General features: G+C 36.9%; 1 protein-coding gene, 4 long non-coding RNA genes and 2 pseudogenes across 9 annotated transcripts; 3 read left to right on the top strand and 4 right to left on the bottom strand.

The window, feature by feature from the left end:
• The first annotated feature begins 8,061 nt into the window (after nt 1–8,061).
• LOC132606451 (uncharacterized) lies at nt 8,062–14,939 on the top strand. 2 transcript variants are annotated; one of them, XM_060319965.1, is made up of 5 exons: nt 8,062–8,800; nt 9,399–9,521; nt 10,134–10,459; nt 10,687–10,773; nt 13,462–14,939. In XM_060319965.1, exons 3-5 carry the CDS (start codon nt 10,358–10,360, stop codon nt 13,933–13,935), a joined length of 663 nt encoding a protein of 220 aa, XP_060175948.1. In that variant the 5' UTR covers nt 8,062–8,800; nt 9,399–9,521; nt 10,134–10,357; the 3' UTR covers nt 13,936–14,939. The 2 variants fall into 2 exon arrangements, with proteins under 2 accessions (XP_060175948.1, XP_060175947.1); XM_060319964.1 differs by lacking the exon at nt 8,062–8,800 and having other exon boundaries at nt 8,963–10,459.
• A 2,520-nt stretch (nt 14,940–17,459) lies between these two features.
• LOC132605185 (uncharacterized) lies at nt 17,460–19,801 on the top strand. Its single transcript, XR_009569094.1, has 3 exons — nt 17,460–17,525; nt 18,655–18,721; nt 19,664–19,801. It is a non-coding gene; the product is annotated as an uncharacterized LOC132605185 (long non-coding RNA).
• Nucleotides 19,802–29,776: 9,975 nt separating this feature from the next.
• On the bottom strand, nt 29,777–32,180 carry LOC132608023 (L-type lectin-domain containing receptor kinase IX.1-like; annotated as a pseudogene).
• Nucleotides 32,181–32,370: 190 nt separating this feature from the next.
• Nucleotides 32,371–35,759, bottom strand: LOC132606450 (L-type lectin-domain containing receptor kinase IX.1-like; annotated as a pseudogene).
• A 6,976-nt stretch (nt 35,760–42,735) lies between these two features.
• Nucleotides 42,736–46,819, top strand: LOC132605184 (uncharacterized). 2 transcript variants are annotated; one of them, XR_009569092.1, is made up of 4 exons: nt 42,736–43,268; nt 43,351–43,486; nt 45,676–46,293; nt 46,361–46,819. It is a non-coding gene; the product is annotated as an uncharacterized LOC132605184 (long non-coding RNA). The 2 variants fall into 2 exon arrangements; XR_009569093.1 differs by having other exon boundaries at nt 42,742–43,268; nt 45,676–46,819.
• Nucleotides 46,820–59,049: 12,230 nt separating this feature from the next.
• LOC132606447 (uncharacterized) lies at nt 59,050–66,092 on the bottom strand. 3 transcript variants are annotated; one of them, XR_009569876.1, is made up of 3 exons: nt 63,024–66,092; nt 62,127–62,485; nt 59,050–59,776 (listed from the first exon to the last, which is right to left on the bottom strand). It is a non-coding gene; the product is annotated as an uncharacterized LOC132606447 (long non-coding RNA). The 3 variants fall into 3 exon arrangements; XR_009569877.1 differs by lacking the exon at nt 59,050–59,776 and having other exon boundaries at nt 61,905–62,485; nt 63,024–64,733; nt 65,740–66,092; XR_009569875.1 differs by lacking the exon at nt 59,050–59,776 and having other exon boundaries at nt 61,905–62,485.
• Nucleotides 66,093–66,156: 64 nt separating this feature from the next.
• LOC132606448 (uncharacterized) lies at nt 66,157–68,689 on the bottom strand. The gene is made up of 3 exons (XR_009569878.1): nt 68,332–68,689; nt 68,095–68,121; nt 66,157–67,370 (listed from the first exon to the last, which is right to left on the bottom strand). It is a non-coding gene; the product is annotated as an uncharacterized LOC132606448 (long non-coding RNA).
• Nucleotides 68,690–72,089: the final 3,400 nt, after the last annotated feature.

Below are 72,089 nucleotides of genomic sequence, written 5' to 3'. Positions count from 1 at the left end.
TCGCCATAGCGGATGCGTTGCAGTGGGCCTATGACCCCTGCGGCCGATGTCGGGCATAATTCTATTCTTTTCCTCAAGTTAAAACCTTTAAACCCTATCACTTCTCTTCATCACTTTCTAAGCACTCTTTGGGAGAATTGATCAACTTGTGGACTAAATCTTCTTGGAGGTAACATCTATCACCCTAGACTTCATCATTTACCTTCCTAGATCCCTAATCCATGCTTAGAATCATTAGAATCAAAATAGTAAAGATGAGTCTTATTATAAAATTTTTGAAATGAGTTTAGACTTGTAAAATGGAAATTGATCGTGAAATTGACTAGTGTAACCATATAATTTGTTGAATTTCTTGTTGCTAAGCTTATTTCTTTCGTTATTGATTAATTTAAGCATTGGAGAATTAGGTTTCATACACAAATTTGGGGGTTTTACTTTAAATCCAAATTCAGTTTAATTTTGAGTTGTTTTAGCAATTGATTTGTGGGTTTGGTCACCTAGAGGTTGAATTGCATGTTCCATCCTTCAAATTCCCGTTTTACCCTTGTGAGCCCGTTTCCTCAATTCCTTGGTTTATAATTTGACCTAACTAGAAGTATAGCAATATAGGTGTTGTTTTTCGTGGTTTTCAACATAGAATTCGATTATGAATAGACTTTGAGTACTTAGAGGCGCTACGAAAGGGAAAGACTAAGGTGTAACGGTTCGTAGATCTTATTCAGCTTTCCATGTAGGTTACGGCTAACCTTTTTGGTTAGACTTAGGTTAGCGAATCATATGTAGAGTTAGTGATTGTTAGAGAAAGTATGTGAACCTTTGGGTATGGAGTTGGGATGGAATACTTAGGTTGGTATTGTTGTTGACTTGGGCTTGTCGCCTTATTGTGTTCTATTGAGTTGTTGCTTATTTGTGAGTTGTTGGCTTGTCGCCACGTGATTGATTGTAAAGTTGATGCTTAGGGATTACTTTATGTGTTATAGAGCATATTTATCATGATTGAGGTTGTTAGGAAGGAAAGAAAGGTTATGATACTGATATTGTGATTAAGATATATGCCCATGTGTGGCACCATTGATTCATATATTGTTGTTGGCATTGTTATCATGCATTCACTCATTTATACATATATCGCGCCGCAACAAGTACTTGGATCGGGTTGCGCGTACCGCAACACTAACTGGGATTGGGTTGCACATTCCGTAACATTGACTATTGGATCGGGCTGTGCGCCACAATAGTTACATGGACTTAGCGGTCCCCCATGGGTTATAATTATCGAAGCGACGAGATATTCCGCCCAAAGCGTGTGTGTATCACTGCATTTGCATTGCACTCATCTCATATTTACATATGGCATTGTATTGGACTTGTTGGTTGATCTTTGGTGATACGTGTACTTGATAGTGCTTCCTAAGATTGTGTTTCGGACTTATAGTGGATTTCGAGGTGACATATTAGATTTGGTGATTTGGTACTGAATTGACACTTTGGACTGTGTTGAGTTATATCTGATTGTGAGCATGCATGCTTTTTCAGTCTCTAAGTTATATCTGATTGTGAGCATGCATGCTTTTTCAGTCTCTAAGTTATATCTGATTGTGAGCATGCATGTTTTTTCAGTCTCTTTCTTATATATATGATTATCTAACTGTTGTCGGCCTATGATGCCTACTCAGTACGTGTTGTTGTACTGATTCTACCTTGCTGCATTCTTTTCTGAATGCAGAGTTCGTGACCGGTTTGACTTCTGCGCTTCGTGACTGAGTCTTGAGACCGTCTGACGAGCATTCTAGGGTGAGCACTTGGATGGATTCGCTTCCCGGATGACTCTATCTTTTCCTGTCTTTATATTCTATATTATTTATGGATATTTGAGACTTTTATTTCCTAGATATTATGTCGTGGCGCTTGTACTATTCATACCAAATTTTGCTATTTGATGTATCTTTCGCACTTATTATATTTACTATTTATGTTAGACTATTATTATGTAATTCTGGGTGATTGGATTTATTATATTTATTATTTGGTTGTTAATAAGGGATGGGTTCACCTACAGAGGTGGGAAATGGTAGGTGCCCGCACGTTCCCCTAGTCGGGGCGTGACATCTCCAGTGCAAAAAGATATTATTGAAGAGATGGTCAAAGAAATGATGAATCAAGGAATTATACAACACAGTTCAAGTCCATATGCATCCTCCTGTGGTGCTAGTTGGAAAAAAAGATGGATCATGAAGACTTTGTGTAGATTATAGAGCTTTAAATAAGGGAGCATAAAGGATACGTTTCTAGTTATACAGGAATTACTAGATGAATTGGGGGGTTCTCAAATCTATTCCAAGATAGATTTGAGAGTTGGTTATCACCAGATAAGACGGCACCTGCTGATGTTGCAAAAACAGCTTTTAAGACTCATTCTGGACATATTGAGTACTTGTTGATGCCTTTTGGGCTAACCAATGCTCCATCCTGTTTCCAAAGCCTTACGAACCATATATTTCAAGATTATCTTGAAAATTTGTCTTGGTTTTCTTTGATGACATCTTGATTTATGGCAAGTCATTGGAAGATCACTTTTGAATTATTGGTTAAGAATCAGTTTTTACCCAAAAGGCGTAAGTGTTTCTTTGCTGCTGATAGAGTACAGTACCTCGGGCACTACATATCAGCAGAAGAGGAAGCTACAGACCCAAAAAAGATTAAAGCTGTTAAAGAATGACCAACTCCTGAGACTCTCAAGCAACTGAGGGAGTTCTTAGGACTAACTGGTTACTATAGGAGGTTCATTAAGGGATATGGGATCATCAGTAAACCTGCTATTGAACTATTGAAGAAGGACAGTTTCCTATGGAATCAGAAGGCAACTGAAGCTTTTGAAAGACTGAAAATTGCACTCACAACAGTACCTGTATTGATTTTACCTGATTTTTCTATAGCTTTTGAGGTAGAAACTGATATGTATGTACCATAGGCATTGGAGAAGTGTTGATGCAGAAAAGACAACCAATAGCTTTCCACTCAACACCAAGCCTTGTATGTTTATAATAAGGAGTTACTAACATTGGTGATGGCTATTAGTAAATGGTCATAGTACTTAACTGGAAGAACCTTTATTGTCAAGACATATAAAAATGCCCTTAAGTTTCTATTGGAACAAAAATTGCACACTGGGACACAACTTAAGTGGATACTAAGCTAATGCAGTATGATACCAGTATAGAATACAAAAAAGGGAAGGAAAACAAGGCTGCTGATGCATTATCTAGGTTACCCTTGGTAAAGCTGGCTGTTATGGCACTATCTACTATTAAAACTAATTTGTTGCAACTAATTTTGCAAAGTTGGGTATAGAATGTGGAACTTCAAGAGAGGATTCAAAATCTTAAGGCTGGAAAAGGTGAAGGGAAGGGGTGCACTTTCCTTCACGAACAATTGAGGAAAAATGGAAAACTGGTGGTAGGACCAGTTGAGCAGTTAAGGAAAGAAATTATCAAGTTATGGCATGATTCACCTTTAGGAGGACATTGTGGAATTGATCATACTTACAGAAAATTGTATGCTCTATTCTTTTGGAAGGGAATGAAGGTTGATGTTCAGGAATATGTCAAGAACTGTGACATTTGCCAGAGACACAAATATGATAATGCACCTTACCTTGGATTGATACAATCTTTAAAGGTGCCTGCACTAGCTTGGGGAAGTGTGAGTATGGATTTCATAGATGGTTTGCCTAAATCAAATGGAAAAACTGTTATTTGGGTTGTAGTAGATAGCCTGACTAAGTATGCTCATTTTGTTGGGCTCTCTCATCCTTATTCAGCTAGTGAATTAGCCAAGTTATTTATGGAAAATATCTACAAACTTCATGGAATCCCTGAGGATATAGTGAGTGACAGAGATCCTGTGTTTACTAGCAAGATGTGGCAAGAATTATTTTCTATAGTGGGAGTCACATTGAACACATCCACTGCATACCACCCCCAGACTGATGGACAGACAGAGGTCGAGAACAGGTGTCTAGAAACATACTTGAAATGTTTTTGTTCTGATTCTCAAAAGGATTGGTACTCATATCTTGTTGTTGCAGAGTGGTGGTACAACACCACCTTTCACAACTCAATATAGACCACTCCATATGAAGCTTTCTACGGACAACCTCCTCCTATTCATTTGCCTTACATTGCAGGAGAATCTAGCATAGAAGAGGTGGACAGGGGTTTGCTTACAAGAGAGTTTAAGGGACAGATTCTGTAGTACCATCTAAAAAGAGCACAACAAAAGATGATGGACCAAGCCAACAAGCATAGATCAGACAGGCAATTTCAAGAAGGAGATTGGGTTTACCTAAAAATTCAGCCTTATAGACAAGTCACTCTATCTGGTAGCAATTTTACTAAATTTTTGCAAAATATTATGGTCCTTATCACGTCGTACAAAAAATTGGTCCAGTAGCTTAGCTTATAGACTCTCCCTACCACCTCACTTGTACTTCATCCCACTTTCCATGTTTCACAGTTGAAACCTTACCATACGCTATCAGCTGTTTTCTCTCACCCTCCTATTGTTGAACTGGCTAGTCCCTATTGTCCTCAACCAGAAAAGATCCTTGAGAGAAGGATTCAAAAAGTAAACAAGACTGTCCCTCAAGTTCTTATACAGTGGAGTCAGTTACATAAGGAGCAGGCTACATGGGAAGATTACAATGCTTGGCTCATCAGATTTCCTACATTTCTTCCTTGAGGTCAAGGAAGCTCTTAAGGGGGAAGGACTGATGCGTAAGCAGAAGTTAAGAGCTTTGAGAAGTAGTACGTTGAGCTGAAGGAAGAGTACATGGTGGTTTTGTTAGTTAAAAGAAAGACTGAATAAAGTTTATAAGATATTCACTTAATTCCATGTCTAGTTTTAATTACAGTTTTCAGTATTTACATAATTAGCTAGTCTATAGTTATTGGTTAGCACTTTGTCCCTAAAGTTAGTTATGTAATTTTGTCTTCTTGTGAGCTCGGCACTGCTATATGCTGTACGAATCTCTTCCATTTTCATCAATCTGAATTATCAAATATTTAGCCCTAGTTAGTTCTCTTAGCAGCTTCTTTTTTCCTTTTATTTTCTAGCAAAATCTTCGGATTGTATCAGAATCACAAAATCATGAAACTCAATAAAATAAAATAAAATAAAACACGTATACTAACGTATTAAGGTCCTACGTCTAATAATTAGTCCTTTTCCCTCTTTTTTTTTTTTTTTTTTGGGGAACCACTTCTCCTCTGTTTCACTGAATCAAAGGACCAATGGATAGAATTCAAAAAATGAGATAGTAATGTGTTATTAATTAATGAGGATTTGTTGAAGTATAGAAATTAATATAAAGTCTTTACTTGTGTATTTTTTCTTTCTTGTTATTTTATTGTTTTAAAAATATAATTATCATGTGGCAATATTTTTTTAAAATTACACATGTTATTAGTTAATTTGCCTATTTAATACTTCACTAACAAGCTGGGTGATTCACACACACACTCTTATAAATACAAGTGTTCACTAGATAGACTTTTGTCAAGTTAAAGTGTGTATTTGGTCACTAATTAACTTAGAGTGTCTAACTTACAAAATGTGTCAAGTTTAAGGGATATCTAGGTATTTAGCCTATTCTTTTTGAGTAGCGAGTTACCATAACAAACTGCAATAAAATATATGAAAATTAAAGTTCTTGTAATGTAATAATATATAAATTACTCTCAGTAAAAGATTTAAATTATCTATTACTAACTTTTATCTAGAATAATCTTACCGATCTAACATACTATTTCCTCCGTTCACTTTTACTCGTCCATTATACGAAAAATAAATTTTTACTTTTACTTGTCCATTTTAACATAAACAATTTTTTTTTATTTTTTTTATATTACCCTTAACATTGACTATTAATTTCTCTTGAGACTGACGGTGAGCGGAATTCTACACATTTGTTGAGTTACCTCCCCTTGGGAGAAGAATACTCAATATGGACAAGGCAAACAGTTCAAATGATTGCAGCACTCATGGGGATCTGGTTACTGATCTCATTTGATGTCAAAGGAGAACAACTGCACATGGTTTTGAAGCAAGTAGAGATCATGCAGAAGTTTAATCTTATTGTTTTTTTTTTTTGTTTTTTTTTTTTTAATTTTCTCATATTAGCTAGCTTAGAGCCCGTTTGGATTGGCTTATAAGTTGGCTTATAAGCTGTTTTCAGCTTTTTTGAGTGTTTGGCTGGCCAGCTTAAAGTCATTTTATGCTTAAAATAAGCTCAAAAAAATAATTGGACCCATTTGACTTAATTTATCTAAAGCAGCTTATAAGCTGAAAACAGCTTATAAGCCAAAAAAAATAAGTTGGACTACCCAACTTATTTTTTTCAGCTTATAAGCTGCAAACAGCTTTAAGCTGTAAGCCAATCCAAACGGGCTCTTAAACTTTGAACATGATGTAGCTTTCATAATTGATGTTTTGAAGATTATTAATAAAACGGAAAAGGCTCAAATATGTCATTTATCGGAAATGACTCATCTATGTCACTCGGCAATAGTTTAGCTCATTTATGACATTTTCATTACCAAAATGGCTCATTCATGGCATTTTTCATTAAATTGGGTCGGGTTTTTTTTATTAATTTGGAATTTAAAATTGGGCTGGTTTAATTAAACAACGTGAGTCGTATCTGATATTGTAAAATCGGTGTTAATGAAAAATGGCATGAGTGAGCAATTTTGGTAACGGCGATGGCATAGATGAGCCATTTGGTAACAGCAATGGCATAAATGAACCAAATTATTGATGAGTTGTAGGGGCGGTTCAACCATATTGGGGGCCTAAGACCAAATTCTAATGAGGGGCCTTAACTTTAAAAAAAAATTATATAAATTTATTTATCTGCAATTTATTTTTCTAGCTTTTTGAGACGCAAAATTGCTAATAATTTTTTTTCATAATCAATATCTTCTAATAAATCCTTTTCAATTAACAATATAGTTAACCCGTTCAATCTTTCTTGAGACATTGTTGATCTTAGGTAAGAGATCCAAAGTACATCTTCGGCTCTTTTTTCCACTCAAAAAAGTGTGTGATCAGTTGATTTTGAGCATATGGAGAATGAAGAGTAGTTGGAGATTGAAGAATAAAAAAATCAAGGAGAACTTTTGTATTTGATAAGTGATGAGTATTGAGGAAAAGTTAGAAAGTGTTGAGAAAAAGCTAAAAAGTTAAATATAAAGTGCAGAGAAAAGATGCATGAGCAACATTCTTGGCATGAAATCATATGTCCCTAAAATATTGCCTTTATAAATGGTATTTTCCATCTTTTTCTATTTTTCTTATTCTCTCCCAACCCAATCCCAAACGGTCTCTATTCCCCTTTTTATGCTTATTTTTTTGTTGATTCCCTTTAAAAAAAAATACTAGATATTTAAGAAAAAAGGACATGTATAAAATAATGTCGGCCCCCCATAATTGTGGGGCCTTAGGCAATTGCCTAAGTGGCCTTGAAGGCAAGTCGCTTCTGACGAGTGACATATATGAGTCATTTCCTATAGTTCAATGGTATATTTGAGCTTTTTCCGTTAATAAAATTAGCTAGAATGCTCCATGCCTATTAACATATTAAAAAAACTATAGCTTCTCAAATCATTTTCCAAAATTTTGAAAAAAACTAAAGTTTCTCAAATCATTTTCCAAAATTTTGAAAATGCTAATAGTCATGAGTATTATAATAAAATATATACTTTATTTATTATTTTTTAAAAAGAAAATGTAAAGTCCATTACGTACATATAAACGCGAACAAGGGAGTATTATTCTATTCTCTAGGTTGTCATAACTTTAAAAGAGTTATTTCTGGTTTAAATAATGTTAATCTAGTGGCTTACAAAATCTAGGCATTGTTAGGGCACAGAGCTTATTTAACGGAGTACAAAAAGATGGGTCAATTTTATTAATTTCCCAAAGTTACCACTTGTTAATTTACCTGCCGCCCTTTTTCATTTCACATTCACAACATACACCGTTAGTAGGGTATTTCTGTTATTAATGGAGAAGAAAAGTCTATTTAGAAATCTGTTTACTTTTCCCCCTCACGCTTTGATCATAGAAACTCAAGAACTTCATACAACTCTAGGTTAGAAAATTGCAACCAAAGAAAATAAATTTTTCAAAATGAGTTTTCTCATATTTACACTTCAAATAATCGACTTCATGGCTTGTTTAGTGCAGTTCTCTTTGTCCATTCTATTGCTGTTTGGTAAAAATTTGAAACTTGTGCGTGCAAATCTTGTCATGTACTAGTAGTAAAGAGGCGGCAAAATTTTATATTTGAAGCTTGCAGATTAGTGCTGATTATTCTTTTTAGAGATAATGATAAAAACACACCTTAACTATCACTTTTTTGTGAGTTTCACACCCAACTGTAAGTTGTTCCTTTTTCTACCTGACTATGTATTAAAGCGCACCTAGTTGAGTAGGTGGTGATAGTTCCGGTAGGAAAAGGGAATAACTGATAGTTGACCTAGTTAGCTTTAAGGTGTGTTTTAATATATATGGTGAGGTAAGAAAAGGGAACAACTAATAGTTGGGTGTGAAACTCGAGAAAAAGTGATAGTTCAAGTGTGTTTTTGACCATTAACTCTCCTTTTTACCATTATACATATTTACATGATTCTGCGTATTCTTCTTATTTTTCATGTACGCTGTTGTGTATTATTCATACTGTCGTTTTCATCTTGAGCAACCAAATTTGCAGGCCTGTACTTGCTCTGGGCTATCCTCTGTAAGTCTGGGGAACTCCCCATTACTCACTTTCTCTTGTCCTTTACAAGTCTATATTGCAAATAGATTGACGAAGGCACTTTTTCTTTACAAATCTATTCCATATCACTTGTTTCAACCTGATATATATATATATATATATATATATTGTTGTCAACTTATACCATTGCCATATATTATCAGAGACGATCCAGGATTTAAACTTTGTGGGTTCGAGTTTGAAATTCTACCAGACTCCATTTGATTTAATGGTTTCGGAATCTATTATTTGTACTTATTTAGTAGAAATTTTCAGACATACAAGGTCTCAGCCAAAACTAATGGGTTAGGACCCGTTACTTGCATGCTAAATTAGCCCCTGCATGTCACCCACTTCAACACCCGACCAAATAAATAATCTAGTAAATGATTTCCTAGAGAAAGAATGAATTTTTTAGGGGAAGCATTTTATGTTTGCCATATTTTCTCCATAGTGAATGCACCCAAAGCCATATCAGAATTTCAAGTATTGAATACTTTGATTGTCCAATTTTAGTTACTGGGTGTGTATTTGTGCTTCTTTTACTGGCAATGTTTACCAATTCTTTTGTGGAATGCAGATGTGCTTCAATCCGAGCGATTGAGACTGACTCCAAGTATCACATGAGGAAGCTAGTCACATACTGGACCATCTTTTCATTTATTTCTCTATTCGAGCACATATTTGAGAAACTTATTGAATGGTAATGTGGTGTACTTTTAGCTGGCTATATTAAAAGGGGCATAAAGTTGTCAAGTGTTCCTTTTCTGGCCCTCTTCTACTCATGTGGAAATAGGAACTCTTTGCAATATTGACACTTAATTATTAGATTAACTTCCAATAAGTCATTGGGCAAGTTTTCCGGTGTCTTCCAGAAATAAGAGCAAATTCTGCCATTAATGGTTAACGAATTTATGATATTCTCAATTAGTTGTCTCATTTCGTAAGTATTTCTACTTGATACTAAACCAAAAAGGATGTATATGCTTCATACGCAAATTCTTGTGCTTGCACCCCGAGTAATTACACTTTATTTCTGGATCTATACCCTTATATTGATTCATTGAATTGTGAAAGAATCTTTTTCAAGTGAACCTCAAATTCTTATGACACACTTATTTCGGTTACTCATCTATATTGATAGTTTTATGTCTGTTCTTGCTTGTGTTTCCTAAATTCCCTTTGGTGAGAAGTTGAGGATCCCAAGAGCTAGAGAGTTTGTTGAAGCATTTGGGAAAATTGTGCAATATACTTGGTTGAACATGAGAAACTACTCCTGTTGCATACACTAATGTCTTTCCATTTACTTTGGCAGGGTTCCTCTGTGGCCATATATTAAATTAATTACCATATGTTGGTTGGTAATACCTCAGTTTAGGCGCATGTTATTTTTATCAATATCTTATTCATCCACGTTTGCTGGTGAGATTGTACGATGTTGTCACTCAGTTTTATGGGTTTTACTATATTTACCAACGGTTTCTGTATTTGTGCTTGTCTGTCTACCTTCAAATTGTCACTGACTGGTTTAACAAGCCAATGGAGGATCCATCTTTCAAGAATGAATCATTTCTGGCGATGGCGGAGAGGTATGTTGAAGAAAATGGATCTGATGCTCTGGAGAAACTTATTGCAAACAAGGTAGCCAGTTCATTACTAAATTAGAGGCACACTTGTTTGATGTACATCAGCTAGTTATATGAGAATTACGACTGTTAATCCATTTCAGTCACCAAAAGTTAGATTCCCACTGTTATAGGAGCAAATGCAAACATATTCCACTGGATCTTTTATAGCAACTTCGGGCTTGACTATTGATCTTTTTAATAGGCCTTATCAGTGTACTTATCATGATGTCCTATTTGCAGTCCAAGGATTATAGTTTGAATCATCATGCAGAAGAGATCAAAACTACTGATACTAGTGTTGAAGCAGGAACGCTCACCCATAACCAGGTTCCTCACCTGTTGTTCCAAGCTGCCTGTACTGTATGAAACAATTTTTAACTTCTTGTGGTGCTGCTTTATTGGAAATTTCACTCCATAATGAGTTAGAGAGCTTCATTAGCAGTTTGAGTGCGGATTGAATAGCAGTTTATGATATCATGCACTATTTTTTGAAGCTTATTACAACAGATTTGTGAATGCTTCGTTTGCTTAGATGCAGTGTCCCTTCCAACTCATACTCTATTAAATGCACATGAGGAATAGGTTGTGTTTAACAATATGCAGCTATCAGTTTTCTTAAATAAAACATCGAAGAGTTAATTTTCCTTTGTTGACAACAAATTTGTACAGAAAATCATTGTCTGTTCACATGCTTTCATTCCTTAAGATTTCGTAAATAACAATCATAGCGCTCCAGAAGAGACAGTGTGTAAGGGTCATATTTTTTTTATTTTTTTTTCCTTTGTGTGTCAGGTCATATAGTAGTGGGCATGACATAATTTTTGGATTTCTTGGATAGAACATAGTGGAGAATTGTCATTTTTCTTGTTTTATACTTCTTACTGCCTTCTTGGTACTGATCTAATGAAATTTCCTTTACATAATCCACACCCCTCCCCCCAATAAAATAAAATAAAAATAGACACTATGTGAAGGGGCTAGTCCTGTTAGGGAAGATATCAAAGCTGAGCCCAAACAGGTACTCCCTCTGTTGCAATTTATGTGATACACTTTCCTTTTGGTCTGCCCTAAAAAGAATGATACATTTCCTTATTTGGCAATAATTTAACTTTAAACTTTACCGTTTACGCTTAACGAGATGATTTATAACCACATAAATATCTTTGGCTTGTTTTAGACCACAAGATTCAAAAGTCTCCTTTATTTCTTAAACTTCGTGCCCAGTCAAACTATATCACATAAATTGGGACGGAGGGAGTAGTAGTTTCCAACCCAGAATGTCCTCGGTTAGTTTTTTGAAATTTATGGGTCGCACCAAGGATAAGCTCTTAGCCCATTTTTATTTGCTTTGGTGATGGATGGGCTGACTCGGAAAATCCAAGGTTAGATGTCAGTGTATGTTATTCACAGATGACATATTTCTGATTGACGAGACTAGCAGCGGAGTTAACGCCAAGCTGGAGGTTTGGAGACAGACTCTAGAGTTTAAAGGGTTCAAGTTGAGTAGGACAAAGATGGAATACTTGGGGCGCAAGTTCATTAACGTAATGCATGAGGCTGGCGTGGAAGTGAGGCTTGGTACTCAGGTCATTCAAGAGAAAGAAAGTTTCAAGTATCTTGGTTCTATTATCCAAGGAAATGGAGAGATTGACGATGGTGCTGGGTGGATGAAATAGAGGCTCGCATCCACTGTCTTGTGTGATAAGAAGGTGCCACCAAAACTTAAAGGCAAGTTTTACAGAGTAATGCTTAGACCAAATAAGTTTTATGGGCGGAGTGTTAGCTAGTCAAGAACTCTCACGTTCAGAAGATGAAAGTTGTGGAAACAAGAATGATGTGTTGGATGTGTGGGCATACTAGGAGAGATAGTATTAGAAATGAAGATACCCGAGACAAGGTGGGAGTGGTCTCGGTGGAGGATAAGATGCGGAAAGCGAGGTTGAGATGGTTTAGGCATGTGTAGAGGAGATGCACGAATGCCCCGGTGAGGAGGCGTGAGGGTTGGCTATGGACGGTTTCAGGAGAGGTACAGGTAGAAGTAGGCCGGAGAAGTATTGGGGAGAGGTGACTAGACAGGACAATAACGCAAGTCCAGCTTACCGAGAACATGACCTTAGATAGGAGGTTATAGATACGGATTAGGGTAGAACGTTAGTAGATAGTTGAGCGTTGTCCTACTTATCATTTCATACTAGTAGTCGTAGTATTACTCTTGTAGTTTCTTGTACTTCGATTTCTGCTACTATCTGATGTTTCTTGTACTTCGATTTCTGCTACTATATGTTGTTTCTTCAAAAAGATTTATCATGCTTTTAATTGTCTTTTGTCATGGCTTTTTATACTGCTTTGAATTGTTTGTTCTTGTGCCGAGGGTCTATCAGAAATAATCTCTTTAAGACCTGCATACACTCTACCCTTCCCAAACCCCACTTTGTGGGATTTCACTGGGTATGTTGTTGCTATGGGTTCACGAGCGTTGATCTAGATGCAATTATTTAGAAAACAATAGATGAAACATTAGTGATGATCAGTTAAAAGAGGAGAGCTTGATTTTACCATGCGAAAAGCTAATTAGCTGTTGGTGAAGTTAATTAGCTGGTAGTGATACTATTGGTGGCTAAGTAAGGACAAGTTTAAGATGATTAAGTAAGGAAGAGTTTAGGCTAATCAATCAAGCTAAATGTGCAAGATGGCAGCTGATAATGCACGCTGAGATCAACTGCACTATCATTTGGACCAAGAATATGCTAAAAGAATCACCGAGCAACCTGAAACTGAAACTAGGGCACTCAGTAAAATTAATGCCTTTTGAAGTTTGCACTAAATTCATTTATCTAAGTATGGTCTATAGTCTGTTTCTCCTGCGAATATTTGAAGCCACTAAAACGGGGAGAGAGTTGAAGCTCATAATTTTCATCAGTAGCACATTTATTCTAGCCTAATACTTCTCCTTCTATAATCAATTCAAAAGTAATCCATATGCCAGTGATTAAAATGTCCCCTGTGTAACTGCAGGTTAAATGTGTGAGGGAAAATCTAATTTGGATTGAGAAGACAACAACAAGGATGCAGATCAAGGAAATGGTGGTTCCAACAAAGCAGGAGCAAGTAAAACATGTAGCGGCAGCACAATCGGAACTCAGTACTAATGAAAAGTTGAAAGAAAAGGTCCACCTGGCAGATACTGGTCAGCAAGAAAATCCAAAGCAACTGAAGAATGCTGATGTTGCTGTTCATAATTCTAAGCTGTGGTGTGGTACTTGTAACATGTGGTTCCCTGACGAGATTGTTATGGCCGCACATCTTAAGGGGAGGGAGCACTTGGCCAAACTCCAAATACCAATGAGTTCTATGGCTTTGGCAGAGAGGTACCTTGAAGAGAATGGATCTGATGCTCAGGAGAAACTTATTACACATAAGGTATATCAGATGTTACTTCAGCAAGGAGCAGCCAGTTCTTATCATTTGATTCTTTCCAAAACTCATTAACCAAGTGCCTGTCATGATCTTGTTTAGCCTAAAATTCATTTTTTAGTTCAACCAGTTAAATTATTTAGAATGACGTCACAAGTGACGTAATTAATCCAAATTGTTAATCCTTTGATAATGTGAATTAAACGAGAACAAAGTAATAAGAATAACAATGCAGATAATTAAAGAGAAATAATTGATAATGTAAAAGAGAGGGAGATTCTTATTGATTCTCTTGACTCAGATGATGAGAATTGCTAAAAAGCAGTGATGAACGGTCGTGTTTACATAGAATAATCCTAAAGTTGTGTGTAATCAGGGTGAAAAATTAGATGGATACAGTTGTGGGGAAGTGGGAGATTTTATAGGATAGCTAAGAGTAACTGCTTCAGTGGTCCTCGCCCGTTCCAACTGTTACGTGACTAAGATCGTGGGTGTTAAATGGGATTAAAAAGAATCAGTAAGATCTCGGAGCCTGGTCGTTAGCTGGGTTATCCTCTGTCCGGGCACTCTGATAGATCGTTCCAGATTTCTATTACCCGGTGTAAATGAGGTGCGTCTGGGTGCTGATTCTTGGATGATCCTACTAACCTTTGGTTTGACTGTCGTTAACCAATTCAACAATTGATTGTGGTCTTCTCTACGCTTGCCATGTGTTCGGTCAAATAGTCTTCGCTTCCGGCATATTTTCACCAATACAGATCTCCTATTTGCAGTCCAAGGATTATAGTTTGAATCATCATGCAGAATGGATCAAAGCTACTGACACTTGCGATAAATCAAGAATGCTCATCCCCAGCCAGGTGCCTGAACTGTTATTCCTAACTCCCTATACTGTATGAAACAGTCGTTAAGTTCTTATGCTGCTGCTTTTTGGGCATTTTCGCTTCATAATGAATCTGAAATTTACATTATCAGTTGAGTACTATTTGAATGTTTTGCATAATGTAATGATATCATGCACTAACTTGTAAGATTTTCTTATTTCCAGCAAACTTATGAATGTTTCCTATGGTAGATGCAATGTACCTTCCAACCCATAAACTATTGCATAGGAATTATGTGCACAATGCAGCTATTTGTTGTCTCCAATAAAGCATTAAAATTTATGAGTTTTCCTTAATTAAGAATGAATCCAATTCTTATCCTTTTTTTTTTTTGGTAGTGAAAATCATTTCATCTTTTCACATGCTATCATTCCTTAGAAATCCCTTAACAATTGTAGTGGCCCTAAACAGATAGTGTACGAAGAGGGTGGTCCTGTTTGTGGAGATATCAAAGCTACGGAACAGATGACAAAACATGAAGCAGCTGAGCCCAAAAAGCTTGTATATTTTAACCTTAAAATTTCCTTGGTTACTTTTATGAAACATTGCATGTTCACAAGTATTGCTCTGGATGAAATTGTCCAGCAAACCATAGATGAAAACATTAAGCAAGCTGTTAAGTGTGATCGATGACAAAAGGAGAGCTTGATGTTCCGACAATTAGGTTCTAGTGATATTATTAGTGGCTAAGCTAGGAAAAGTGCAAGATGAAGCTTGACTGTATATGAAGGCAAAAAATAAGGCTCATCAAATAAACTGCATGTGCAAGATGGCAATTGATAATGCATGATCATTTAGACCAAGAAGAAACTTTGTATATGCTAAAAGAATCACCAAGCAACCTGCAACATAAACTGGTGCACTTTGTAAAATTAATGCTTTTTGAAGTTTGCACAAGATTCATTTATCTTAGTATGATCTCGAGCCTTTGTTTTTCCTGCAAACATTTGAAGCCACTAAAAAGGGAGAGAATTGAAGCTCTTAATTGTACGTCAGTACTGCATTTATTCTATCCTAGTACTTGTTTTCATATAATGAATCAAAAGTAATCCGTGCGCCAGTGATTAAAATGTCCCTGTGGAGCGGCAGGTTAAACGCGTGAAGGAAAATCTAATTTGGATTGAGAAGAAAACAACAGGCATGCAGGTCAAGGAAACAGCACTTCCAGTACAAGAAAAGCACGGTACTAATGAAAAACCTAAAAAGGTTCAACTAGGAGCTACTGGACAACGTGAAAAGCTCAAGCAAGTGATGAGTTCTGATGGCGATACCCACAATTCTAAGCTATGGTGTCATTTTTGTAACGTTAGGTGCTCCGGGGAGATTGATATGGATGCACATCTTAACGGGAGGAAGTATTGGAGCATCATTATCTAGATGTCGTTTATCATTGTTAGGAGTCTTTTATATTTATCCTTATGTCGTTTATGCTTGTCTCTTAGCTTTATCCTTTAGTATAGATTTGTCCCTAGAGTAATCTTTTAGTTAGAATAGTCTTCTCAGGAACAACGTGTATTTAAGCTCATTCAAACATTCAATAAGATACACAGTTTTTCCATAGCTTCTACAAGCTCTTATATGGTATCACAGCCAACACAACTCTAACGAGTATGATCCAAAAAAAAAATTCCCTCTCCAAAATACTCAAATGGGTACCAACGGCAACAACAACAATTTCAGAGTTGTCAATGCTGACAACACAACCGGTACCAACATCATTATTCAGTTCAATCCTGCTTCCCAATTACCCATCAAACTCAGCGGTGGTCATAACTTCGCCACCTGGAAAGCTCAATTTTCCATGCTTATGTGTGGCTACAACCTTTTCGGTCATCTTGATGGGACCACTCCTGCCCCGAGTCGCACTATCACCCTTGGCACAAACACATCTCCCAATCTTGCTTTTTTACCTTGGTTCCGTCAGGACCAACTCATTCAGAACGCTCTTATGGCCTCTGTTGAACCTACTATTGCCTCCACTGTTGCTGCAGTCGACTCGACTAAAACGGCTTGGGACGCCTTGCATACCACCTATGCAAACAGGTCTCAAACCAGGGTCTTCAACCTGCGTGATCAACTTGCTCGCATCACTAAGGACTCTTGCTCCATCACCGAATATCTTCAAACTATTCGGTCCCTCTCAGATGAGTTAGCCACTGCTGGTGCCCCTGTTTCCAACCCCGAACTCATCATCAAAATTGTTACGTCCCGTATTTTTATACATTGGGACAACCCGGATTAACTATGATAATTTAAGGCCAAGACTATTCCGGGATTTGAAGTCGGGACTTTTGACCATTTGATTTTATTTTGAGACATAAGTTATATATGAAATTGTTGGCATTGAACACTTAGGGAAAATTGGGACCACAATTCATAAAATTGGAATTTAAAAAAAAATCTTGCCCAAAAATGGCCTTGTAGCCGTGTGGTCCACAAAAAGGTCCCACACATTGTGTGGCCAATTTTAATTGGTCCAACACATTGTGTGGGCCAAGGACATAGAGATATTTTGTGGAGCCTTAAAAGAAGACTTCTAGTTCATCTTTCCTCACTTAACACTTAGAAAGAAATAAAGCCAAGTTGAAGAGCTTCACCATGAAGCTCACGGCCAAGGGCGGAGAAAAACCAACTCCACTTCAAGCCTTCTAAAAATTAATTCTTTGGTTCAAACCCACTATATTGAGGTCCCTAAGTGGCGTGGAAGTATCATTTGGGTCATCCAACCATTTATTTTGCCCATTTGCAAACCCTAGCCTATTGGGGGATTGAAGAAGAAAGGTGAGCTCTAATCTTGTTTTTGTGTTATAAAGGTTGTATGCATATTGTAGTATGTTAATATGGGTGAAAATCATGAAATATGGGATGTTGGAGTTGGGTTGTGTGATGGGTGTGTTAGCCGTGTAATGTGGGGGTGATTGTGTAAATGGGTGTTGTGATTGAATTGATGAATTAATTGTTTGTAGCGTATTTGATTGTTGTAGAGTGAAGAAATAAATTAGAACCATCTATATGTACAAAGGTGGGTGTGGCCGTACATATGGTCCCAAATGTTTGTCAAAGAATGAATTAATATCGCTTAGCGTCGTAATGGTTATTGTGGTGACTTTTATGTTGGAAATGAGAGTTTAATGCCCGAAATTGATATGGTAAATGTGCGGACTGATTTGGAGAGCTTTGTGCATTGAATGCAATCCTTATATGTGAGAACCATTAACATATGTATATGTGTAGTGTGGACGAATGTGAGTCATATAATATGCCGAAGATCGCATTATTTTCGTTTAAGCGCTTTAGTGTCGTCGTTATGAATTCTAGTGGAAATAAGTGTTTAATGACTTAAGATTGATGTTGTGATTATGCGGGCTGTTTTGAGGCTTGTTGTGCGTTTGACGTAATTCGTATATTTTATGAGAAAGTATATCGTTATATTGTGAATTGTTGATACAAAACATGACGTGAAAATGAGGGAAAATGAAAAAAAAAAAAAAAAAGGGGCTGCTCGGTTAGGGACTGGTTTCGGCCAGCTTGGAAATTTTTTTTGGGATCGTTGGAAAAATTATGTGAATGGTTTAGAAGTCCTCTAATATTGTGGGAAAGGATTCGGGTTAATAATCGAATGTACTAACGATATCGTGGCTTGAAAGTAAGCCGTTGAATCGGATGTTTGGAAGGTTGTTGAAAGATGTAAAAGAGAGCTATTAATGTTGTTTTGCCTTTCGAATTGATTATCAATGTTACTAGGTTGGTTATTGTGGTTGTTGTTGTTGATTTTGAGCGAGATAAATTCTCGGGATGGCCTATTTACAGGGGAAGTGCTGCAGAATTTTCTGCAGAATTTAATGATTAGTTGGAAAGAATGGCTTAAGTGCCCTTAGCTAATGTTTGGTATTCGTTGGCGTATTTGTAGACCTTGGGGAGCCCGAGGCGTAGATTGGATATTTACTTTAGATTGGCCATCTTGGAGTGCGTACGAGGTATGTAAGGCAACTTCCTTTCTTTTTGGCATGTCTTAGTTTTTCATAGGCTAAATTAGAGCCTTAAGGAAATTCCAAATCCGACATCCGAGCATGTTATGATCCATATATGTTCTTTGGCATTCTTATGCATGATTTGATGAAATATGAATCTTTATGTATTCGAAATAATTGTTCTCCGAACTTTGCACCCAAAGGGTTTCACTTTAAAGAATTCGTAAATTTGGAATGTCATATCTTTCGTATAAATGCTCGGATTGCTCCAATATTTTTATAAGAGTTTGCATTATGTATAATGAGTATGTTTTCCATAAGCGGACCCGACTTGGGTAAATTCCCGTCCGTGGGTCCCGCGACTTCCCTTTATGTAATTCGGGAACTTTTGAAAGATTAGTATAACCATTATTTCGATTTTCAAATATGACCATTTTGCGTATGTTTGAATTTATGAAAATGATTTTATGCATATAACTACTCACGATTCTATTCGTGCATTCTGTTATTCCTTTCGCCGAGTCCCGGGCCGGTTCTGTTGTCGTGCGCACTTTGTTATACTCCGGAGTTATGCTGTGTTTATGGTTCACCGAGCTACTCGCAAAAGAGGGTCGGGTTCCACTTATATTTGGTGCTATGCTGTGTATGGCGTTATGCGGTGATGTGATACGTGACGGGGTTACGGAGATTTGAAACTTTCTGGTGTTATGCTGTGTTATGGCGCCATCGACGGGCGGGCGACCATATTTTTCTGTACCCTATGCATGACTTACATGTTTGAAACTAAACATTTTGATATGATTGGATTTGCACTTATGTTCGGCACTTCTGTTTCGTTTATGTCTCAGGTTTGTTTTCTGTATATTCTGCTTTGCATACTCAATACATATTTCGTACTGACCCCCCTTTCTTCGGGGGGGGGGGGGGGGCTGCGTTTCATGCCCGCAGGTACAGACGCACAGTTTGGTGATTCACCAGTTTAGGACATCCCCTTCTGCTGTTTGGAGTGCTCTTCTCATTTCAGAGCATATAAGTTGGTATATATATTTGTTCGCCGAGTATGTATATATATTTGTTCAGGGGTACGGCGGGGCCCTGTCCCGCCATATGATTCGATTGTCTGTTTAGAGGTCTGTAGACGTAGTTGTGGGTGTGTGTGCCTACTTCTGTTCCGATGTGTTTGTATGATGCTATTCGTTATGGCAGTCTTGTCGGCGTGCATTTGTATCTGTGTTTTGGGCCGTTGTGCCAATTAACAGCCTTGTCGGCTTTTGACATATATGACAGCCTTGTCAATTTTTGACAAATTTGATAGCCTTGCCGGCTTTTTGAGATATGTGCATATGTTTGACGATGTACATTCCGCCGCCTCTTTTGATTCTGATATGATGTTTTGTACGCGCAATCGCGCAAGATAATATTTGTTCCCAACTCTGTTTAAAAATGATGGATATGAAATCCGTGTTAAGCTTTGCTATGATGATTTAGTTTGTATGTCCGTTTGGGTGCCCAAGTAGGGCACCAGTCGCGGCCCACGGGGCTGGGTCGTGACAAAAATACTCAGTGGTCTAGGCCCTGAGTTTTGTGAGATCTCTGCTGCCATTCGTGCACGTGACACAAATGTCACCTATGAAGAACTGTTTGAAAAGTTACTAGATCATGAACACTTCCTCCGTCACGAGGATGCTAAGAAACTATCCAGCCCCATCACTGCCGCAATTGCCACAAACACCAATTATCGCAACAATCGCAGGAAGAACAATAATTTCCAGAACGGGCGCCAGAATTCACGCTCTAACACTCAACCACAGCGGCAGCCAAACACGAACCAAAATAGTGTTGTTCGCTGCCAACTATGTAACAGGATTGGTCACACCGCCAATGTTTGCCGCTCTAAGTCACACGATCACCTTCAGGCTTTTGACAACTATGCTGTTAGATTCAATGCCTCCACCAACCCTTGGATAGTCGACTCAGGAGCCACTCACCACATCACAATGGAGCCGCACAACCTAAAATCGTACAACGGTAACGAAGACGTCTCCATGGGTGATGGATCTGAAAACGCGCAAACCGTTGGTGCACGGCCGGAACAACAATGGACTGTATGAGTGGCCTGTAGTCTCAGATCCCCAAGCTCACATGTCCGTCTTTGTCACGACCCAACCCCGTAGGCCGTGACTAGTGTCCGTGCTGGACACCTAAACGTACCAATAACCCAAATGAGCATATTTGCAGAATATATCAATATAAAAGTCAATTGGCGCTACCAGATATTGCAGGTGAACAGATATAGCACGTGGAAGCCGATAAGGCCGTCACAGATCATAGTAACCCTAAACATATACAGAACCCACACAAGTATGTCTACAGACCTCTACAGAACATAACAGAATCATAAGACGGGACAGGGCCCCGTTGTACCCCTGAATAATGTACATATATACGATAGCAGCAGACTGTACCAAAAGATGGGCTCTGGATAAAAGAGCGCCCCAAAATAGCAGAATAAGATCCTAAGCGGGCGGATCAGCAAACCTGTCGTATGTACCTGCGCGGCATGAAAACGCAGCCCCCGAAGAATGGGGGTCAGTACGGAATATGTACTGAATATGTAAAGCCTGAAGTACAGAAACAAAATCATAACCGTAAACAGAGCGAACAGAAAAGGAATGCAAAATCCAGAATATCAAATGCATATTTTCAAAACATAAGGAATATGTACAGAACATATGCCATATCATATCCGGCCCCCGCCAAGGGACTCGGCAGACAAAACGTGGTCACCCTCCCGACATTGGTGCCACAACACATAAGGATCAGAATAGGGGATAACCCCGTAGCATAGCATATCATATCAGATGGCCATATCAGATCATATCATATCAGAATAGTGTACATGGCACAACATACTCCACAACCCATGTACATGTATACCTGCCCCCTCACATCGAGGCACGGCGAACAATGCAGTGGAAGTCGCTTGAGAACATATCCTGGCCCGGGCTCAGTGTGGGAAACATTGAGGCATCCACGAATGGAGTAGTGAGAAACTAAATGCAATAAAATACCTTATATATTTCCAGAGACTCAATGAGGCATATCAAATGACGAATCAAATCAATAAAATCGGACGGAGTCATAATAAGTGAATTTCGAATGTCATAATGGATTACGGAAGCATAATCTTTCTAAGTTCGTTTCCAAGTTCCAAAACAGTTTACAAGACTTAATGGAATATTTAAAACAAGTTTTATTTAGTAGTTACAAGAGTAGTTAAAACATTTCTAAAAACAAATGCTCGAAGACAAGTCATAACCACTAAAAGGGTAAAATCGGAAATAGTGGGCCCACCTCGGGACAAACAAGGCGGTGGGCTCAAACTACGCATATTAAGCTTATGGGATCACCTACAAAGGTCCTATGGACATTCCATAACTTTCTAAGCAGTTTGGGGAAGTTTGCATAATTTTTCAACAAAGCATACTTAGAGGGTTCAATCTTATTGAATGAAAAAAATGACAATTTCAAACGCGGATTCCGATGGGCAGAATATTCTCCGAGGCTCAAATCCGATCCTAGTACACCTAGGACATGCCAAAAGAAGAATCGGGATAGCTTTACATACCTTGTATGCTCCTTACGCCTTTCCAAATTCAATTCCCGTTTCGCCCAAAATCTATAAATGGTCACATTTACCAAATGTTAGCCATAAGACTTTAGAACCTAGATCTTAAATCAACACTTTTCTAAAAAAATTTGGGCAGCATCTCCCCTATACATATAGCATCCCCGAGAATTTAACTCGGCCAAAACAATCAACAACAACCCAACAACAACACCACCAACAACAACAATCAATATAGAACACAATATAACATAACTAGTCATCTTTCCAATATAATGTCATAACCTTCCTTCCAACTTCGCATATTCAAATCAATATCGCCATTCTCGTATTCATTTACTAATCAAAATCATTACAATACAATTTGGAAATATTTCATATCATTTCTACGAAATATTCACAAGATATACAAAATATACAAACTTTCCACCAAAACATAATCCACCCAAAACTTCAAATCTTCAACCTACATATTCATTCCATCTTCCAATTTCATCAACCATAATCATAATTTACATCTTAACAACTTCATTTCCATAATATCACAAAATTATTCTAAAGTGACATAATCTTCCACATTCCAACTTCAACCAAAATTCATTCAATTCATTCCCAATATAATTTTCACCATAACCACAACTAGAATACAACATAAAATTCAACTCATATATGTATACAACATATATACACTCATGGCTACATATATATATATACATACCCACTTTGCAAACTTCCTTATTTCCATAATTTCTACTCATTTCCACATACCACAACATCAACAAACCTTCATAACATAAGAAAAAGGAATTGATTCTTACCTTTTTCTACAATCTTCTTCACTTATCCAAAGTGTGAGATTGATGAAACTAATGTTCAATCTTCCAAAACAACTACACCAAGTTGTAGAGGACACTTAATTTAGTAGGAATTCAACAAGAAAATAATTTTAGAGTCAAGATTTTGAGGGGTGATTTTTCTATGGCCAAACCCGAAATGGCCTTATTTTTGCTCTTCTTTGTGTTTGTTTTTCTCTTCTTTGCTTCATGAATGTTCTTGGTTGAAAATGAAGACTTAGCCCCTTTTTATTATTAATCACATGACTAATTTAAATGGGCTTGGGTCCTTTATTAAGGACCATGGCCGGCCACCTCCTCACTTGGGCCTGAATTTTTTTTCTTTTCATTTTTTGGGCCAATTCGGTTGGTCCCGAGTTGGGCCTAGCCCACTGACCTTTCGACCTTAAAACATTCATATCTCCTTGTACCGACGTCACCTGGGAACCCACGACCTATGGATGGAAAGCTAATTTAATTATCTACAACTTCTATTTCTTGGTATTTTTTCAAATTCCAAACCTATAATACCGTTTTTTCCCCCCAAAGTCAGGTCACCCGAAAACGTTTTCTTAAAAATATTCCTTTGGAGGACTTCCACTTTGATTTGGCCCAAGGGTCCTTCATGAGTTGTGTTTAACTTCACATATGTGATGCATATAATTTGTCACATGTCCCAAAAAAAAAATCTTGACGTGTGGGCCCCACCTCAACTTACAATTAATCCGACGTTCAAAAATACGGGATGTAACATCCTCCCCCCCTTTATAGAACATTCGTCCTCGAATGTTCAACTAGCTTTATGGGGTATTATAATACGTCGGAGAGGTCTCTTTCTTTCCTTCAAAATTTCCCAAACGTTACTATTACTGTCCCCATTTTACATACTCGCTTTCTTTCTATATCCGAACATCGTTGTGCTAGAACGTCCCGGCCTTAGCTGGCGGCGGAACTAGTGTCAGTTTACTTGTAATATCTGTACCATGTCTTTCGCTTTGTTTCTCAAATTCTGTTCAGTTAATATCTTTCATACCTCACGACACTGGCTGCTGAGGTCCACCTGTCGGTCGGTACAATCATGAATGGGGTGTCATATGCACACATACACATTTACTACCATTTTGCTTACAAAACAATTCCCAAACGCTTATTTAAACTTACTCTCATTCCCAAGCTGCATTGCGCTATCTTCTTCCTCATCGGCTTAACTTGCCTTAGTCTACCCGACTCCTTGAGGGTTTCTAATCACTCCACATATTCTAATTTCCTTTAGGTTACCCCAAATTTCCTATTTATCTCTGATATCTATATTCGTGAAAATTTTAGTTCATTTCCCAGGGGGGTCACCCATCCCAAAATTGCTCTGGCCCTAACACGCTTAACCTTAAACTTTAATGCATTTAGGTGCGTTAAGGCCGGTATAATCATATCAACTGCCCCGCACGACCTTTATCGCGTAATTAAAGGCAATTCGGGGTCTTAACAACTTCCAAAACGTTCTCGTAGCGGGTCCCACCCCGATCTAGAGAGGATTCTTTTACTTTTCTGGCCATATAATTACCGTGTCGCCCTTTTTAAATCCTCAATATTTGCCTTCGTCTATATATCTAATTCTAAACATCCCACCAATTTAAATTTTTATTCCACAAATTCCATCTCCAATTAGTTGATGAGAACCGATAAAATGTTACTGTAAGGCCTTCTCCAACTACTAGCAGAGGAAACTGGAGTCCGACAAACATCGCAGAACTTCTTAGTACTTAATTCACATAATTATCTCCATATATATATGAGTTGTGAGCGAACCATTAGATTCCCAACTACTTGTCATACGCTTTGTATTTTTCCAATAAGGTGAAACTTAACCGCTGGACATTTTGCCCTCAGCATAGGCTTTTCTAAAGCAAAGTGTGATTGGAACGTATTCTGGTCCATTTAAATGAATCACGAATTTGCTGGTCATACATACTTTCTCGAAATAAAATTTTCCAAGTAAGAATGGTGCCTCTTACGGATGACATGGAGGGTATCTCTTAAAACTTCAATCCTACGTAATAAATTCACCCTATCGGTATCGACTTTCAAGACATGTTAAGAATTTATATCTCATTTTCCTCTTTATATTCCTAGAAAAATTTGGGCAGAGGTTCCTCTGTATTTCTTACTATCCCAAAACCTGTACACAGGAAATACCAACCATGCCTCACAGGGCCAACACATATACGTATATACATATCATATCATATCGCAGCATAGCCACACAGGGCTAACAATTTCAAATAAAAGTATAAAGATGCCGAAGCTTACCTCACATGCCCAACTCAAACTGCACCTGTTACACTTTCCTGTTTACCTTCCCTCTCAATTTTCAACTTTATGTTTCAATCGTACTTCAAATACCTTACCCAGCATACGTCTTTCATACCATTGCTTACCTGTGTACTATGTAGCTTCCAATATCATCAGTCACTGTCTTATGTCGATACCGTTCTCCAGCTGAAATTAAAGGTTAGTAGAAAGGAATTTCATTTCTTATGGCTGGGCTCTATCGCACGATCTAAGATCCAAAGAAAGGTAACACCCTAAATGTCCTGTAGCTTCCTGTTTATAGATGTCGTGCACAACACACCGATAAAAAATACTCTACTAGACACGGCCTGTAGACACTCCGAGGACGAACCGCTCTGATACCACTTTTGTCACGACCCAACCCCGTAGGCCGTGACTAGTGTCCGTGCTGGACACCCAAACGTACCAATAACCCAAATGAGCATATTTGCAGAATATATCAATATAAAAGTCAATTGGCGCTACCAGATATTGCAGGTGAACAGATATAGCACGTGGAAGCCGATAAGGCCGTCACAGATCATAGTAACCCAAAACATATACAGAACCCACACAAGTATGTCTACAGACCTCTACAGAACATAACAGAATCATAAGACGGGACAGGGCCCCGTCGTACCCCTGAATAATGTACATATATACGATAGCAGCAGACTGTACCAAAAAAAAAATCTTGACGTGTGGGCCCCACCTCAACTTACAATTAATCCGACGTTCAAAAATACGGGATGTAACAGTCTTATCCACTCCTCTCACCACTTGGCATCAACGACTGGGTCATCCCCACTCTAAAGTTCTTAGGTTTATTTTGAATAAATTCTCGCTACCATTTCATGAGCGAGACAAATTTTCTCATTGTAATTCCTGCTTATCTAATAAAGCCCATCGGCATCCATTTAGCCAATTAACTTTGTGTAGCTCTAAACCACTTCAAATTATTTTTAGTGATTTATGGGGGCCATCACCAGTTTTATCTCTCGACAAAAAATTGTATTACTGTATTTTTGTTCATCAATTTACAAAATACGCTTGGCTTTACACTCTCAAGAATAAAAGTGAAGTTAAAGAACTTTTTCAAAAATTCCATCCTCTGATGGAAAAACACTTTGACACCAAAATTTTATCACTTTACACTGATGGCGGAGGAGAGTATAAAAGTCTTGATTCTTATCTCTCTCTTCACGGCATTGAACACCTTTCTACCCCATCCTATACGCCCCAACGAGTTGCCCTTGCAGAGCATCGACATCGTCATATCGTCAAAACTGCAAGAACACTCTTACATGAGGCGTCTCTCCCACCCCAGTTCTGGTCTTTTGCGTGTCATCATGCTTTCTACCTCATTAACCGTTTGCCCACTTCTCAGTTAGATAATCAATCCCTGTTCCACCGATTACTAGGAAAACCACCTGATTACGGCTCCCTGCGAATTTTTGGTTGCTTATGCTATCCATGGCTTAAACCCTACTCCAAAAATAAACTCGAACCCAGATCCACACCATGTGTCTATCTCGGATTCTCATTGTCCCATCATTGTCACCAATGTTTTGATCCAATTACTTCTAAGGTTTATTTATCCCGAGATGTAAGGTTTGTCGAGAATGATTTTCCTTTTAAAACTCTGTTCTCCAATAATACTTTTAAGTGTTCTAACTTGGAATGGACTGATACTACAATTACTAATTCTTCCAAAATCCCCCTCCCCTTCCCATTATTCCAGTTCTGCCCCAACCCCTCAATATAGACATACATACAGAGGATATTATATCCCAGTCCATTGCATCTTCTCCAGCAGTCCCCTCCTCAAACTCTGCCTCGCAGTCCGAGTTTTTCGGGTCTCCACTAGCGGAAGAACCAATTTCAGAGCCTTTGCAGACTTCTTCTCCAGGATCAAGAGAAAAGCAGATGGTTCCATTGATCGCTACAAGGCGCGGCTAGTTGCGAAGGCCTTTACTCAGAGACCCGGAATTGACTTTCATGCTACTTTCAACCCTGTCGTCAAACCTACCAGAGTGCGCATCATCCTGTCCGTTGCTCTTCACTTTCACTGGCCGCTTCGTCAACTTGACGTCAATAATGCCTTCCTTCAATGCGACCTTGAAGAGGAAGTGTACATGATGCAGCCTCCTGGATTTGCAGACAAGGTAACTCCTTCTCATATGTGTAAGCTGCGCAAGGCCATTTATGGCCTGAAACAAGCACCTCGAGCTTGGTACACCGCTCTTAAGGGTCATCTGCTCTCAATGGGCTTCATCAAGACATAATCTGATAGCTTTTTATTTGTTCGACATGGTCTCAGTGATATCACGTTCCTTCTGGTCTATGTTGACGATATCATCGTCACTGGCAGCAACACTACTAGTGTGAACCATGTTATTTCCTCTCTAGCTGCTCGGTTTTCAATAAAAGATCTGGGAAATCTCACATTTTTCTTGGGTCTTGAGGTCATTCGGAATTCCCATGGCTTTTTGCTCTCACATGCTAACTATATCAATGAAATCCTGAATGATGAACTCATGTCTGATTGCAAAAGTGCCAAAACTCCTATGAGTGCAACGGAGGTGCTCAAACGTGATGATGGAGCCAAGTTAACGGACGGCACTCGCTATCGTCGAGTTATTGGCAAGCTCCAATACCTCTCTTTCACCAGACCAGACATATCTTATGCTGTTAATAAGCTCTCTCAATTTATGCAAGCACCATCTGAACTTCATTGGAAAGCTGTCAAAAGAGTGCTCAGATATCTTTGCGTTACAAGCTAATTTGGCCTCCGTGTATCCCCGGATGTCGATCTCAATATCCATATGTACTCTGATGCCAACTGGGCTAGTGATCTCGATGACAGGAGCTCCACCTCTGGGTATATACTGTTTCTTGGCCAAAACCCAATTAGTTGGTGCTCACGAAAGCAACGGACTGTAACTCGCTCTTCCACAGAGGTTGAATATAGAGTTGTGGCCCATGCCCTTGCTGAAATACTTTGGGTGCACAACTTACTAATTGAGTTGCGTCTAAAACCAAGGGAAGTTCCGACAATTTATTGTGACAACATTGGTGTCACCTTCCTGAGCAAGAACCCTGTCCTTCATGGTCGTATGGAACATGTTGAGGTGGATTTCCACTTTGTACGCAAGAATGTTTAACACAACAAAGTTCGTATAGTCCATGTCCATGGTGCTGACCAGCTAGCTGATACCCTCACCAAAGCACTTGCCAAACCAGCGTTCGACCGCAACTTGTTCAAGCTAGGCTCAGCAACACCTCGCCTAACTTGAGGGGGGCATATTGGAGCATCATTATCTAGATGTCGTTTATCATTGTTAGGAGTCTTTTATATTTATCCTTATGTCGTTTATGCTTGTCTCTTAGCTTTATCCTTTAGTATAGATTTGTCCCTAGAGTTCTCTTTTAGTTAGAATAGTCTTCTCAGGAACAACGTGTATTTAAGCTCATTCAAACATTCAATAAGATACACAGTTTTTCCATAGCTTCTACAAGCTCTTATAGGAAGCACTTGGCAAAGGTGGTTATTTTGGGTCCAGAATTTAACCCCATTCTTAGAATATAGGCACAAAAGATATGAAGAGACAAATACTCTATATGGCCATGCAGAAATTTTTCTTAACAGCTGCTCAACTTTATCAGAAGGTAGCCACATTTTAAACTTAATTTTATCCCGTTCATTTAAGCAGTTTTTTATCCGATTGGTTCAGATTCTATTTGTAGTTACATAATTACACTTTCTGAATACACTTAGTGTCATTTAATCTACTTTATACGAGGGAAATAACTGATACATTAGAATTGAGATAAGTACATAAATCTAATTTCTTGTCCTGTCCAGACGGCAATAAAGCAACTGATTATGTCTATCAACATTTTGATAAAGAACGGATCATTTTAGAAGAGGGAAAAGAATCGCTGAAAGATTTCTTGTCACCTCAAATTCACCTTCTAATCCAGATTGGAGTTTAGAGTTGAATAATTCTAAAGACGTGTCCTTAAAAGCATAAAGAATTCACTGTTTAATAGAAAAGTACAGGAAATGTGATCCATTGAGTCCTCTTCATTATAAGAGAAACAACAAAGACTAAGAAAGGAAAAGACGAATGCTACTAGTGGAAGACCGAATGCAAGGAAATAGCGCAACAGCTTTGTAAGAAAACATTAACGTGGATACAGAAGTGATGTTGTAGAAGTAGTTGTTTTATATGAAGAATCAGTGTTGTCTCTTTTGACTGATTGCTGGATCTAGGACAGGGCGATCTCCATACTGTTGGTGTCATATGATGATGACAATGAAGCAATTGGTAGAAGTTGTGATGGACTGCAATATGTTGGCACAAGCATGTTCAGAGGGAGTGTGGGCAATGGATGCAATGGATTTTCAAAATTAAGGACATGAATTGCTTGCCTAATAATAGGCCTGCAATTGTTATCTGGATGAGCACACCATAAGCCAACAATTAGCAAGTGCTCCATCTCCTGTTCATTGAACTCTGACGAGAGTTTAGGATCAACTGCTTCACGAAGATTTCACATCCCATAAAGTCTCCAAACGGAATCAACAATGTTTACATCATGCTCCTCAGCTTTAGGATCAATAGGTTTCCTTCCACAAGCGATTTCGAACGCGACAATACCAAAGCTATAAACGTATGTCTCCTTGCTAGCTTTGCCAGTAGTGACACATTCAGGAGCCATGTAACCCATCGTGCCTGCCAAAACTATTGTTTGGGATCCCTTATCATGGTCAACCAGCCTAGCTAAGCCAAAATCCCCATGTTTGGCATTGAAACTGGAATCCAACATAATATTGCTCGACTTTATGTCCCTACGCACCACACGTTGCTCCCATTCTTCATGTAGCTATAGCAATGCCGAGGCCAAGCCTTGAGCAATCTTGAATCTTATCGGCCATATCAAATGGTTTTTCCCCTTGAAAATATGGGTATCCAAGCTTCCATTAGCCATAAACTCACAGACAAGTAGAATTTCTCTTTTCTCATGGCACCAACTGATGAGTTGCACCAAATGTTTATGTCTTAACTGGCTAATGATCCTCACTTCTGATGCATTCTCTTTTAATCCTTGCTTGGACTCCCCTGAAACCCTCTTGACAACAATATAGGAATTGGAATCTCTGAGATATCCTTTATAAACATCCCCCCACCCCCCCCCCCCCCCCCCACCCAAAATCCACCCTCCCCGAGCCCCGAGCTTCTCTTCCTGTGCAAAGTTATTTGTACATCTAGCCAACTCACTGTACTGGAGCTTCTTTGGTCCTCTGCTTCTTTCAAATTCATCGGTCATGGAACCATCAAAGATAACTTCATCTTCCCTCACCTTCCTCTTTCTCCAATATGCAAACAACATCAAAACACATGTTGCAACAAAAACACAACCACCAGAAACCAATCCAACCACAAGTCCTAACTTATTTTTGCTCGGCACGTGCTTTGGCGAGGCTACCCTAGGATCTGTTATGTTGCCATTATTATCTAAAGAAGTGGTAAATTTCCAAGAATAGATGCTGTGTAATGCAAAGTTATCGTCCTGCTCCAGCTGTGAAGCCAAAAGTGACCCATTCAGGCAAGTATTTGCTCAGATCAAGATTGTAAAATAGGCTCTGCTGGACAGTAACGGTGGTATCCCCTTGGAATTGGAAACCAGTGAAGACAACAATAAGATTTTTTTGAGGTTGAATTATAACTAATCCGTTCTGGGATGCCACTAAATCAGGTTCCATTGACAACAGATTGCATAGAGTTGATATTTATACCTACATGATCACCTCGTGGATCATAAAAGTTCTGATAGGTGTCAAACTCCACAGCGACAAATCGATTAGTCGATGTATTCCGTTGCTCAGTATCACTTTTAAGGCCAAGGCTGCTAAATATGGCTGTGTTCTCTGGAATTCTTGAACCTGCAGGTGCAAGGAAGAAGGAAAGACCAAAGCCACCTATTTTGCCCTGTGAGTTTATTCCAAAGGAGAAGTGGGTATTGAAATCTGTGACATTTCCAGAGGCCTTGTCCCAGAGATGCAGTTGTTTTGAATATGTGGCTCGACCTATGCTTGCATTTAGACCCCGAGCGCGGGTTTGTGATGAGTTGAATTACACCATTTTCTGCATGGGCATCTCTCTCGTATGTTACATTCGGATCGTGGGGTCTAAAAGTATCAAAATTGAAGGACAGTGGAGTGACAAAGGGGATTGTGATTAGAGGGAAAACAAGGTATTTGAGAGCAGATAAAGAGGCTAAAACAACCATAGTTGGACAAATTGTTTGTCAGATTGTTAAAACAACTGAAGATAATCTTCTATATGCCTATGGCAGATATTTTCATTTCTGGTCTTTCCAAAGAGCAGACTAAATGTTGTCTACAAGTCTTGCTCAACTTTTAGTCTTACGTACATAAAGACTTTATTACTCTTAAATATGTTTTGGTACGATGAATCAAAATACTACTCCATTCAATATATTGAAAAGGCACTAGCAACAAGGTGAAAAAAGGGTGGACTTAAAAAGAATTATGATCTTTATTCTAGACAGAAGAGATAGTGATTGACATTGACTTGCTACATCCAGTCCAGTCCTGACGCCAATCAAAAAGCAAAAAGTAGTTTACAGTTGACGTAAGGACTTCCATTTTGTATCTTTTCACATTGTTCCAATTGGACATATTGAATCATTTTTAAAGATAAGCATATAAATAAAATTAGAGAGCTGTATTTTTTTGAGTAACCTCTATGTGATTGAACTTCACAAACAGCAAGAGTATGATGAATCCGAAATAAATGATATACTTGACCCTATAATTAACATGTAATAAATTAATTGTTCATCCCAAGAAAAGATATGCTGTTCTTACTACTGCTATTATTTTTCTGAAATTTTGCAAGACTTGTGACAATAAAAAAATCCCAAAAACTGATAATGATGGCTTAAGTTTAACTCCATCAAGATCTTCAAGATAGCCAAAAGCAAATGTTGAAGCTTTGATTAGATTCGAAATAGCTTGTAGTCAAGTAACAAGAAAATGGACCAAAAGTGCCTAGTTGGAACTTGGAAGGAGTCAGCAGCAATGCAGGAACTCAGATATAACATCAGAAATTCATAGGGAGAAAACAAAAGAGTGTTACTCTCAGAAATTAAAGAAAAGAACGTCTAAAATTAAAAAGGTTCAAAGATAGTATCTGTTATCTTCATCTTTGTGCTTAGTAATTGTTCTTTCTTTGAGATTGGGACAGTTATAGACATATATGAAATGGAATAAAGATGGACCAAGCTACTTATGAATGTAACCACAATTAACATCACTACTGTCGTTTGGGTTTGGGTTCAGTTAGTGGTTTCCTTAAACTGATAAGCAGGTCACAGTCTGCTTATTTGTTTATAAATCTATGATCAGAACATTGTGTTTCAACAAGTAAAAATTCCTGATTCTTGAAGGTTACAGCTACATGTAATTCTCTGCTAAATCTAGAATTCTAATAAGATAAATTGCATTAACTGAGAGGGAAAGACTTGGAGTGCTTATTGGATCCTCAACCTTGTTCCTTACTTGTCCCCTGTTTCCATCCATTCTCAGAACATAGCTACAAAAGTGAAAAAATTTCCTCAACAACTGCAATTAAACTACTAGTTGTGTCTATCAACGTTTTGATAAAGAATATTACACAGTAGTTTTGTTGGTTTTTAAAGAAAGAAATTTAGGAAAATAACAGAGAAAGACTAAGAGATTTCTTGTCACCTCAAATTCACTTTCTAATACAGATTGGAATTAGAAACTGAATAGTACTAGAAACTTGGGCAGCCCGGTGCACTAAGCTCCCGCTATGCGCGGGGTCCGGGGAAAGGCCGGACCACAAGGGTCTATTGTACGCAGCCTTACCTTGCATTTCTGCAAGAGGCTGTTTCCACGGCTCAAACTCGTGACCTCCTGGTCACATGGCAACAACTTTACCAGTTACGCCAAGGCTCCCCTTCTGAATAGTACTAGAAACTTGTCCTTAAAAACATAGCAATTTCACAGTTTAATGGAAAAATTGAAATTACAGGAAATGTGATCCATTCAATCCCCTTCATTAGAAGAGAAACAACAAAAACCTTTTGTGTTATCTGAAGAATCAGTGTTGTCTTTGTTCACTTAATGATGGATTTGGGTGAGGGTGATCTCGGTACCTTTGGTTTCCCATGTTGATGATAATGAAATAGTTGGTAGATATTCATGTGATGGACAGAAATATGTCGCCACAGGCATATTTGGAGGGAGCGTGGGCAATGGAGCTTCAAAATTAAGCACATGAACTGCTTGCCTAATAGAAGGCCTGCATTTGCTATCTGGATGAGCACACCATAAGCCAACAATTAGTAAATGCTCCATCTCCTGTTCATTGAAATCTGATGAGAGTTTAGGATCAACTGCTTCACAAAGATTTCCCATCCCATAAAGTGTCCAAACCCAATCAACAATGTGTACTTGATGCTCTTCAGCTTCATGATCAATAGGTTTCCTTCCACAAGCTATTTCTAATGCGACAATGCCAAAGCTATAGACATCTGTTTCCTTGCTAGCTTTGTCAGTGATGAAACATTCAGGGGCCATGTAGCCCCTTGTACCTGCCAAAACTGTTGTTTGGGATCCCTTTTCGTTGTCAACCAGCCTAGCTAACCCAAAGTCCCCAAGTTTGGCATTGAAATTGGAATCCAACATAATATTGCTCGACTTTATGTCCCTATGCACCACGCATTGTTCCCATTCTTCATGTAGATATAGCAATGCCGAGGCCAAGCCTTGAGCAATCTTGAATCTTATTGGCCATGTCAAATGGCTTTTTCCCTTGAAAAGATGGGTATCCAAGCTTCCATTAGGCATAAACTCATAGACAAGTAGAAGCTCTCTTTTCTCATGGCACCAGCCGATGAGTTGCACCAAATGCTTATGTCTTAACCGGCTAATGATCCTTACTTCTGATGCATACTCTTTTACTCCTTGCTTGGAATCCCTTGAAACCCTCTTAACAGCAATATAGGAATTGGATTCTGTAAGATATCCTTTATAAACACCCCCGAACCCACCTTGCCCAAGCATCTCTTCCTGTGAAAAGTCATTTGTACATCTAGTCAACTCACTGTACAAGAACTTCTTTGGTCCTGTGCTTCTTTCAAATTCATCGGTCATGGAACCATCAAATATAACTTCCTCTTCATCTTCTCTCACCTTCCTCTTTCTCCAATATACAAACAACATCAAAATACATACTGCAACCAAAACAGAACCACCAGAAATCAATCCGACCACGAGTCCTAAATTAGTTTTGCTTGGTGCATGCTTTAGCTTGGTGTTTGGTAAGCCTACCTCTGGATTTTTCATGTTGTTGTTATTATCTAAAGAAGAGGTAAAATTCCAAGAATAGATGCTTTGTAACGCAAAGACGAGTCCTGCTCCACCTGTGAAGCCAAAAGTGACCCGTTCTGGCAAATATTCCTTCAGGTCAAGATTGTAAGATAGGTTCTGCGGGACAGTGACTGTGGTATTCCCTTCACGTTGGAAACCAGTGAAGACAACACTAAGATTTTTTGAGGTTGAATTATAGCTGATCCAGGCATCGGTTCTCCTACCATCTGGAATGCTACTATACCAGGTCACATTAACAACAGATTGCATAGAGTTGATATCTATACCTATATGATCACCCATTGGGTCATACTGGACGTTCTGATAGGTGTCAAACTCCACAGCAACAAATGATTACCCGATGTATTCAGTCGCTGAGTATTACTTGTAAGGCCAAGACTTCCACCTCTGGTTGTGTTATCAGGAATTGTTGAACCTGCAGGCTCGAGAAAGAAGGCAAGACCATCACCATATCTTGTTCTATCCTGTGAATTTATGCTAAAGGAGAAATGTGTACTGAAATCTGTGAGATTTCCAGAGGCCTTGTCCCAGAGATGCAGTGGTTTCGAATATGTGGCTCTACCTATACTCGCATTTATAGCACGATTGAGCTGGTTTGTGGTGAGTTGAATTGCACCATTTGCTGGATAAGCATCTCTCTCATATGTTACATTCTGATCATTGGGTCTAAAACTATCAAAATTGAAGGACAACGAAGTGACTAAAGGGATTATGATAAGAAGGAAAACAAGGTATTTGAGAGCAGATAAAGAGGCCAAGACAACCATAGTTAGACAATATGTTAATCAGATAGTTAGACAACTGAATATATACAATAATGTATATGCCTATGGAAGGCACTTATCATCTTCCCAAAGAGCAGTCTAAAGTCTTGGTCAACTTTTAGTCTTTTACGTCCATAAAGTTATTGAGGGATAATTTCATGTCCCAACAACCCCCTGCCTGGTCTATTCCAAACTATACAAAATTAGAGTATTCTTGAAGGGGAAATGAAGACTTTGAAATTCTCTGAGGAATATACTGGTACATTTTGTTTAAGCAGCAGCTACATTAGTTGATAATTGTTGCTATATTGTGTACGTTTTCCTTCCAATATTTTGTAACCTGTAATATCTCTCTCATTCTGATTATATTACCCTTTTAATAATAATAATCTAAAGATGACCAAAAAGAGGGTACCCTCTCCATGACTTAGGCAATATACCATATTTGAGAATTTTCTTCTTTAATGAATGGGCATAATTTACCAATTTATCAACACATGCAAGCTCATTCCATCGGCTCCACCAGTTTACCTTGGCTGGAAGTCTTCCTTCATTGTCAAGAGGCCCACAGACAGCAAGTTGAAACACGTCCATTTTCCCTGGCTAACAGGGCAAATACAAGCAAGTGGTTATAGATGTGAACTATTCTTTGTCTACCTATACTAATATCAAGGTTGTACTAACTTCAAATTCTTAGAGTTAATTTCACATATAATTATTTAACTTTCAATTTATTGAATCAAAGTAAAAAAACAAAAAAAAAAAAAAAAAAAAAAAATTACCCTAAAATAACTCAATTATGCCTATGTATTACTGTTGGAAATTTTATTTGGTCACCCATGTGGGTCAAATATAATCCATATCCAAATATATAAATATATACATGTAATATATTTATTATAGTATTAATAATAAATAAAGGAGAAAGGACACAACTATTGAAAAAGTCCATGAATAGTTGTGTCACTTCGGGAAGATAAAAGAAGTCCTAATATTAGGAACTTCTCACTTCTTAAAAAGCGTACTTCTGTTGAGATAGAAAAAGATACTTTCTCTCTTTCTTTGAACATGCTCTCTTCTTCTTTGTGGCGAAGAACTTCTGTGGAAGATTCCTAATTGTTCATTGGAGCATTCTTTGTTGCTTCCAAACGCACACGCAAGTATATCGGTCGTACAAGTAACATAGAATTGTTAAATCCAGATATCTTACCCACAAAAACTTAGATTTTATACTGCTTAACAAATTCAAACTTCGTATAACTATTCAAGAAAATGATAATCAAAGTGTTTTGTTGTGACTAAACTAAAACTAAAAGTAAACAATTGAGTATGGGTGTTTTTGTGAGTGAGACAATTGTGAAGATAACTGTAAGGTTTATCAAATGAGAGAAAGTTCTAGAGTCATGGCTTTCGACAATCCAGTTGATCTGTTGACAATTCTACCTATCTTATTTCCTGGGTTACTATTTGACGGGTTAATTGTAACTTTATGATATTCTCTCGAACTACTCATAAGCCTGTAAATGCTACTATAACACCTATATCCCTATGGTCGCCAAGGGTAACAAGAACGCATTTATTTTTCCGTATTCAACTAAGTAGGGCTAAAGGGTATATCTCTATCTGATGTGCCGGGAAATTATGGCACATCCAAGGCCTTTTTACGAGAAGTTTTACTTGTTTTTAAGCAAGTTAGTGGCAATTTAATGTATTTTTAGTGTTTTTCAGGTAATGAAACAATTTTGGATGAAAACAGTCAAAAGTGCAGAAGTTGGCCATAAACTCAATATACGGACCGTAATCTCAAATACGGGCCGTATTCCATGGGCGTATTTAAAGATAAGCAGAACAGAAAGGCATGCTGAGAAGATGGTGAATAAGAACAACTTTTACGGACCGTATTCCACTTTACGGTCCATATTTCAAAGAGTATTTAATCATTGAGAAAGTTGGCAGAAAGTTGAAGTTTTGCAAGTTGAAAGACGATCAGGCAGAAGACGGACCGTAAATCAAAATACGGTCCGTATTTCAGGAGGCTACAAGTGCTCATGTCTTGAAGGAAACCTTGGGCGTAAACTGGTTTACGGTCCGAATTGTGTGTTACGAACCGTATCTCGTATCTATGCGGACCAAAGTGTAAATCTGTAACTTTAACGTTTTCAGAACCTATAAATAGCCATTGTAGGGTTTTATTTATTATCAGTTATCATATTTTGACTTTTGGCTTAGAACATCAAATACTCTCTTGGTTTTGAAGATTCATTACATCAATTCAAGTATTATAAATTCCTCTTTTCTTCCAAAGTAAGCAATTATGAATTCTTCAATTTCGTATTTCTTGTTCTTTGTCATGAGTAGCTAAATTCCCTTACTAGGGTTGTAACCCCAATGATGGGTGATTTGTGATTGAGTTTGTGATTGATATATGCATAATGGATTGTTAGGGTTTATTTATTCTTCATTCTTCATTCATAATTAATGGTTGCAAACATTGATTAAAGCCATAAACCCTAATTAGTTTGGGAAAACAATTAGGGTTGGTAAGAATAGATAACAAGAACTCAAAGCTTTAAACTTTGTTTAATAAATTCATTTAGGAATAAGAAGAATTTACTTGACATAATTAACCGTTCTTCATATCACTTTTTTATATTTGGGAAAATCATAGAAATAAATAATTTTATTTATTGGGAAATAGTAGAGATTCACATAGAGGTTAAGTGCATTCATATAGCAATCCATTAGACGTATAAAGAGTGGTTTGGATTTGAAAAGCTGAGTCAAAGGGCGGAGAGCTCCTTTCACAGATTGCTTGCTCTTGTCATTAGGTTCCTTCAAAGTCTCTGGAACATCAACAACCTTCTTGTCAGTAAGATTCTCATCAACAATTATTGGTGCTTCAGATTGCACCTCTTCCTCTTCATCTATCGGCTCTTTGGATTCGGAACAGTGTCACTCGGAAGTCCTCCCTTTTTAGGAAGGTGCTGCTCTCTAGAAATATCTCGCATCTGTGACCCGAGCTTCTGTATAGCTGCTGTATGGGAACTCACTGTCTCTGTCAACCCAGATAAAGTCCTCTTAGACTTAGATTGATTTGCCAGAATCTTCTCAAGCATTGCTTCAACCTTCGAACTACCTTGCTCTGTTGATTACTCTTTCGGTGGTATATAAGGATTTGAACTCTTGTTCCCACAATTGTTGCTGTTGTTGTAGTTCCCTTGGTTTTGCTGATTCTGATTCATGTTCACCTGGTTTACAAGGAATAGCAAACAAGGTGTGATGGAATAAGCAGAAGACTTCAATCAAAGCAAACACCATTTAGTAATTTCAAAACCGCATTCCCCGGCAACGGCGCCAAAATTTGATACGCTCAAATTACACCTATTAATGGTATAACGCGAACGTTGTCAAATATAGTAAGCCAACGAGGTTGGGGTTGAATCCCACAGGGAATATGGTGTGAAAATGTTACTAAAGTCGTAGGATGCTTAATTTAGGTCTAATGTTTTAATCCGATGATTTTGGTAAAAGTTGGTTGTTTAGGACTAATGGCTAACTAATTGCTTTGAATGTGTAATTTAGGATAAAAGAAACCAAGGTTCCTTTAGATGAGGTGTATGATCATGGGTATTGATCTTGATATACTTCTAATGGATTGCTATATGAATGCACTTAACCTCTATGTGAATCTCTACTATTTCCCAATAAATAAAGATTATTTCTTTCTATGATTTTCCCAAATATAAGAAAGTGATATGAAGAACGGTTAACTATGCCAAGTAAATTCTTCTTATTCCTAAGTGAATTTATTAAATAAAGTTTAAAGCTTTGAGTTCTTGTTATCTATTCTTACCAATTCTAATTGTTTTCCCAAACTAATTAGGGTTTATGGCTTTAATAAATGTTTACAACCATTAATTATGAATGAAGAATGAAGAATAAATAAACCCTAACAATCCATTATTCATATATCAATCACAAACCCAATCACAAAACACCCATCATTGGGTTCACAACCCTAGTAAGGGAATTTAGCTACTCATGACAAAGAACAAGAAATAAGAAATTGAAGAATTCATAATTGGTGACTTTGGAAGAAAAGAGGAATTTATAATACTTGAATTGATGTAATGAATCCTCAAAACCAAGAGAGTATTTGATGTTCTAAGCCAAAAGTCAAAATATGATAACTGATAACAAATAAAACCCTACAATGACTATTTATAGGTTCTGAAAATGTTAAAGTTACAGATTTACACTATGGTCCCCGTCGATACGAAATACGGACCGTAAACCAGTTTATGTCCAAGGTTTCCTTCAAGACATGAGCACTTGCAGCCTCCTGAAATACGGACAGTATTTTGATTTACGGTCCGTCTTCTGCCTGATCGTCTTTCAACTTGCAAAACTTCAACTTTCTGCCAACTTTCTCAATGATTAAATATGCTTTGAAATACGGACAGTAAAGTGGTATACGGTCCGTAAAAGTTGTTTGTATTCACCATCTTCTGAGCATGCCTTTCTATTATGCTTATCTTTAAATACGCCCATGGAATACGACCCGTATTTGAGATTACGGTCCGTATATTGAGTTTACGGCCAACATTTGCACTTTTGACTGTTTTCATCCAAAATTGTTCCATTACCTAAAAATACTAAAAACACATTAAATTGCCACTGACTTGTTTAAAAACAAGTAAAACTTTCTCGTAAAAATGCCTTAGATGTGCCATAATTTCCCGGCGCATCACTATCCTCAATAATGAAACGATAATATCGAGTAAACTCTATTTATTCTTATTACGTACGTGAATTCCCTCTCTCAAGTCCAATTCACGCACCACACATAGTGTCTAACTATTGGCCAAATAATCAAACAATTAGGCACAACAATAAATAAGCAACCCAAAATATGAAAATTTAATCGAGAAATTGTCGTCAAACCAACTATCACGCCTTTTGCCACAACCCCAGAATTAATAAGTTTAGCTATTCATGATTCTAGATGAACAACAAAAATTCATGAAGAAACTAGGATTAAAAAGATGAAAATAAAATAAAACTAGAGAGAGAAGGTAAAGCGGCAGCTTACAAGTCTTAGAATAATCCCAGCACCGTTGTTTACAACTAATAAAATGTCTATTTATAGTCTAGGTTAAAATCTAAAATAAGCTGACCTAATCCCGATTGAAACGGGAAAGCTGCGTGAAGCCTTGCTTTCTTTCCGCAATGCGGAAGGATCGCGTGACCGTCCATGCAATTTTTCTTCCACGATGCGGAAGGAAAGCCTGATGGTGAATTTGGTCAGAACTTGTTTTTCTCGCTTTCTTCATGCGATGCGGATAAAAAGCCTCATTGTGCATTTTATCAGAAACTTGTTTTTCTCCCTTTCTTCACGCGATGCGGATGAAAAGTGGACACTTCAGTTCGTTATTTCTTTTCTGCTGTTTTTGCTTCTCACGTCACCACGTTCAGATGCTAAAGCTTCCAAAAGTCCACCAAAACTGCTCAGTTCTCCTCCAAATGGTTGCGTTGCACCTATTCACGAAAACATAACGACATAAGGCTGGATAAAAATGACTTTATTCTCAAGTTGGAAAGTAAAGTACTAAGATTTAGAGGGAAAGCGACACGAAACTTAGATATTTGTGCCAAATATCATTCTTCTTCTCTGTAACTCAGGTTCGTCATAAACTGTGGATATGTCAATGTAGTTCGTGTTCTATAAATATGTGATTACATTGATGACTATTTAAACAAATATTGGAGAATCTTGGGGAGAATTGTGTGTTCTTAAATTATTGTATTTTCCAGAATTGGCATCAGAGCCTAAGGTTTTAATTTGTTTCTTAGTTTAATTGTTCCGGGAAAACAATATTATATAATAGAAATACTCCGTATCACTTATTGTTGCTTTGCGGCATATTGTCTGGAGTCAAAAAGGACTATTGTTTTACTTATGTGCTTATGTGTGTTATTTCACAAACAAAAGATTGATTTGTTATATCATTGTCCCCAGTTCAAAATTTGGAAAGAGTTTCTAAATGTGGAATAGTTTTTTTTTCTTTTGGGGTAAAGATGAATAGTAATTGAGAATTTAAATTCACCAATTTGTGTAATGGTTTGTAAAAATCAATAGCGAACCATTGAATGCAAAAGGTATTTATTTTTTTATTTTATTTTTTTAAAAGGGAAGAAGGTTTTAACCAAAACATGATAGGAGGACCATAGTGATTTGATCAGAAAGTTCCTTGTGGTCTCCATTTTCTTGAATCAAACAAAAGGAAAAGAGAAGGGTTTTGAAGGATTCAATTATTGAATAGAATATGCAATTCTTTGACCAATACTATGTCTGTTGCGTTTTCTTGATCACGTGTAAACAAGGAATAGAAAAGTTAATACTTGCAATATTCTCATTGCTGAAAAAGGAGTAGAAAAGTTATACTCTCTGCTATATATTTTTTTTCCTGGTGCAAGTTTTTTTTTTTTTTTTTTTTTTTTTTTTTTTTGTGTCCTCCTTGGAAAGAGATAGTAATTTCTTCGTGTCAAATTTGTGGTCACTCAGTGAAAATAGCAGAGAATTTTCTTTGTCAAATATAGTCCATGTGATGTAGAGGCTTATCTCTTCTTGCTTTTGATCCAATAGCACTTCTTTGAAGAGTAGTAAAAAATGCATCAGTAGCTATGAAGCATTGGATTAACTGTTGAAATAAAATGAGTGGTTGGATCTTATTTATTCAAAATTCCACACTGTGAAGAAAGTACTACGGTGGTTTAGGATCCATTTGAGATACTTTATGTTTTGGTCAAGCTATTTTTTTGGTTGATGTAGTATCCACCTTATAATGCGAAAGCGGATTATAGAAGCCATAATGATGACATTAGCGAATGATCAGTATAATTTAGCAGTGCATTGAGAAGCAGTTCATGATACCGGGTGTGTTACTAATATTGAGAGTTGAACCACATGATATATAAAACTGTTATAGTAAAAAATTACACACTACTAAAAAAACAGGGTTTTTTGACCAAATAATTTCGACCTCACTTTTTGGTCGAAAAAAAATCGACCACATGAGGTCGAAATTTTCAGATTTTTTTTTTTTTTTTTTTTTTGATTTCGACCTCATGTGGTCGATATTTAAACAGAAAATAAAATTTCGACCGCATGAGGTTGAAACTTATTTTTGTACAAATAATAAATGAAAAAAACATTTTAAAAAATTTAATTATATAAATAAAACAATTAATAAAAAAAAAGCATATTTCGACTGCATGCGGTCGAAAATTAAGTCAAATTTGGTCAAATCTGACTTAATTATTTCGACCGCACGCGATCAAAATAATAAATTTGAAAAATTTGATGTACTCCCCCAACATCAATCGTGCAATTCTCACCAAAAATACCAAAACCTAATTTTATCCCAAACTCCCACCCCCACCACACCCCTACCCCGCCGCCGACGCCCCATCCCCACCACACCCCTCCCCGCCGCCGACGCCCCATCCCCACCACTGCCTGTCCTCCGTTGCCGCCCTTGCTGTCCGCCAGGTACCTTCTTTAATTGTTTATTTTTTGCATCTTTTATGATATGTGTGGTAGTTCTAATTTCTTGGTCCTTCAACCTTTTTAGAGGGGGGAACCACATAAGCAAGTTGACTAGTGATGTAGCTGGGGAGCTTAGTGATACATCTGTAAGTTGTGAGGAAACTAGATCCAATTCTCAGGCTATTGCATTTTCTCCATTGGAGCAGCAAGTGCTGAAGAAGGTTGTTATCTTTTCCTTCTACCCATTATTAGTTTACCTTCTGTTGATCCACTAAAATTTGCCTCAGAAATGCTATTACTGAAAACATGGTGAGTTATGGAATCTAAAGCTCTTGATGATATTTTTTTAGAACCTTTTTCTCTGTTCCTTTATTTTCCTCATTTCCTGTATGTTGGCCTATAGATTGAACAAAAAGGAAAAGTTAAGGAAGTCTGTGTAAGCTAAGTATCCTGTTCATCTTTATATTTTTGCAACGAATTATATATCCTGGAAATATTGGAAAATGGCCATGTAATGCATGCCTCTTGGAGTCTTGGTCCTCTTTTTGGGTACAATTTAAACCTTCTCATTTACAAGTTTAAAGAAAAAAATTCTTTTCTGTACCATGATAGTGTACGTTATTTTCAACTTCAGCAAGGTGAATAAATTGGAAGAGGTGGAATTGCAAGTGTATGCAAGTGGTTTGATTTCATGTTTATTTATTCTCCCTACAAGATCAACGTTCGATACCAAACAAGTTGGGGTCGATATTAATCTTCACTAATCATGTTCAATTTTGAATTTACAGATCTCATCTTAAATATCATCACTAGTATGAAAGAAATAAGTAGTAAGTTAACACTGATTATGTTGTTTAATTGGACAGCTACGGGCAAAATAACCATGAGAATTAATTTGTGGTCTTTATCAGTGTTCTGCAAAGCAGTATGTGGTGTACTTTCATATGGCTGTTGGTGGTGTTTTTAAGGATAATGCTTCAAGCATTGAGTTTAGAGTTGAGTCTTGCTTTGACATTGTTTTTAGTATGTTTCTGTGGGTTTCTGCAATATAATTATCCCTCCACTAATGTCTTGCATTTTCAAGTAGTTTATTAATCTCTTTTTTTTTGGTATAGAAATCTATGTGGGTCAGTTTGCTTGTGATTTGAAACTTGATGGATATTAGATCTCTACTACTCTTTTTTAACCGACATTATGGTGTCTGAAAGAATTAATATTTCCTCCACTAAGCAAGCATAGAAATGCTTATGGTTAGTATTGAATATATCTTAGTCGTGTTAATACGTTTACTTTAGGTCCTACTCTTTCTAAGAGTCTTTTAGTCCTATTAGAGATACTTATGCCAGTAGGAAATGAAGAGAACTTCTAGTACATTTCATTTTTATTGTTATTATGTATAATGTTGACTTGAGATGAATTTAAATGAGGAATATGGTTAATGAGGATTCAAATAGTTGTCTCCAACTTGTCTGAGACTGAGGCATAATAGTTGTTGCTTGTTTGCTTACTGATAAGCAGTTCTAGGATTGCTTTCACTATGCTTTTTGGTGTTTAAATTTTTTGGTTGGTGATGTAATATAGTTGACTCGCAGATGCAGCAGAGCTATGCTACCTCCAAGCAAGTAAAGTCCACAACTTGAACCTTTTGAGTTAATACTCATCAAGTGTACTAGCTATGCGCTTCCTAGATTTTTGTCAAACTACCATGACGTTTGTGCCTATTCTCCAGTTACAATGTAAGGTGAAGAGGTGGTTCAGATTATTGAACTGGATTTAGTCTATCTCATTTTTGTTGGATGGAAAAGAAAAACTGAAAAGGAATGACGAAATTAATGGAAGTTATTGCTTACAAATTTATTGAAGTCTAGTTATCCACGTTTAAATATGAGCTTGCAAAATTGTGGGTCCTGATCAATGTCTTCTCTTTCTACTTTTATCAGTGTAGTTTTTCCTTTTCTCTCATTCTCTCCCTCTTTTTCAATTTTAGTTACTCTTTTCTCGGAAGGTGTAACTATGAAAGCTTGTGGTTAACTATTAAAAGACAAAAGGTTAGGGACCTTATGGCTATTCTTGTGTTGAAAATTGTTTGTTGTGATCCTCCTATGTTGGTAGATTTGGTGCTTGTTTGTTGGAAGGGTAGGAACTTTCAACTCCAGTGTCCTTATAGCTAGCGGATCAATTTGTTAGATTTGCTTTAGATTGAATTCGTTAGTAGTTTAACGAATTTCCGGCTCCTAGAGACACCAGTGGCTAAGTATAAAGTAGGAAATCCATAAAGCATTGGGCTTAAGGTATTCATATCAGAATGTTTTTTAGTAAAACATCTTTTTTCTTGTTTGTAATACAAATATAGGTCTCTCATTGTGTCTTGGGTTTTTTGTTTATTGATGTTGTATGTTTGTTTTTGCAGCCCCAGGTGATTACAGTGGTTCTGAAAGTTCACATGCATTGTGAGGCTTGTGCTCACGAAATCAAGAGGCGTATACAAAGAATGAAAGGCAAGATTATTAATTTTGCTATTATTTTCTTCACTCTTTTTCTTTTATTTAATTAATTTGGGAGTAGTAGGAGTACTATTTTGATTCATTATGCTGATTTTCTGATTATGCTTTTGTTACACTTTTCAGCTGTATTTGTTAATTAAAGGACGTTTCTTTTCTCTTTTTCGGATCTCTACAATAACATTGGATACTTAAGGATCTCTATATTCTATATATGTACCTTTCTCAATCCGTACATTCTTTTATTAGTTAGTAGGAATAGAATATTCAATTCTTAAAGATTCTCTTAAAATTCTTCAGTTTTGAGTTTAATTCAAGCACATGTCCTCCACTACTAATGAATCTTTGGAATCATTAGTAATAGTATTGACTGTTGGGTATCATCAAAAGTTGCATATATGACTTAGGAAATTGATACCATACATAATTAATTAATTAATTTTCATGGAAGAACCAGCAGGGGCACCAGCTAAAGAAGAAGCAGCAGCAACACAAGCTAAAGAAGAAACTGTTCAAAACAAGTTTAGGTATTTTATGAATTGTGCTGATAACATGTTTTGCATTTCGATAAATTGATCTAACTTTACAATGCAGGATGTGTTTGCACCCTGTTTGAAAAGATCAATATGAAAATATTGCTATGTCACAAGAAGACGTAGTTCATGCTCTTGTTGATGAGGATAATGGGGAGGAATCGGATCATGTCTGTAACACCCAACGTTGACTTTTGGATTGTAATATTGCTATGTTTTCTTGGATATGTATTTTTTTTTTATGATAGTTTTAATTCGAATTAGATGTACTTTTGAAGGTGAATTTGATTGTAGGAAGTAGTTTATGGATGTTTTAACTTTACGATGTTTAAGTGTTTGAATATAGAAAGTAGTTTATAGTTGTTTAACTTTACGATGTTCAAGTGTTTGAATGTAGTTTTAAGGATATTTAGAAGTACTTTAAATTGAAACTTGAGGTTGAATTTGATTTTAGAATGTGAAGTTTATGATTGTAGAAGTACTTTGATGAATTGGACGTGTTGATGAATTGCATTGTTGATTTGGTTGATGAGTGTGATTGGCAGGTGGGCTGCTGTAAAAGCAGCTGAATGTTGGAATTTTTTTTCCAGATTTTCGACCTCATGAGGTCAAAAATTCACCCAAATATTGATAATTTTCGACCTTATAAGGTCGAAATTGTACTCAAAAATTAAAATTTCGACCGCACGAGGTCGAAAATCTGGGCAACATTTTGAATTTCGACCTCATGAGGTCGAAATCTGGCAACAATATTGCTAAATTTCGACCTCATGCGATCGAAATTCTGAAAATATTTTTTTATTATTTTCAGAATATTTGTATAAAAATAATATTTTCGACCGCATGCGGTCGAAATTTTTTATTAATATTTAAATAAAAATAACTTTTTCGACCTCACGTGGTCGAAAAATATATTTTCGTAATTTAGGTAGAAAACTTATTTCGACCGCGTGAGGTCGAAAAAAAATTCACCCTACCTGTTAGCGATCATGCCTTGTGGTGGAAATTTTGGTCGAAAATTGGCCTTTTTCGACCGCGTGTGGTCGAAAATTTTGGTCGAATTTCACTGTTTTTTTAGTAGTGACAATAGCCATTTAATATGCGCAAGAGTGCATATATGAATATTAACATATATACATGTGTGTATATATTGTTGTGGTTGGTTCCTATTTTTCTTTCTATATGTGTTGTATAAAGAAAAGTCATGGTGTGTTAAATTCATGTAATTGTAATTGTGACATTATATTCTTCTAAGTACATGTATTTGCATGAATTAAATATTGGATGTTCTGTGTCACAATTCATGTCGAAATTTTTTGTATTTGTTATAGAATTTCTACTTAATTGATCTTGAATTTCAATAATTTAAGACAAGCGTTCCTTAAATAATTGATTACATTAGATTCATTGAACATTAGAATTTAGATGATGATTGGGAACATAGTGAACTTTCGACTCCAAGTCTAATGCGAGATAAATTTTAATATAGTTAATTATTTTAAGGATTTGTATGTATATGAATTAGGCTCTAAAATGTACATATATGTCTTAAATAGTTTATACGTTGTTATCAATAAGTCAACTGCTACGAGTATATTAGTCTCCGAGCTTAAAATAAGTGAAAAGTTCAACGGTGATGTAATATCCAGTATGTCTTAGAAGTGCAAAAGGCTCTTAAGGCTTTAGATGTATTTATGATGCCTCGTAACATTATCTTGTTTGTATTTTGTCACATATGGTGTTGTTCATTCCTATGATGGCTTTGGTATCCTGGATATTATTTATAATTCCAGTAAGAATATTTATTTGTGCTTATTTGCGTCAAGCGCTGATGCAAATATACGGCATGCTAGACTTGACCTTAGTGGTTAACAACAAAAGAATTGCTTAGCCAAACGAGGTTTACTTGGTGCTATAGATAAAATAGATGTGTCTACTTATTAATATTGTCTAAGCTAAAAGGTTAAATAGAAAACCATTTGGAAAAGTTAATGCACCAATGCTCCATTGCAATTTATTCCATCCGACATCTATGATTCAAACAAATGAAATTGCGTTTAAGTTATGTAATGTTGTTCCATATGTGTAGTGGAAAACAATATCTTATTTGAGTTTTTGTGAACTCTTTGATTTGTGATGCTTTTATTCATAATCCATTTTGCTCACATGGAATTAGTTCCAAGGGAAAGGAAGCTTATCTTTCTATCATAGTCCAAGGTTTAAGTTGTTCATATGTGAACAATGGTGGCATCATAATTCATAACTAAATTTGAATCACGTGATATTGCATTCTTAGAGAATGTGTTTTACTAAGCAAGGTGGGATAGGTCGTGACTTGTTTCTTTATGAAACTACTGACCGAATTGCTTGCGTTGTATATACTCGAACGAATTTGGGTGGAGTCAGTTGGTGATTATGGATATGTTCCTATCACACCAAGATATCATGAAAAGAGGATTCATTTAATATTGTTGGTCCTAGTGGGAGTAACTAATTAATTGATAATAGTTTGTCCATCTCAACCTCGACACACGAGTCGTCCTTGTATTCTCTCTCATCGATTGAGATTGAAGGGAAAGCATATATAGTTACTCTGATTGATGAAAAGAACCGCGCGCACACACACACACATATGTAGGAGTTGATTGAGATTATGGATCTTAAAGCTATTGGGAACAAAGGGTTCTCAAACTCAAGCATAACGCTTGAAGCGTCATGTGTTCTCGATCCATAATTATTTCTATTTCTATTTTTAGAGGTGAAATTTCGAATGGGAGGATGTGTCCTCATACTCCACTAGACAATAATACTGGAATACAATTAAGATGGTACAAAGGTATTTTGAAGGCTCAATAAGTATTCCTTTATCTTGTCAAGGAATTGAGAAGAAGATTTAGATGAGAGAAAATCTAAATCTGAGTATGTTCTTCTTGCCATTGAGAATATAAAGTATATTGATATTAAGTGTCATTTTGTGTCAGAGACATAGTTGTACATAGATAAGTGTACAAGAAGTACATCTATAGGCATTGCTTAGTAGAAGACCTATTACAAAACCCATAGCATTGGTTACTTATGAAAGACACGATATTGTTGGGTTTACATAGTGATAATGTATTTATAAATCCTAATTTATGTGGATCATGTTCACATAAAAACTACATTTTGTGGTAAATGCTAGTTGATGCCTAAATTATTCATCATTGTTGTTTCATATACATAAGATGAGTTTTTATGTTTAGAACACAAATTCCAAATGTAAGTATGTCGGACAGACAAAAAGATTGGCCTATTCACATGGGCAATCGCCTCTATTGTCTGGTGACAGATAGAGATGAGACAATTATAAACCAATTATTGTCAGAAGTGATGATAAAGAGAGCTTGAAGTTTATAATAAGAATGTCGTTTGTTTTTTGTTTAATCATATATATGATTAAAATGTGATAGTCTGTCTTAATGCCAGATGTGAGTTCTGATGGATAAAATGTATGAGTAGATTTGTGAACTCAAATTTAGACATGAGTTGTTTGGAGTAGCATCTGCACAGTATTTTAATTTGTCAAAAGACATACGCTCCACGAATAAGGTGTAAATACTGCGGTATGTGATTCATACCACGTATGCATTAGTGACCTAAGGGCGATACAAGTTTAATCTCTACTTGTTATCATGTGAAGCATTGAAAATTGTGAGTAATTTTCTGCTTGTACCCTCATGACTTTGACCAATTTCTTGAGATTCAGTTTGATGTTTGCTATCTTAGGGTGTTCCCAAGAGATCATGGATGATTCGGTCCAGTAGAATATTTCTAGAAAAGCATATCAAATTGAGATTGAGAGATTCATGAGATGAGGAAGATCATAGAGTATTATCACATTAATTATGTTCATTGGTCGACCCTTTATGTTTGTCTTTGAGACAAGAACATAATGATGAACTCAAGTTGTGACAAAAGAGATGTTGAGATGTGAATGTGATAAATGATCTAGGGTATTGCATACAACAATCTACTCCAAGCTCCATTAAATAGATATTCCTAACAAATGTATAGCAATGAAGCTCTCGAAGTATGCACTGATCACACGATCTAGTCGTTATGTATGAAAGTTACAGAATAGGAATGAGAGTTGACCCACCATGTGTGAGTTGGAGATGTTGAAAATTGGATTTGGTCACCCATATGGGTCAACCCTAATCCATATCCAAATATATAAATATATACATGTAATATATTTATTATAGTATTAATAATAAATAAATAAATAAATAAAGGAAAAAGGACACAACTATTGGAAAAGTCCGTGAATAGTTGTGTCACTTCAGGAAGATAAAAGAAGTCCTAGTGTTAGAAACTTCTCCCTTCTCAAAAAGATACTTCTGTTGAGACACGGAAAAAGATACTCTCTCTTTAGTGTTAGAAACTTCTCACTTCTCAAAAATCTACTTCTGTTGAGACACAGAAAAAGATACTTTCTCTCTTTCTCTAGACAAACTCTATTCTTCATTGTGGCGAAGAACTTCTGCGGAAGATTCCTAATTGTTCGTTGGAGCATTCTTCTTCTCTGTAACTCAGGTACGTCATAGACTGTGGATATTTCAATGTAGTTCGTGTTCTATAAACATGTGATTACATTAATATTGGAGAATCTTGGGGAGCACTGTGTGTTCTTAGATTGTTGTATTTTCCTTCAATTACAAAAAATAATATGTTGACACCCAATTTTGTCCCTCCTTTATTTAATTTTATTCATTTGGGCTTCTAAATTTATTGACGAGCTAAATACTTTATTTTCATTATTTTATTTCTTATTGCTACTACTATTAATATCACTACTTTTATTTTCAACATTACGAGTATTACTATCACAAATTTTAAATGGTTCGTCATCGTTTCATTTTCGGATTTGGACTCGTTAAATTAATTACAAGACAACACTTTGTTAAATCCTTATTTTTTCTACATATTAATTATTAATTGTTTTACATAATATATATATTGTAATAGTTATTAAATTAGAAACCCAAAAATAATTAAATAAAGGAGGAAGGATCAACAATTTTCAACCAAATTAATGGCCCAAAACACAAATACAATATTATTCCCTACCCAAATAAACAACCCACATTTTTATACCCAACCCACATTTTCAGCCCACTATTCATTCAACATCAGCGGCCCATTACCTATTCCTACCCGATCCAGCCCAAAATTATCGGTCCAGCCCAATTTTCCCCCTAAAACCCAATCCCTTCAACCGGCCATCTCTTTCTCCTTTACCCTAATCTCCCTCTCTTCCTCATTCCCTTCTCCCTCCTCTTATCTCCTCACCGCCGCACCCCTTTCCCTTTCCTCTCTCCTCACGCTCCCTGCCACCTCCACTCACTGCTGTCCCCTCACGCTCCCTGCCACCTCCACTCACTGTTGTCCCCCACGCCTGTCCCCCACGCCTATCTCTCCCACGCTCTCTCCACTCGCTACACCCCGCTCCTCTTCCTCTTCCATTTAAAAACCTAATCACAATCCTATAAAAGAGGGGGGATGAGACACAAATTGGGGGGGACATGAGTATTTTCTAAAAAGCTTGAGTTTTCTTTCATTTTCAAAAAATCGGGTCTTGAACTTTTGTTTCAAATCAGAGAATACTCTCTGTTATGAAATTGGTGTCGAAAATCAAGTTTTTCACAATTCGATCAACTTTCGTCGTTGTTCGGCAAAAGAATTTTAACTACGGGAGGTACTTTAATTTTTTACTCAAGTTTCGAATCTGTCAATACGAGAGTAGATTCGACGCCGTCGACGACCAGTTCACTGCACCAACAAAAGGTAATATCTGAGACCATTGCATTTTTAGTTCCTGAAAATATATAATAGTGATGCGTATTTAACTTGTTGGAAGCCATGGATTAGAATCTTGTTTCATCAAGTTTAAATTTGTTTGGTTCTCTGTTTTGTTAGTCAGTTGCTTATGGCAAAATATTATGTCGAAGTTCGGTTCAGAGTTATTTTCATGTAACCATGATATTAAGATTTAATTAATAGTTTGTTTGTGTTTAGTTTATGACAGTTCGTACATGTTTGATTGTTATCTTGGTTTAAAATTAGCTAATTTGGTCATTTGTTTATGTAGGCAAGCCTATTTATGTTGTCTTGTTGTTAAGTAGTAGAGGTGCCAGCGTAGCTCACGTTTAGTTCAGTTATGTGTTTTCACTCGGCTTGTTTTTTTCTTTCTCTGCTCATTTGTTAGTTAATAATGGTTAGTATGATCTTTTGTTTGGTGGTTGATACATAGATCACTAATGTGCCAAGCTTGATCAGTTTCAATGCTTAAGGGTTGTTGAACACTGCCATTAGTTAAATGAACTGACAATCTGCCCATATCATGTATGAGTTTGGTTTTAATTTAATCTTGTCTTATTTGATTCTGTAGTCATTTAGCTTTATGTGTGCTTGGAGGATTAGTCATGTAGATTTAAAAAATCGTTTGTATATTCTGATTAAAGTATGAGTTAGCTTTAGGTTAGCAATCCTCCATTCTCTTCTGTCTTATTGCATTTTATATTCTTCTGTGTGTTTTAGTGTTTCATTCGTTCAACTTGGTTTTGCTACATCTCTTTTGTTTCCAGTCTTATTTAGTTGCCATGTTTTAGGATCATATTTATCTTCTTTTGGTTTAGTTATCGGTTTAGTATAGTTTAGTTGGTTATCACATGTAGTTCGTTAGCTTAGTTGTCATGTCGTCTAGTATGAATTGCCCATCTCTATGTTTAATTTGGTCTTGGCCATGATTATGATAATGCTTGTTTCCAGTTGTTGGTTCAGATTTCCCTGGATTAAGTTTGGTTCTCAATTAGTGGATGTTCCGTGTCTCAAATACCATGCCTAAATTGTTTGACTTCGTTTTGGCTAAACGCAACCTTACCTGGTTGATAATTAGTGCCTGTTGGTTTACTAGCACTCTTTAGTTAGTATTAGTCCTGATATCATCATAGATGCCTTGTCATATAATTGTTTCCCATATAGTATGTTACGCAGCTGTTTGGGAGTATATGCCCTGTTATTTTAGTAGTTATTGTCTCCCATTTATTTTCCAGACCCTTTTGGTTACCTTCAGTTACTCCTCTGCTTAATCCGGCTGTTGGGAACATGTTTTGATTGAAGTAGGTATTTTATGTCTGGCGAGAAACATGGTTTCGGCTGCTGTTTGACAGCAGCAGCCCTCTCGATGGGTCTGAAATCTGTTCTTCCTGGTTTCTTTATGTATAATGAGGTTTGCAATTCTGCTTTAAAGTTCTATTTGTCGTGTGCATGCTTTCGACTTGGTGACCCAGATACTTATAAGGGGTTTTTGAATATCATGAGAATTTTCGGCCCACTGTGCTAGTGTATTGTGTAGTTGCTGAGTGAGAACATCTATTCTTTTAATAGCATGTGCTGAATATATACTCAAAATGGAACAGAATATAGCAGTTAGGCATCAAATTGATTTTTCTCTTTCGTTGCAACATTCGGCCTGTTATTAATGTACTCTCTTTAATTTATATTATGCATGTTTAACCTTGTTTGTTGATTGCATAATAATCTTTTCTTTCTCTTTGATGCATGATCACCGCCTACGAGGCCAAAGGATTCAACATCCTCCGCATTCGGTGTTGGGCCAAAGCCCAACAAAATCTTCTCTCGAGTCAGCCTATCCACAGCAATCTGTTAAATTTCGCTGGGCCGAAGCCCAATAGCAACAGTAGCGGACAACGGCACTCCTAAATGGGCAGAGTCCATTTAAATCATCTTACTCCTCCATTTTATTTCTTTTGTACATTTAACTTGTATTGTAAGACTGACACTGTGTTTGTTAATTTAGACGCCTTAGTGAAATTAGTGGGGTTTAGTTTTAGTAATAGGTAGTTAATTTAAAAAGAAACTAACAATCAGTTCCATAGGTTTCATTTCCCTTTTATGTTAAAAATTATTTATAGTATCTATAGTATTTTTTTTTAAAAACAATTGATTTTCAAAACAGCATGACAATATATTATGGCTAAAGTAATCATAATTTATGCTTACCATCTTAGAAGTTTAAATCGTCACAAATTTTACACTAATGTTAGCTTATTTTGAGAAATGAAAAAGCAAGCTAATTCAACGGGTAACTCTTTCACTATAATTCCATCCAACACTTGAAATACATATTTGTTCAAAATAACCTTCGAACAATATACATTAAACTAATAGTGTTTCTATGAAACCTTTAAAACTTATTTAATATTAATCTTACAACAACTCTTTTTAATTTGTGAGTCGGCATAACTCACTTTTCTCCAAATACATATAAACATTACATGTTCCGCTTCTTTTAGTTTATTTTTTTAAAATTCTTTTATGCAACTACTATTTTCTACAAATTTTACTTTGAATAACATTAGCAATACTTACAAGACATTTTTTTAAATATTTCAATATTACGTCTATATTTTAGCCTTAATTAAATAACTAAGTTCGGTCGGTTAACCATTGTTAATGGATCTTAAAGGATGCCTAATACCTTCCCTTTAGACTAATTGAACCCTTACCTAGAATCTTAAGTTTCGCAGACCTTAAACAGAGTTAACTTTAAACATAACTTTAATAAACTTTAGGTGTCCTAATTCACCATAAATAATTAGGTGGTGACTCCTTAAAATAAACATAAACAGGAATCATCAATATGTTGTACTCTACTTTAACCCGGTTAAAATGGGATATGACATAATAAACACAGAAAAAAACTATATTATCCTAAAAAATGCAAGTAGGCTGCCACATGTTACTTGTATGTAGTCAACTTACCAATTTAGTTACGTCAATAACTCACTTAAACATAATATCTACGTGAAATCACTGAAAAATCATTTTTTGACCCAATCTAATGCCAATATCCCGCCCATAATGTTTTTTTATAAAGCAGGTTAGAAAATAATTTTTTAGAAGTGGTGTCATGTAGATATGGTACATCATGGCTGCCTTTTTTTTTTTGTTGGGGGGTGGGTAAGTTTCACATTTAGTGGGTCAGTAAAAAATAATTACATTTTCTAGCCAAATATACAAAAAATATACACTATTATGTATCAAAAATGTATATTTTATGTATATTATATATTAATATATGACTAATAAATATATATTTGCGGGCTATTTTGTTGGTGTGCGGGTTATTTATGTCCATTTCTCTTCTTCTCTTTTTAAGCATGGGCCAAAAATGGATATGTTTTTAAAGTTGTGGCATGTAGATATTATGTAACATGAGTTGCTAGCAGCCTACTTGTGCTTCTAGGAGGGTGTTGCGGTTAACTTAGCAAAATTCAGGGGAGCAAAATGAAATAAACACTTCTTATTATTATGGGATTTTAAGTATTATATTATTCAAGTCTTGTAACTAGTCTGCATTTGAAGTACAGTTACAGTTTTGCTTGTTTTCACCTCACTTACAAAGATTCATTACAAGAAAAACTGTGGAAGCCTTTTGACTCATCAAGCACTCCCTTCATTTGTGCTTTACTTCTTTATGTACTTTAAGCTCTTCATTTCGTACTATAAATAATAAAGTCCACATTTAATGATGCAGCAGCGTCTCTATAGCTGGTAAAATTAGCAGAAAGGACAACTATATAAAACAGACATGAAGAAACAAAAAGCCAAGTTAAAATTAAAAGCTCTGATTGCTCTTACCGACTGAGTATACATAAACTTTTCCTCGTTTTTCCTTCCCAGTGATTAAACAACTTAATTTCAATATGGATAATAGAACAAAGTTGCTTCAACAGCACGTCCCCTAAATTAGACCTAACACCTTCAAATACCCTGGTCAAATTGCATATTTGCATAATTCGATGCCCACGTTCCACCAGTAAAACTCATTGTTTCTTGAAGCTTTGCCAAGTGCTTCCTACGACTAAGACGGGAAGTCTGTTGAGCTAAACGGTCCAAAGATACTCTCAACATGATATGATATTCTCCGCTTTGGGCCAAGCCCGCACGGTTTTCTCCAAAAGGCCTCACATCATTAAGAGTATCCAACTCTTTATAAGTAGCTCCTTTTTCTTTTCAGCTACCAATGTGGTACTTTGTTCGCACACCTAACAATCTCCCCCTCGAACTAAGTTCCACATGGCTCATTATCATACCATGGGTCAAAGATTCAACATATCTGTGTGTCATCCACATTGTTAGAGTATTTACGATCACCCAAGCCCAAAGGCTGTGAATGCGTCTTCAAAGCTACGGGTAAAGGTCGTAAACCGGCCCATAGACGGGCAAAGGCACTAAACCGGGCCATACGCCACACTCCTCCATCTTCATACTCGTCCCGCCAAACCATTGGCTCTGATACCAGTTGTTGGGCCAAACGGTCCAAAGATACTCTCAACATGATGTGATATTGTAAGCTTTGGGCCAAGCCCGCAAGGTTTTCTCTAAAAGGCCTCATCAAAACTTTCAGGTTCTCCCCCATCAGTCAAGAGTACAAACTCATTGGGAGAATAACGAGATGAAAGTACTTTTCTCTAATAGATCTTCTGAGAGAACTCTCTCAAACATCAATAGCAACTGGTTGCTGGCCAACCACATCATCTTCCACTGGAGTATCAACAACATCATGCTGGTCATTCTGAACATGATCACTATCTTCATTATCAACTTGATCTTCATTATTTTGAAGATTTTCTTCAGGTGCAATAGTCACAGTAACTGGCTCAACATCAACTAAGCTCTTATTGCTATGAGAATCAACCTTCTCAGTTTTGTCAAAATCTTCAATTGTCTGGTCTTCAAAGAACACAACATCACGGCTTCTAACAAGTTTCTTCTCAATTGGATCATAGAAACGATAGTCAAATTCGTCTTGACCATAACCAAGAAGATACACTGCCTAGTTTTAACTTCCAGCTTTGACCTCTCATCCTCAGAAACATGCACAAAGGCCTTACACCCGAAGACTCTCAAATGAGCATAAGAGACATCCTTACCAAACCAAACTCTGTCAGGGACATTACCATCCAAAGCAATAGTAGGAGATAAATTGATAACATAAGCAGCAGTATTAAGTGCTTCTGCCCAAAATGAATCTGGCAACTTAGCATCTGAAAGCAAACATCTAACCCTCTCAACTAGAGTTCTGTTCATCCTCTTTGCTAGACCATTTAACTGAGGAGTCTTTGGAGGAGTTTTCTGATGCCGAATACCCTGTAGTCTATAATAATTATCAAAGGGACCAATGTATTCACCACCATTGTCTGAGCGGATGCATTTTAGTTTCTTCCCTGTCTGTCTCTCAACCAAGGCCTGAAAAGTCTTGAACACATCAAGTACTTGATCCTTGGACTTCAAAGGAAATACCCAGAGTTTGCGAGAATGATCATCAATAAAAGTCACAAAGTAAAGTGCACCACTACGAGAGCTTACTTTAAAAGGACCACACAAATGAAAATGTACCAACTCCAGCAAATCTAACTTTCTTGAAAGTGAATGACTCTGAAAAGAAACTCTTTTTTGTTTCCCGGCTAAGCAATGAATACATCTCTTTAACTTTGCTTGTTTCACTCTAGAAAGCAAATTCTTCTTAGCCAAATTATCAATCCCCTTCTCGCTTATATGACTCAGCCTTCTATGCCATAACTCTGATGAAGTATCATTCTCCATCAAATTTACTGAGTCACTACAAATGGAACCCTGAAATAAGTACAAGTCGAATATCTTGTTACCTCGAGCCACAATCATTGAACCTTTAAGAAGCTTCCACTGGCCACCACCAATGGTTTGATCATATAACCATCATCATCAAGCTTTCCTACATAAATTAAATTCAGCCGAACATCTGGAGCATGCTTGACATTGTTAAGAACCAACCTCGAACCGTTCTTACTTTTGAAGCAAACTGTGCCAATGCCAAGTACCTCAACCTCTATCATTACCCATTCGTAATTTTTCAAAATTACCTGGAGTATAAGAAGAAAATAATTCCTTCTTTGGCGTGACATGAGAAGTGGCACCTGAATCCACAAACCAGGTAGACTCATCACAAACAAGATTGATATCATTTTTACCACAAGCAACAAGAAGATCATTTTCAGCAACACGATTTTCATTATTGTCTTCTTTCTTTTGCCTTTTCTGGTCTGTCTTAAACTTGTAGCAATATTTCTTGATGTGCCCTTCAAGTGACAATAGTCACATGTAAGATTCTTGTACCTGGAGGATCTTGACTTACTTCTACTTTTTCCTCTGTCATTCTGACCTCTGAAGTTACTTCTCCCCGTCTTCAGTAACCAAAACATCGAAGTGTGAAGCTGAAGAAGACGAAGCTTGAGATCTTCTTCTCATCTCTTCATTCAAAACACCACTCTTAGCATATTCCATAGTTACACCATCACTAGGAGCAGAATTAGTCAAAAAAACTCGAAGAGTTTCCCAAGAGTCTGGCAGAGTATTAAGAAGCCAAAGTCCCTGTATTTCTTCATCAAACTTGACACCCATTCCAGACAGCTGATCAAGGACATCCGGAAAATCATTGATATGATCAGAAATAGGGTTGCCCTCTTTGTATCTAATATTCATCAATTGTTTCAGTAGGAACAACTTATTATTGCCAGTCTTCGAAGCATAAAGTGTCTCGAGCTTTTCCTATAAGCTTTTAGCATTTGTCTCATTCACAATATGATTTCGAACATTATCTTCAACCCATTGCCTAATATAACCACAAATCTGTAAGTGCTCAAATTCCCAATCCTCATCTTCAATAGACTCGAGTTTGTTAGAAGCAAACACAGGTAAATGCAATTTCTTGACAAATAGAAGATTTTTCATCTTGCTTTTCCAAATATGGTAATTACTGCCATTTAAACAAACCATCTTGCTCATATTTGCCTCCATCATTCAAATAGACAATTGACACAACCAAATACAACCACAAGCTCTAATAACACTTTACGGTCTAATACCAACAAAGCCATATCAATCTCGCCAGAGCACCAATGTTACAAAAACTACACCACAGCTTAGAATAATGAGGAGCACCACTAGTATTCTTCACTTGCTTCTGCTTTTGACGTTGTCCAATAGCTCCTAGTTAGACCTTTTCTTTAGGTTTTTCATCAGTACTGTACTTTCTTGTTGAAATTGCATGTTTTACTTGCTCCTTCTTAAGCTTGTCTGGCATATTTGAAGTAAAAGGTGGGTTTCTTTCAGTTTTTGTTGTTTTCTTGAAAGTTTTCAGCACTTCAGAATTTTCCCTATGTCTCCTCCCTAGAAGATGGTACTTCAAGTCATGCTCTGACTTAGTTCTCACTTGACATACTGCACAAGTCCGCTCTATCTGAACTCTCTTTACGGAATTAGTTTCTGGGAGTTTAATCTCCTCGGCATCTGCTGGAAGCGCTGTTTCCTTGATCTGCACAACAGTTGTTTTCTTTTCAATTTGAATTGGAGTTTCCTTCACAGTTTTAACCTGCAGTTCCAAAGGGGAAATTTTAATCATTGGCATACTATAGAAAAATAAATACTAGGCTGGAACAGAGGCAATATTTATGTTTAAAAAGAATTAAGAGCTTCAAGTCTCTCCCTCTTTTCGTGGCTTCAAATGTTGACAGTAGAAACTGAGGTTCAAATTGTTTTAGCATATATGGAGCTTCTTCTCAAGTTTAAACGATAATGTTTCTTGATCTCGGTGTGCATTATCAATTGCCATCTTCCACATTTAGCTTGATTGATCAGCCTAAATCATTGTCTTCATATACAACTAAGCCTCACCCACACTTTTCCTAACTTGACCACCAAGAGTACCACTAGTAGCTAATTAGCTATTCTCATGGGAACACCAAGCTCTCCTCTTTTGATCAATCGCTTGCTTAAGATCTACCTTTATTGTTTGCCCAACAATTGCATCCCGAGCGACATAATATATGCCAAAGAGGGACCAAGGAAATTTTAGGGTTAAGAATGGTACCCCTTCCGTTTAAATTTGTTTATCTTACTTTCCTTTTTGGTCTATTTAAAAAAGAATGTCACTTTCTATATTTGGTGACTCTTTACCCCAATATATCCAATATGGCATATTTAAGCACACAAGATTCAAAGGGCATTTTGGTACATTACACACATCTTTTTGTTTTAACAAGAATACGAGATTCAAAAGTCTTCTTTATTTTTTGGGAAACGTTGCAAATATACCCCTCAACTTTGTGATTTAGAACAAACATACCCCTTGTCAAAAATGTGGTGCATATATACCCCTATTATTACACAAATTATGCAAATATACCCTTTTCGCTGACAGAATTTGTCGAAAAATTATTTAGCTTATTTTTAAATTAAAAAATGTCGCACAACCTTAAAAAAAATAAGTCTCAAAGCCACGTGGTATTTTTTTTTCTTGGTGGATTGGGTCTGATTGATTTTAGAAAAAGGGTATACTTATTTTTTTAAAGCCAAGGAGATTTTTTTTTTTAAAAACGAACGAGAAAACCTACTAGAAAAAATATTGCCTCGTGGCTTAAAAAAATCAGTCTACTTTAAAAAAAAAAGGGGAAAAGGGACAAATATGCCCCTGTACTATCGGAAAAGGGTCAAATATGCCCCTCGTTATACTTTGAGTCCAAATATACCCCTATTGTTATACTTTGGGAACAAATATAACCCCCCCCCCCCCCCCCCCCCCTTTTCCTCCCTTTCATATCATCTTTCACCATTAGCACCTCCCCCTCCCCCACTACCTTTAGCAACTTTTGAAGGATTCTTCTAACAATTGATCGGATATCTCTACAGTTCCAAAAAAATTTCAATCCCCCTGGAAACTTTGAACTGTTGGGACTCAGATTAGGTTGATACTACACGGATGATGAAAGAGATAGAGAAATGGGTTATAACCTGTTAGAAGTCAAAGGGGACAAACTGGACTGGTAGGTTGATAGGTTAGTTGCTAAATTGATAATTGTAACTTTGCATGCAACGAATAAGGTCTTTTTTTTTTCTTTTTTTTTCAAAACATATTAACAGATGGTAATTGTTGTTTTCCAAAAAGAAAAAACCAACATTGCTCCATTATTAACTCCACGCGATTCAAGTGGAGATGAAAATGCTCACCACTTAAGTTAATCATCTCTGGTCAATAGATTAAGAACGTGGCCAGAGCACATACTAGCTTTAATTTTACAATAAGAAGATAGGATGGTGAAAGATGATATGGTAAGAGTGGTGGGGGTTAAATTGGATTTGGTTAGTGAGGTGGCATGCCACATGATATTTACTTTATTAAAATATTAATGTCATGTGGGATTGAGTTCCACCTTGGTCAACTTTAACGGTTGAAGGGTATATTTATGCCCAAAGTATAATGATAAGGGTATATTTAGACCCAAAGTATAACGGTAAGGGTATATTTAGACCCAAAGTATAACAAGGGGTATATTTGGCTAGACCCAAAATATAATGAGGGGTATATTTGGCCCTTTTTCCAATATTACAGGGGTATGTTTGGCCCTTTTCAGTAAAAAAAACAAAAAATGGGTAGACTTATTTTTTTTAAGTCACGCGACATTTTCTTAATTAAAAGATAAGTTAAATGATTTTCCAAACAATTTCAGGAGCGAAAAAGGTATATTTGCACCATTTATGTAGCGGTGGGCGTATATTTGCACCACTTGTGTAACGGCAGGGGTAAATATGCACCACTTTTTTAACAAGGGATATATCTGCTCTAAATCACAAAATTGAGGGGTATATCTGCACCTTTTCCCTTATTATTTTAAACTTTGTGCCGAGTCAAACTAAGACAAACTAATCGAAACGGATGGAGTAACCTGTTTGGGCCCAACTACTTCATTAGTAATGTTCTCTGATCGTGCTGCAGCTTCACGTTTGACTTTCTCCTGATTAAGCAGATTTGACTTTGTTGTAAGAGGTGAGCTTCCTTCACTTTTGGTTGTTTGCTTGCAAGTTTTCAGCCCTTCACACCTTGCTTATGTTTCCTTCCGTTAAGAGGGGACTTCAAGTTTTGCTCTGAGGTGGTTGTCACTTGGCATACTGCACAAGTCCACTCTGTCTGAACTTGCTTTGAAGAAGTAATCTCTGGAAGTTTAATCTCTTCAGCATCTGCTGGAACTACCATTTCCTTGATTTGCACTCCTGTCGTTTTCTTCTCAATCTGAATTGGGTATCCCTGCAGTTGCACAGATACCTTAATCGCTGGTATACAAAATACTTTTTGCTTGAATACAGAAACACAAAAACTAGGAGAGAATAAAGGTGGTACTGATGCTTAAAAATATTTAAGAGCATTAATTATCTCCCTTTTCTAATGGCTTCAAATGTTTACAGCAGAAACAGAGGCTCGAGGCCATACTAAGATCTATAAACGAATGCAAACTTCAAAAAGGATTAATTTTACAAAATGCACCAGTTTAACTTTCAGGTTGCTCGGCAATTATTTTAGCATAAACAAGGTTTCTTCTTGGCCTAAATGATAATGCACTTGGATTCAGTGTGCACTATGATTTGCCATCTTGCACATTTAGCTTGATGGATGAGCCTACTTTTTGTTTTCATATACAGTAAGCTTCACCTCAAGCTCTCCTCTTGTCATCAATCATGAATAACAGCTTGTTTAATGTTTCATCTATCAAGGCATCTAGAGCAATACTTGTGAACATATAATATTCCAAAATAAGTAGGGAAATTCAAGGGTTAAGAAATATAACCTGTTTGGTCTCAGCTGCTTCATGTTTTGCCATATGCTCCATCACTTTGATATCTTCCCAAACAGGACCACTCCCTTCACGTTCTCTCGGATTAGGGGTAATATGTTTGTTATGGGATTTTAAGGAAAGAACGCATGTGAACAGACAGAAATAAATTCACCACAAACAACAAGAAGCCCAGTATAATCCCACCATGTGGGGTCTGGGGAGGATAGAGTGTACGCAGACCTAACCCTCACCTTGAAAGGTAGGGCAGCTGTTTCCGAAAGACCCTCGGCTCAAGAGAGGAGAACAAGAGATGAAAAACAAGACAAAAGGTTAGATAGGACCAAGCATATCGAAACCAATAAGAAAACAAGAAATAACAAAAGCGAGAAAGTCATGGTTGAACAGCTCGGAAAGAAAGGGGCATTAACTACTATAGATAACTAAGATAACCAAAGTACAACAGCCCAACAAATACAAGCAGCAATCCAATGCAGAAATCAAATGGCAATAAACAAATGAGTAAAACTACAACTACTATGGTGAAAGGATTAGTCACCTAACCTTCTATCCTAATCTGAGTCCTCCACAACCTCCTATCTAATGTCATGTCCTCGGTGAGCTGAAACTGTGCCATATCCTGTCTAATCACCTCTCCCCAATACTTCTTCGGCCTCCCTTTGCCTCTCCTGAAACCGTCCATAGCCAACCTCTCACACCTCCGCACTGGGGCATCTGTGTCTCTCCTCTTCACATGTCCAAACCATCTCAGCCTCACTTCCCGCATCTTGTCTTCCACCGATGTCACTCCCACGTTGTCTCGAATATCTTCATTCCTAATTCTATCCCTCCTAGTGTACCCACACATCCACCGCAGCATTCGCATTTCCGCGACTTTCATCTTCTGAACGTGAGATTTCTTGACTGGCCAACACTCCGTCCCGTACAGTAAGGTCGATCTAACCACCACTTTGTAGAACTTGCCTTTAAGTTTTGGTGGCACTTTCTTATCACACAGCACTCCGGAGGCGAGCCTCCATTTCATCCACCCTGCACCAATACGATGTGAAACATCGTCGTCGATATCCCCATTTCCCTATATAATAGACCCAAGATACTTGAAACTTCCTTTCTTTTGAATAGCCTGGGTACCAAGCCTCACTTCCTCGTCAGCCTCACGCGGTAGGCCACTGAACTTGCACTACAAGTATTCTGTCTTAGTCCTACTCAATCTAAAATCCTTTAGACTCCAACATCTGTCTCCAGCCCTCCAGCTTATCGTTAACTCCGTTGCGAGTCTCGTCAATCAGGACTATGTCATCCGCGAACAACATACACCAAGGCACCTCACCTTGTATTTGTCGCGTCAATTCATCCATCACTAGGACGAATAGAAACGGGCTAAGAGCTGATCCCTGATGCAACCCCATCATAACAGGAAAGTGCTCCGAGTCTCCTCCTACCGTCCTTACCCTGGTCTTAGCTCCATCATACATGTCCTTTATCGCTCTAATGTACACCACAGGTACACCTTTAGCCTCCAAGCATCTCTATAGGACCTCTCTTGGCACTTTGTCGTAGGCTTTTTCTAGGTCAATGAATACCATGTGCAAGTCCCTCTTCCGCTCCCTATACTGCTCCACCAATCTCCTTACAATATGAATGGCTTCTGTAGTTGAGCGCCCCGGCATGAATCCAAACTAGTTCTCTGAAATAGACACACCTCTGAAATTCACCACAAACGAACAAGTAATTAGTTCTATTGTTAACAAAAGGAAAACTCAAGACTTTTTGATACTTTATTTGAGAAAACCGACAACTGCATAATGATCAGTACAATAACCTACTTCTCACATACATACAATAGTTTAGGGGTTTGAAGGTACACAACACCTATGCAAACAAAGCATTCACGGATTTTCTGGAAATAAGCAAATCTCCAAAATAAGAGCATGATAACATTGTTAGGATCAAGCACATACCATCACATCAAAAGCTACAGCTAGTACCAAAAACGCAACTTTATTTCTTAACCCAGACCATTAAGCAACTGCATGTTTGATAATGACTCCGTCCTGGGCCTCGCTATAGGCAAGATGTTCGTTTTAGCCAACAACCCAATCCCCTCCCCCAGAAAAAAATGCTTGCCACACGCACCATGTTGTTCCTAGGAATCAAACTCATGATTGTGCCTCTTATACAAGTTGTTAGGATCAAGCGCTCACCATCATGTCAAAAGCTCATCCCCGGCAATAGGCGGATCTAGCATTTCTAGAACATGGGTGCACCACTTAAAAAAAAAAAGGAAAAAGAGTAGCATAAAAAAAAAGTAGCAAGTAGGAATTGATCCCTAATCCTTTAGGTAAATAACTCAACATTTAACCACGTGCATTCATCCTTTTCGAGCATAGGTGCCAACAGCTAACATTATATCAATTCTAGAAAATATATACATAAGATACCTAGTTTTACAGATATACATGGGTTCACGTGCACCGAAATTTACATAGTAAATTAGCCCCTGTCCCCAGCCCATCACCCGGGCATCGCCATAGGGGGGATGTTGGCATTACCAAACAATATCACATATATGCAAACCATTTAACTTGTATTCAACTGCTGATGAAACTTTCCAAATCATTATAGAATGAAAACGCCAATAAAGCAGCAGCACAAGAAGTCAAAAGTTGTTTAATACAGTACAGAGAGCTAGAAACAACAGCTGAAGCACCTGGTTGGGGGTAAGCTTTCCTGCTTCATCATGATAAGTAGGAAGTTGCTATAAAATCCAGTGGAATATGTAGTCACACATTTGCTTTTGTAACCGTGGCAATCAAACTTTTGGCTACTGATATGGATTAGCAGTGTCAACTTTTATGTCACTAACTAATGTACATCAAAGTAAGTGTGTCCAATTTGATAATGAACTGGCTACTCCTTGCGAAAGTAACGTCTGACATACCTTGTTTGCAATAAGTTTCTCCAGAGCATCAGATCCATTTTCTTCAAGATACCTCTCTGCCACAGCCAGAAATGTTTCATTCTTGAGAGAATGATCCTCCATTGGCTTGTTAGACCAGTCAGTAACAGTTTTGCAGGTTGACAGACAAGCACAAATATAGAAGGCGTAGGTAAACATAACAAGGATCATTAAACTGCCTGATACAATCGTGCAGTTTAAGCGGAAAACATGGACGAATAAGGTTTTGAGAAAGATAGCACGCACTGTTAAACTGCGGTATCACCAACCAACATATGGTTATTAATTTTATATATGGCCACAGAGGAACCCTGCCAAAGTAAAATGAAAAGATATTAGTATATGCAACAGGAATAGTTTCTCATGTCATATTGCACAAATTTTCTCGAGATGCTTCAGCAAACTAGCTCTGGAAATTCTCAGCTTAACACCAAGGGAATAAACACAAGCAAGAACAGACATATAATTACCAACATAGACGAGTAACTGAAAGAAGTGCATTATTTGACTTTGAGGTTCACTTGAAAAAGATTGTGTCACAATTCAATGAGTCAATATAAGGGTATGGATCCAGAAACAAAGTGTAAGTACATGAGTGAGTACAAGCACAAGAATTTGCATATGAAGCATATATTTGTTCTGTTGGGTTTAGTATCAAGTAGCTAACTGCCTACAAGGTAAGGCCACCAATAGAGGATATCATAAGCTCATTCACCATTAATGTCTTCGAGTTTGCCCCTTATTTTCTTCAAGACAGAAAAAATTTGCCAAATGATCTTACTGGAAGTTAATCTAATTAACAAGTGTCAATAATTCAAAGAGCTCCTATTTCCATATGATTTAAAGAGGATTATGAAAGGAATACACGTAAAATAAAGGTCACAAATTTTTGGCCCTTTTAATGTAGCCAACTAAGAGTACAGCACATTACCATTCAATAAGTTTCTCAAAGACGTGCTTAAACAGAGAAATAAAGGATAAGATGGTCCAATATGTGACTAGCTTCCTCATGTGATACTTGGAGCCAGCCTCAATCACTCGTATTGATGCACATCTGCGGTCCCACAAAAGAATTGGTAAAAGTTACCAGTAACAAGCAAAAATGCTACACCAGTACAACCAAATTTGGAAATGAAAGCATTCAATAATTTGAAACATTGTTATGCCTTAGGATGCACTTAGCCAGGGGCGTAGATACCATTAGTGAAGGGGCCTCAATTGAATTCCCTCCGCCTAAATATTACACTAAGATAAAAGGATAATACAACTTTTCTGATATATATAAATTGTTGAATCCCCTCGAGCTCGACATAGGATAAAATCTTAGATGGGACACTTTTACTTTTTTTTTTTTTAATCCCTTCAAATTCTTGGCTCCGCCACTGCATTTGGCATGGAGAAAAATATTTCATCAGAAAATATTTTCAATGAAGAAATGTCGTATGAGGAAAATGCTTACAGTAAAACAAAAAAAATTGCTTTGAAATCATTTACTTGATTATTTATTTGGTCGGTATAAAAGTAGGCGACTTGCGGTAATTGTAATAGTTGACAACATCACAAAATAGAAGTTGGAATATTTTAAAGAGATAAGGGTCAAAAACACACCTCAAGTATCACTATTTTTTTAGTTTCATACATGAACTAACTGGTGTGAGAGTTTCCTACCTAAACTATCACTAATGATTTACTCCCTCTGTCATTCCAATTTATGTGAAACAGTTCGTATTTCGAGAGTCAAACAAGAAAATCTTTTATCGCGATTTATTCGTACGCCGTTTAAATATTTTAAAATGTTTGTTATTTTAACTTATGGTACTTTTTATCTACTATCTAAAGTATGCCGTTTAAATATTTTAAAATGTTTGTTATTTTAACTTATGGTACTTTTTATCTACTATCTAAATATGTAAATTATTTCTCAAAATACTTAAAGATTGTATTTCCAAATTAACAGTCAAAATAAAGAAGTTTTGACACTCGAAATCCGAACTGGAAATAGCAAAACACACTATCAGTTGTTCACTTTTCCTATCATTGTAACATCACATACTATGTGCAAAATAGACTTGTAAAGGACAAAGGAAAGTTAATGAGTACACTTACAGAGGATAGACCAGAGCAATTACCGGCCTGCAAGTACGGTAGACCAAAAATCAAGAGTGTGAATGCATACAATATACATACTCCAATATGTAGACTCATGCATATACGTATAATGCTGGGGGAAAAAAAGGTAGACAAAGCTAAAGTCTTGTTTATATAAGACAACTTAGCCAGATTTCATGTCCCAAGTTTCATTTTTAACAAACAACAGATAATGGAGAAAGAAGATAAATTTACCAAGCAAGGAAATCGATAAAGTGAGGTGTATATCTGAGAAAACCCATTTTGGAAAATTTTCTTCACTTTCCTTTGTTGCAAATTTCATCAGCTTGAGTTCTATCAAGTTCTTGAGTTTCTATGATCACAAGACTTTTTGAAGATGAAAAGAAGTAAGCAGTTTTCAAAAATAGGTCTTTCTCTTCCAAGTAATAACAAAAATATCCTACTAATGGTGCGTTGTAAAGTGGAAAGGACAGGTCAATTTTGGAAAATTGATATAATTGACCCGTCTTTCTATGTTCCAATCAAATAAAAACCATTGAGTTTTTATTTTGTTTCAATGTAACTCTTCCGAGTTGGAATTAGCGCCCTAATTAATGAAAGTTCAGTCACTTTCAACTTTCTTTTTCTCCCTTGATGCTATTCCTTTCTTATTATTTTCACATCCGTACAACTGACTTGTTCTTTAATTTTGGCTGACATTTGCAAAATGGGGAACATTCAAATTCATTGCTCTTAACACATTTACATTGTCACGAATAGTAAAGGCTAAACACATACGAAAACACGTGAGACACGATTTTTCATTTAGACATATAAATTTACGGTATTCCTATTGAGCACCTACACTATTTGCAATTTATTAAAATTAGACACTTTTTGATGAGTAGACACATAAAGTGAGTTTCACTCAATATAGACTTGTAAAGAGCCCAAAAGAATAGTTTTTTTCTTTTTTCTTTTTATTTCCTCCTCCTCCTCCTTAGTTGTCTAAGATTGGTTCTTCCTTTAATGGGTCGTTTGGTAAGAAGACAAGTAATGCAGGAATTACTAATACAAGGATTATAATGTTGAGATTATTTTTTATCAAGTGTTTGATTTATTGTACTAAATATTAGATATACTATGTATAACCTAAGCTTGTGTCCGATTTAAGGTTGTGCAAAAATCTTCTATTCAACTACACCCTTGAATTTTTTTGGGATTTTCTATTTCATTAAATTGGGTTAAAGGTATGAGCTAGTTGACTACAACAACATACCCAGTGAAATCCCACAACATGGGGTCTGGGGAAGGTATAGTGTACGCAAACCTTACCCCTATCTCGGAAGATAGGGAGGCTATTTCCGAAAGACCCCCAGCTTTAAAGAAAACATGACGAGAAAAGGCTAGATAAGCACAAATAGCTCAAGCAATATGAAAATGCAACTAACGAAAGCGAAAAAGCCCTAATAAAGCAGTCTGGGAAAAAAGAAACAATGGCTACTACTTATTAAGGTTGTCGAAATACATATGAGCTAGTTGACATTGTACAAAAATTGTAGTATTATATTTTTTTGGGATTTCCTATTTCATGTAACAAGCTAGAAGAAGAATAGTTTTCTCGCCATGTTTGTTAGTTGTTAAAAAAACGTAGTTGCAGACAAACGTACTTTACTGTTTCTAATAAGATTGTGTATAAAAGAATTTTGAAAAAGGGGTTGAGGGGTAGTTTATCCATTTAGTTGTTTTATCCAGGTATAGTTAAACCTGGTAAAAAATCGTAATTGAAGACAAAAGTAGTTTACTTGGTATAAGATAAGATCGCCTATGGTGCATAAGTTCTACTAGAAAAGTGCGAATTACATGGGTTTTTGTTGGGGATTATACATGAAAATTCGCAAGTAAATAAGTTTCCTGCGGATTTTCCTACCAAAAAAAAAAAAAACTGATGAAAAAACTTCGTGGCTAATTATTACCTGCGAATTTCAAAATCCCCGGATTTTACCTGCGGATTTTGATTCCCATGTAAGTTACTCGCGGATTTTCTTGCAACAAAAAAAAAACACTAAGAGTTCGCAAGAAATTTTTAGTAAAATTCGTAAAAAAAAAAAAAAGGAATTTCCTTACAAAATTTTCCGCAGGCAAATCCACATGAATATTATATGTAAAGAATTTTGTGTAAAATATTTGTGGAAAAGAAGAATTTTACAAATATTCATATTCGCCAAACAGCTTCCGAGATTATAATTGCTAACGGACCCCACTTTAGATCAGGACATCATGTTAAGTTACACGTTGGGTTAAAAAAGCCCAGATTTTACTTCCTCATCCGATGTGGTACAATTTTTTTTTGGGCAATTAAAGTGGATTTTATTAATCATCAAGTGGGGGAAATACATAACCAAGGGAGAGGAAAGCCTATTCCTCCCTTCTCAGATACAAAACCAAAACACAGCCTAAGCTATCCTCTAACTCCATAGGAGTAAATCACAAAACCAAAACTACAGGAAATTTGCAATATAGTTCATTAGCCTATTGTTATTCCTGCTCCACATACATAGTGCCAGCTTGAATTGATGGAGCAACACTTCCATAGGAGTTTCCTTATATTGAAATATTCGCGCATTTCTTTCAGTCCAAATGCAGCAAACCACATTATCTAGACTGGCATTGAGTACAATTCCTCTAGCATTCTTGGCCCTTGCCATCTGTTTCACCCATGTCCATTCAGCCTCCTAATTCAGAATTGACATCTTTCAGTTCTGCCATTCAAGCATTTTCCTCCAGAGAGTTGGAATGTTGGGACAGTCAAAATAAAGATGAGCAACATTCTCTGGGACACTGAGGCAAAAAATACAGTTTGCAGCAACCGAAATTCTCCATTTGATTAGTAGATCTTTGGTCCTCAGCCTATATGTAGTTGTAGCCAAAGTATAAACACTTGTTTAGGTTCAGCAAGGTTGTGACAAATGAGTTGCTTCCATGCCACATTAGGTACATCTCATCTCAATCTTTTATAAGATGCAGCTATAAGAAACTTGCCTCTATTCAATAGTGTGTTTTGATCTCCCAATGTCTCCTAATATTTCTTTATGTGAATAATTTTCCTAATCATCCATGATGCTTGAGTAGGAACTTTCATATCATTCAAATTCTGTTGTTTTATGTAATATGTATGGACCCATGTTATCTAAAGTTTATCCTTTTTCAGACTAAGCGCCCATAGTAGTTTACACAGTGCGGCCTGATTCCAGATTTACAAGATTAAAAGGTTTAACCCTCTAGCTCCTTTGGGAAGACAATTGTGATCCCAAGAAACCAATGCTCTCTTTGTGATGCTAGCTTCTCCAGACCAGAGGTAACTTCTACATTTTGCCTCAATCATCTTGATCACCTTCTACGGGAGAAGAAACCGTTGAGACCAATATGCTTGGGCCCCAAACAACACAACCTTAATCAACTGCAGCCTACCTGCATAGGACAGTCACTTTGCCATCCAATTTGTGATTCTAGTTGTTATTTTGTTGACTAAAGGTTTGCATTGTTGAACAGTTGGCCTCTCAGTGGATAAGGGAACACCAAGATATTTGAAAGGAAATTCTCCTATTTCATACCCAAGTAATGCTAGGATATTACTTTGTTCCTAAGATTGTACCCCTCCAAAATGTACTTGACCTTTGCTAAGGTTTGCTTTGAGGCTTGAAGTTTCAGAAAATAGTGTAAATTTTTCCTTGAGCAATTGAATAGAATGTGTATCTCCTCTAGCAAACATTAAGAGATCATCTACAAAGCAAAGGTGCATAATACCAAGTTTTTGGCATCTTGGATGGAAATTAAAATCGGGCTCTAATCTAAGAGAGTTTAGGCACCTATGCAATACTCCATCAAGATAACAAAAATGTATGGAGACATTGGATCTCCTTGCCTTAGTCCTCTCTTAGCTTGAATGGTATTAATTAACTTCCCATTAATCTGGAAAGTATAGCTAACAGATTTAATGCAAGTCATTATCC

Source organism: Lycium barbarum, chromosome 8 (assembly GCF_019175385.1).
Source record: "Lycium barbarum isolate Lr01 chromosome 8, ASM1917538v2, whole genome shotgun sequence".
Taxonomy (NCBI): domain Eukaryota; kingdom Viridiplantae; phylum Streptophyta; class Magnoliopsida; order Solanales; family Solanaceae; genus Lycium; species Lycium barbarum.
This window is presented reverse-complemented; position numbering and strand designations above follow the sequence as displayed.

What these genes read in the sequence shown, in the direction of transcription:
- LOC132606451 (XM_060319965.1), top strand. Translation starts at nt 10,358, where the DNA reads ATGGAGGATCCATCTTTCAAGAATGAATCATTTCTGGCGATGGCGGAG. An exon ending in AGAAACTTATTGCAAACAAG is followed by an intron (nt 10,460 to 10,686) that starts GTAGCCAGTTCA and finishes TCCTATTTGCAG; the next exon opens with TCCAAGGATTATAGTTTGAA. An exon ending in GAACGCTCACCCATAACCAG is followed by an intron (nt 10,774 to 13,461) that starts GTTCCTCACCTG and finishes GTGTAACTGCAG; the next exon opens with GTTAAATGTGTGAGGGAAAA.